General features: G+C 62.9%; 1 protein-coding gene across 1 annotated transcript; it reads left to right on the top strand.

Moving 5' to 3' along the window:
- Positions 1–13,253: 13,253 nt before the first annotated feature.
- TEDC2 (tubulin epsilon and delta complex 2) lies at positions 13,254–37,390 on the top strand. Its single transcript, XM_068147377.1, has 12 exons — positions 13,254–13,371; positions 20,740–20,824; positions 24,889–25,011; positions 25,099–25,197; positions 25,798–25,853; positions 27,034–27,727; positions 30,257–30,310; positions 31,545–31,629; positions 33,013–33,118; positions 33,358–33,459; positions 35,720–35,931; positions 37,170–37,390. Exons 1-12 carry the CDS (start codon positions 13,254–13,256, stop codon positions 37,314–37,316), a joined length of 1,881 nt encoding a protein of 626 aa, XP_068003478.1. The 3' UTR covers positions 37,317–37,390.
- Positions 37,391–66,815: the final 29,425 nt, after the last annotated feature.

Below are 66,815 nucleotides of genomic sequence, written 5' to 3' on the forward strand. Positions count from 1 at the left end.
AGCCCCTGCTCCAGCAGGGCACCCCCAGCACCCTGCCCAGCAGCACAGTGCCCAGGGGGGGTTGGAAGCTCTCCACACCAGCAGACTCCACAACCTCTCTGGGCAGCCTGCTCCAGGCCTCCAGCAGCCTCACCCCAAACAACTTTCTCCTCCTGCTCAGCTCCAACCTCCTGCCTGACACTTTCTGCCCCTTGCTGTCCCTTCTGCTGGCCCTGGGCAGCACTCAGCAGAGCCTGGCCCCAGCCTCTTGCCCCCCACAGCTCCTTTAGCTCTTGCTGAGCATTGCTCAGCTGCCCTCTGGGGCTGCTCTTCTGCAGGCTCTCAGCCCCAGGGCTCTCAGCCTTTGCTGCTGCCAGAGCTGCTCCAGGCCCCTCAGCAGCTCTGCAGCCTGCCCTGGGCTCTCTCCAGCAGTTCTCTGTCCCTCATGAGCTGGGGAGCCCAGCACTGGACCCAGGGCTCCAGCTGTGGGCAGAGTAGAGGGGGAGGAGAACCTCCCTTGCCCTGCTGGCCACACTCTTCCCCATGCCCTGCAGGAGATCCTTGCCCTTCTTGGCCATCAGGGCACATTGCTGTTGATTTGTCCACCAGCATTCCCAGCTGCTTCTTCCCCTTCCTTCTCCTTCCCAGATCCAATCACAGTAATGAACCCCATGACCCCCCTGTTCTGCTGGCCAGCTGAAGGTCTCCCACACCTTCCCTCTTAACAGGCATCAGCCCCTGCACAGAGACATCAGTTGCCCTCAGGTCAAGTCTTGCCCTCTCCTCACCCCCAGGGACCAGCACAGTGCCAAGGATCCTGCCCCTAGGAGCCACCCCCCCCAGGTCCCATTTCCCCACTGCACTTTGGGACCATCAATGCATCCAGCATGGCAATCTCACCTGGGCCAGGGTGGGAGAGGGACACCAGCACAGCCCCAGGCAGGGGGACAGCTCCTGGACTCTGCACCACCAGCTCCAGAGCCTGGGGAACCAGCAGCAGCCCTGGGAAGGAGACACAACCTGTCAGGCTCCCAGGGCTAAAGCAGAAGGAAGATCCCCCTGGAGGGATGGGACCTGGACCCTGCTGCTCAGGAGGGAAGGGAGGCTGAGGCCCCAGGGGAAGCAGCAGGCAGGCTGGGAAGCAGCCTGCAGCACAGAGCCATGGAATCATTAAGGTGGGAAAAGCCCTCCCAGAGCAGCCAGGCCAGCACCAACCCAACCCCTCCATGGCCACAGGGTTTTAGAGCCCCTCCAGGCATGGGGACTCCACCACCTCCCTGGGCAGCCTCACACCACACATGGCAGGAGGGGAAGCACAGAGCCAGGGAATGGTTTGGGCTGGCAAAGCCCTCCCAGAGCAGCCAGGCCAGCACCAACCCAACCCCACCATGGCCACCAAACCCTGGCCCCAGCTGCCATGGCCACAGGGTTCTGCAACCCCTCCAGCCATGGGGACTCCACCACCTCCCTGGGCAGCCTCTGCCAGGCCCTGACCCCTCTGGCACCAAAGACATTTGGCCTCCTCTCCAACCTAAGCCTCCCCTGGCACAGTTTCAGGCCATTGCCTCTCCTTCTCTCCCCTGAGCCTAGGGAGCAGAGCCCAAGCCCCAGCTGGCTGCAGCCTCCTCTCAGGGAGCTGCAGAGAGCAAGGAGGTCTCCCTCAGCCTCCTCTTCTCCAGGCTCAACACCCCCAGCTCCCTCAGCTGCTCCTCCCCAGCCCTCTTCTCCAGACCCTTCCCCAGCTCTCTTGCCCTTCTCTGGCCCTGCTCCAGCTCCTCAGTGTCATCAGGGGCCCAGAGCTGACCCCAGGACTCCCCAGCACCCAGCTGTCCAGAGGCACAGTCCCTGCCCTGCTCCTGCTGGCCACACCATTGCTGCTCCAGGCCAGGCTGCTGGTGACCTGAGTGGCTCAGAGCTGCTTCTGAAGCCAGCTGCCAGCCTTGGCTCAGCCTTCTCCTCTCCAGCCTGCACAACCCCAACTCTCTCAGGCTGTCCTCAGAGCAGATCAGCCCCAGCCCTCTGGGGGTCCCTTTGGATGCTCACAGGCAGAGCTGTCCTCTGCTGCAACACACAGGCATGGATCTGTCACCTGAGGAGAGGCTGAGAGAGCTGGGGCTGGTCAGCCTGGAGGAGAGGAGGCTGAGGAGGATCTGATGAATGCTTACATTGGATTATTGTGTCCAGTTCTGAGCTCCCCAGGTCAAGAAGGACAGGAATCTACTGGAGAGTGTCCCATAGAGGCTATGAGGATGATGAAGGGACTGAAACACCATCTGATGAGGACAGGCTGAGAGCCCTGGGGCTGAGAGCCTGCAGAAGAGCAGCCCCAGAGGGCAGCTGAGCAATGCTCAGCAAGAGCTAAAGGAGCTGTGGGGGGCAAGAGGCTGGGGCCAGGCTCTGCTGAGTGCTGCCCAGGGCCAGCACAAGGGGCAAGGGGCAGAAAGTGTCAGGCAGGAGGTTGGAGCTGAGCAGGAGGAGAAAGTTGTTTGGGGTGAGGCTGCTGGAGGCCTGGAGCAGGCTGCCCAGAGAGGTTGTGGAGTCTCCTGGTGTGGAGAGCTTCCAACCCCCCCTGGCTGTGTCCCTGGGTGCCCTGCCCTGGGTGCCCCTGCTCTGGCAGGGGGGTTGGGCTGGGGGAATCTCTGGAGGTCCCTTCCACCCCTACCCTTGGCTCTGTGATGAGCACCTGGAGGTGATGCTGGCCTCAGACACTGCCTGGAAATCAAAGCAGAGCAAGGCTGGGGCTTCACCCTGTGTGCTTCCCATCACCACCACCCCTAAAGCAGGCTGGGCCCTGGCCCCACGCTGCAGGCACTCAGGGGGTGGCCTCCTGGGTGCTCCACCACCCATGGCAGCTGTGCAGAGGACAGGGCTGAGGCCCTGGGAGGACAGGCAGGCTGCTGCCTCTCAGCTGGGACAGGGCTTACAGAAGCTGAGGCCAAAGCACCCAGCAGAGGGAGGCCACAGCCACTGCACCCCCACGAAGCTGGGGGGATGCTGGGGGAGGAGAGGACAGCTCAGTGATGGCCACATCAGTGCAGACAGAGGGAGGCTGCATCTGCTGTGCCCTGCAGCAGGATCTGACCCCAGGGGCCACAGCCAGCGCCAGAGGAGCCCCAGGGACCAAGGGGCTGAGGATTCAGAGGTTCATAGAATGGGTTGGGTTGGAAGGGAGCTTCAAGTTCATCCAGCCCCAAGCCCCTGCCAGGGGCAGGGACCCCTCCCACCAGCACAGGCTGCTCAAGGCCTCATCCAGCCTGGTCCTGAACACCTCCAGGCAGGAGGCAGCCACAGCCTCCCTGGGCAGCCTGTGCCAGAGTCTCCCCAGCCTCACTGCAAAGGATTTCTTCCTCCTCTCCACTCTCAGTTTCCCCTCCTCAAGCTTCAATCCATTCCCTCCCATCCTCTCACTCCCAGCCCTTGGCAAAGTCCCTTCCCATGGGACCAGCTCTCCTGGAGCCCTTCATCAGCTTTGCATTTCATTTCTTCCCTCAAGCCTCTTTCCAGTGCCTGCTAAAAGCCCTCCGGAGCTCCGGGAGCTGTCACAGCTCTCCAGGAGCTGCCCAGCCAGCAAAGGGACACAAACCTGCTCAGCTCTGCCTGCTCCCCCTCCCCAGCCCTGCCTGCTGCCCCTCCCCAGCCCTACCTGCTCCCCCTCCCCAGCCCTGCCTGCCTGCAGACACAGGCTCCAGGAGGCAGGGAGAGGATCTCAGCCCAGGACCCGAGCCACGTTTCGCCCTGGGTGAGCTCTGCCAGGCAGCCAGACCCAGCCCACGTCAGCCCTGCTGCTCCAGGGCCAGCAGCCTCTGCCTCTCCACGTGGAACACTGCATTTCCTACAGGGAGCTAAGGCATGGAGAGCTCCAAAAGGTCAGCAGGATGAAGCCATCAACCCCTCACAGCAAGCAGCTCCCCGCTGGGAGCCAGGGCTCCCTAGGGCAAGCGCTGCCCCTACAGCAAGCTGTGCCAGACCTGCTCACCCACCCCCCCTGGCTCCCTCTGGGCACTGCCACTGCAAGCCTGAGGGAGCTGCACACGGGGCTGGGACCCCCCAAACAGCAGGCAGCATTCCAGGGAGCCCCAGCACCATCCACTGCCAACCCTGTGCCCAAACAGCAGGCAGCATTCCAGGGAGCCCCAGCACCATCCACTGCCAACCCTGTGCTGGGCTGCAGCAACAGGAGCCTGAGCAGCAGGAGGAGGGAAGGGATCCTGCCCCTCTGCTCTGCTCTGCTCACACCCCTCCTGCAGTGTCCTCCTGGAGGGGAGGTTGTCTCCAGAGGACTGCAGATGATCAGAGGATGGAGAACCAACCCTGTGGGGCCAGGCTGGGAGAGCTGGGGCTGTGCAGCCTGGGGAAGAGAAGGCTGCAGGGAGACCTCCCCAGGAGCCAGCAGTGGTCCCTGGCAGCCCAGAGCCAGCTGAGTGCTGAGCTGCAGCCAGAGCAGGGAGAGCAGCAGCACAGGGAGGGGATTCTGCCCCTCTGCTCTGCTCTGCTCAGCCCCCACCTGCAGCACTGCCTCCAGCTCTGAGCCCCCAGCACAGGAAGGACCTGGAGCTGCTGGAGAGGAGCCAGAGGAGGCCACAGAGATGCTCAGAGGCTGCAGAACCTCCCCTGTGGGGCCAGGCTGGGAGAGCTGGGGCTGTGCAGCCTGGAGGGGAGAAGACTGCAGGCAGACCTCAGAGCAGCCTCCCAGTACCTGAAGGGCTCCAGGAGAGCTGGGGAGGGACCTGGGCCAAGGGCTGGGAGTGGCAGGCCCAGGGCCAATGGCTTTGAGCTGGGAGAGAGGAGACTGAGAGTGGAGAGGAGGAAGAAATCCTTTGCAGTGAGGCTGGGGAGACTCTGGCCCAGGCTGCCCAGGGAGGCTGTGGCTGCCTCCTGCCTGGAGGTGTTGAGGACCAGGCTGGATGAGGCCCTGAGCAGCCTGTGCTGGTGGGAGGGGTCCCTGCCCATGGCAGGGGGCTGGAGCTGGATGATTTGAAGCTCCCTTCCACCCCAAGCCCTGCTGTGCATCCCTGCATCCCCCACACCCACAGGCAGGGCCCAGCAGAGCAGATCCTCACATCCCAGAGGAGAGGCTCTCTGCCCTTGCCCTCTCCTCTCATGCAGGCAGCAGCCTGCAGTGAGCTCACCCAGGGGTGCTCCCAGCTGGCCTCTTCCTGCCCTGTGCTCCCAGGGACAACATTTGGCTCAGCAAACCATGAGCTGGATGGCACCAGAGCAGCAGGAGGCTCTCCCAGCCCTTCCTCCAGGGAGGCAGAGGAGCAGCACAGCAGATGGCCCCAGCCAGCCAGGGCCCTCTCCAAGCCTGCACAGCAGCCACAGGGGAGCAGAGCCCCTGGGGCCTGGTTCAGGAGCAGCAGGCTGCATTATGGCCACCAGGTCCAGGCAGGTTCCTCTCCTCCTCTGCTCTGCCCTTGGGAGCCCACAGCTGGAGCCCTGGGGCCAGTCCTGGGCTCCCCAGCTCAGGAGGGACAGAGAACTGCTGGAGAGAGCCCAGGGCAGGCTGCAGAGCTGCTGAGGGGCCTGGAGCAGCTCTGGGAGCAGCAAAGGCTGAGAGCCCTGGGGCTGAGAGCCTGCAGAAGAGCAGCCCCAGAGGGCAGCTGAGCAATGCTCAGCAAGAGCTAAAGGAGCTGTGGGGGGCAAGAGGCTGGGGCCAAGTATCCCCCAGGTACCACCTTTGCCACTGGCTCCCACAGCATCCTCCTGGAGGAGCTGGCTGCTGCTGGCTTGGGCAGGCACCTGCTGTGCTGGGGGAAAGCCTGGCTGAGGGCTGGGCCCAAGGAGTGGGGAGGGATGGAGTTAGCTGCAGCTGGTGGCCACTCAGCAGTGGTGTTCCCCAGGGCTCAGCACTGGGCACAGCTCTCTTGGATGTCTGCATCAATGAGCTGGGGGAGGGCATGGAGGCAGCCTGCAGATGGCACCAAGCTGGGTGGCAGAGTTGATCTGCTGCAGGGCAGGAGGCTGTGCAGAGGGCCCTGGCCAGGCTGCAGCCATGGCTGAGGCCAAGGGGATGAGGTTCAACAGGGCCAAGGGCTGGGTCCTGCCCTTGGGTCACAACCACCCCAGGAAGGCTCCAGGCTGGGGGCAGAGTGGCTGCAAAGTGCCCAGCAGAGAAGGCCCTGGGGGTGCTGGGTGCCAGCAGCTGGAGAGGAGCCAGGGGGTGCCCAGGGGGGCAAGAAGGGCAGCAGCAGCCTGGCCTGGAGCAGCAGTGGGGTGGCAGCAGGAGCAGGGCAGGGATTGTGCCTCTGGGCTGGGCACTGGGGAGGCCACAGCTTGAGTGCTGGGTTCAGCTCTGGGCTCCTCACTGCAGGAAGGAGATTGAGGAGCTGGAGCAGGGCCAGGGAAGGGCAAGAGAGCTGGGGAAAGGTCTGGGGAAGAGGGCTGGGGAGGAGCAGCTGAGGGAGCTGGGGGTGTTGAGCCTGGAGCAGAGGAGGCTGAGGGAGACCTCCTTGCTCTCTGCAGCTCCCTGAGAGGAGGCTGCAGCCAGCTGGGGGAAAAGAGGAAAGAGGCTCAGGTTGTGCCAGGGGAGGCTCAGGTTGGACAGGAGGAACAATTCCTTCCCAGCAAGGGATCTCAGGCCCTGGCCCAGGCTGCCCAGGGAGGTGGTGGAGTCCCCAGCCCTGGAGGGGTTTCAAAGCCTCCTGGAGGTGGTGTTGAGGGAAGGGGGTGCTGAGGGAAGGGAGGGCTGGGGGAGGGGGTGCTGAGGGGAGTGGGTGCTGAGGGAAGGGGTTTGGTGGCAGTGGCTGAGCAGCAGGGCTGGGAGAGCTCTGGGTGGCTTTGATGAGCTCAGAGGTCTCTCCCAGCCTCACCAGCTGAAGGATTCTCTGAGCCCCTCGGGCAGTGGCTGTGCCCCCAGCGCTGTGGCAGCCAGGGAGCAGCCAGGCAGTGCTGCTGGCACACCAAAGGGCACCCCCAGCGCTCCCAGCAACTCCCAGGGCAAGCAGGGCTCTCAGCTGCGCTCCTGCCACAGGTCACATCCTCTGCAGTCCCCTTCCCCAGCTCTGCCTGGGGTTTCCCTGGCCTGCTGCTGGCTCCAGACACGGATTCCTCCCCCCCAGCCCTCCTGCAAGCCCCAGGGCTAAGGGAGCAGAGGAGGAAGGGAGCAGAGGAGGAAGGGAGCAGAGGAGGAAGGGAGAATCCCTGCAGCTGAGCTCAGCACCATGCCCAGCACCTGCCCTCCCACACCTTGCAGCTAACGAGGGCAGTGTTTGCTCTCCTCTTCTACACCTCCCCCAGAGCTGGAGGGCTGATAATGAAATGCTGACCACACTGCCAGCACGGCTGCCACCCTGGGGAGCTCAGCCCAGCCCCTGCTGGCCCCGGAGGTCGCTCCCCAGAGGAACACAGGAGGCCCTGCCTGAGTTCTCAGCCAGAAGAACGTTGGCAGCACAACTTGCTCCCCACCACCACCACCACCACAGCACACTTGGAGAAAGCTGCAGCAGCTCCTGGGACCTGCACAGGGCTGGAGGTGACTGAGCCCAGCAGAAGAGGTTGTCAGGAGGAAAAGCCAAGGAGACTTCACTGTTCCTACACAAGCTCCAGAGCTTCTGGACAGGGCTGGAGCTGCTCTGCTGTGAGCACAGCCTGAGAGAGTTGGGGTTGTGCAGGCTGGAGAGGAGAAGGCTCCCAGGAGACCTCTTTGTGGCCTTCCAGGATCTGCAGGGGGCTCCAGGAAAGCTGGGGAGGGACTTTGGAGGGGGTCAGGGAGGGATAGGACTGGGGGGGATGGAGCAGAACTAGAAGTGGGGAGATTGAGATTGGCTGTGAGGAAGAAGTTGTTGCCCAGGAGGGTGGTGAGAGCCTGGCACAGGCTGCCCAGGGAGGTGGTGGAAGCCTCCTGCCTGGAGGTGTTTGCAGCCAGGCTGGAGGTGGCTGTGAGCAACCTGCTGTGGTGTGAGGTGTCCCTGGCCATGGCAGGGGGTTGGAGCTGGCTGAGCCTTGAGCTCCCTTCCAGCCCTGGCAGTTCTGCGGCCTGGAACAGCTTCACCAAATCCTTTGCCTTGCCTCCTCACCCAGCTCCCTCTCCCAGCCCTGGAGGAGAGCATCTGAGCTCCAGAGTGCAAACACAAAGGGGCTGCAGGTGCCCTGGGCCTGAGGAGCCCTTGAGTGACAGTCTGAGAGCATAAGAGATGCAGATCTTTGCCTAGCAGAAGGGGAGCAGGGAGGACATCAGCTGAGCCATGCAACCACTATGAGAAACCTCAGGTTCTCCTGACTCTGGATGAGGCCTTGGTCAGCCTTGGATGCCCAGGAGCCAGCAGTCTGCCCTCATGGCCAACTGGCATCCTGGGGGGCATGAGGAAGAGTGTGGCCAGCAGGTCAAGGGAGGTTCTCCTCCCCCTCTCCAGGCCTCACCTGGAGTCCTGGCTCCAGCTCTGGGCTCCCCAGCTCAGGAAGGACAAAGAACTGCTGGGGAGAGTCCAGCACAGGGACACTGAGCTGCTGAGGGCACTGCAGCAGCTCTGAGCAGAGGCTGAGGGAGCTGGGGCTGGGCAGCCTGCAGCAGAGGAGGCTGAGGAAGGTCTTGTGAATGCTTACAAACATCTAAGGGGTGGCAGGAGGCTGGGGCCAGACTCTTCTCAGTGGTGCCCAGGGACAGGACAAGAGGCACTGAGCCCAAACCTGACCATAGGAAGTTCCATCTAAAGATGAGGAGGAACTTCTGCCCTGGGAGGGTGGCAGAGCCTGGAGCAGGCTGCCCAGAGAGGTTGTGGAGTCTCCTGGTGTGGAGAGCTTCCAACCCCCCCTGGCTGTGTCCCTGTGTGCCCTGCCCTGGGTGCTCCTGCCCTGGCAGGGGGCTTGGCCTGGATGCTCTCCAGAGCTCCCTTCCAACCCTTCCCTTTCTTTGATTCTGTGACACAACCAACTTTAAAACTATCAACTAAAAGCACCTCTGGGGGTTTCCAAGCTGGGAAAGGTCAACTCCCAGGTGCCCAGGGCAGGCTGGGATGGGAAGCTTCCCAGCTAGCAGCACTACCTTGTAGGGGAGGAAAGCTCTGCTCAGCAAGTTCTGAACCCCCCAAGGCACAGGACAGCTTCCAGGGACTACCCAGGAGCTCTCAGCACTGCTAATTGCAGGGCAGAATTCAATCAGCCAAGCAGGAAAAGCAAAGCAGCAGCCCTGAGGATGCTACCCCGAGGGGAAGCCCGGGGTGGAGGTGTACAAAGGCACCGGCCCCGGGGGTTAATTATCTCTGGGGCTGCTGTTTGACAGGGACAATATTTACAGTGCAGGAGGAAGGCAAACAGCTCCCTCCCTCTTTTACTGCTGCAACCGGCAGTGCAGGGCAAGCAGAGGGTACCAGGCAAGGAGGGGAAGTGTGCTGCTCCTCAGCACCCTCTGCAGAGAGCCACAGAATGGCAGGGGCTGGAAGGCAGCTCTGGAGCTCCCCCAGCCCCAGCCCTGCTCCAGCAGGGCACCCCCAGCACCCTGCCCAGCAGCACAGTGCCCAGGGGGGGTTGGAAGCTCTCCACACCAGCAGACTCCACAACCTCTCTGGGCAGCCTGCTCCAGGCCTCCAGGAGCCTCACCCCAAACAACTTTCTCCTCCTGTTCAGCTCCAACCTCCTGCCTGACACTTTCTGCCCCTTGCTGTCCCTTGTGCTGTCTCTGGGCAGCACTCAGCAGAGCCTGGCCCCAGCCTCTTGCCCCCCACAGCTCCTTTAGCTCTTGCTGAGCATTGCTCAGCTGCCCTCTGGGGCTGCTCTTCTGCAGGCTCTCAGCCCCAGGGCTCTCAGCCTTTGCTGCTCCCAGAGCTGCTCCAGGCCCCTCAGCAGCTCTGCAGCCTCCCCTGGGCTCTCTCCAGCAGTTCTCTGTCCCTCCTGAACTGGGGAGCCCAGGACTGGACCCAGGGCTCCAGCTGTGGGCAGAGTAGAGGGGGAGGAGAACCTCCCTTGCCCTGCTGGCCACACTCTTCCCCATGCCCTGCTGGCCACACTCTTCCCCATGCCCTGCAGGAGATCCTTGCCCTTCTTGGCCATCAGGGCACATTGCTGTTGATTTGTCCACCAGCATTCCCAGCTGCTTCTTCCCCTTCCTTCTCCTTCCCAGATCCAATCACAGTAATGTACCCCATGACCCCCCTGTTCTGCTGGCCAGCTGAAGGTCTCCCACACCTTCCCTCTTAACAGGCACAGAGACATCAGTTGCCCTCAGGTCAAGTCTTGCCTTCCTCCTCTCCCCCAGGGACGAGCACAGTGCCAAGGATCCTGCCCCTATGAGCCACCCCCCCCCCCCAGATCCCATTTCCCTCTGGGGCTGCTCTTCTGCAGGCTCTCAGCCCCAGGGCTCTCAGCCTTTGCTGCTCCCAGAGCTGCTCCAGGCCCCTCAGCAGCTCTGCAGCTTCCCCTCGGCTCTCTCCAGCACTTCCCTGTCCCTCTGCAACTGGGGAGCCCAGGACTGGATCCAGGACTCCAGAGGTGGTCTCAGGAAGGCAGAGCAGAGTGGGATGAGAACCTCCCTTGCCTTGCTGGCCACACTGCACCCCAGAAGCCCATTGGCCCTCTTGGCCTCAAGGGCACCTTGCTGTGCCATGGACAACTTCTTGTCCCCCAGGACTTCAAGGTCCTGCTCTAGGGAGCTGCTTTCCAGCAGGTTTGCTTCTCCTTTCCAAGTGGAACCCAGAGGGAAGCCCAGTGGCAGACTGATGCAAACTGGTCCTTCACCTGCACACTCTTCATGCATCCAGCCCAGCCAAGGCCCAGCCCCAGGCTGCTCATCCCCATGTTTAAGCATCCTGGTGGCTCCCAGCCTAAAGGACTCAGTGTCCAGGGCTCAGCTCCTTGGTCTTTCTGTTTTGAAGAGACAATTTATTCCTCCTCATTGGTGAACTTCCCAAGGAGCACACCTGGATGGATTGGACTCCTGGGAGAGCCTTTGCTGCTGCTTTGGCTGCCTGAATTTCAGTGCCACCTCCAGAAGAACTTTGCCTGTCCTCCACTTTTCAGAAAGCCCTGAGGAAATCCAACTTCCACCAACAGAAGAGGAAAACCATCTGGGGAGGAACAAGGCAGAGCTTGGAGCTGCTCCATACCATGGCAAGCAGCTCCCTTTGAGGGTGGCAGAGCCCCAGAGCAGGATGCCCAGAAAGGTTGTGGAGTCTCCTTCTCTGCAGAGCTTCCACCCCCCCCTGGATGTGTCCCTGTGTGATTTCTCTTGGTGATCCTACTTCAGCAGGGGGTTGGACTGGATGATCATAGACTCACAGAGTGGTTTGGGTTGGAAGAGACTTTCAAGATCACCCAGCTCCAGCCCCTGCCATGGGCAGGGACACCTCCCACCAGCACAGCTTGCTCAGGGCCTCATCCAGCCTGGTCCTGAACGCCTCTAGGCAGGGGACAGCCACAGCGTCCCTGGGCAACCTGTGCCAGAGTCTCCCCAGCCTCACTGCCAAGGATTTCTTCCTCCTCTCCACTCTCAGTCTCCTCTCTCCCAGCTCAAAGCCATTGGCCCTGGGCCTGGCACTCCCAGCCCTTGTCCCAGGTCCCTCCCCAGCTCTCCTGGAGCCCTTCAGGTACTGGGAGGCTGCTCTGAGCTCTGCCAGGAGCCTTCTCTTCTCCAGGCTGAGCAGCCCCAGCTCTCCCAGCACTGTCCCCACAGAAGAGCTTCTCCAGCCTCTGAGCATCTTGGTGACCTCCTCTGGAGCCTCTCCAGCAGCTCCAGGTCCTTCCTGTGCTGGGGGCCCCAGAGCTGGAGGCAGTGCTGCAGGTGGGGGCTGAGCAGAGCAGAGCAGAGGGGCAGAATCCCCTCCCTGTGCTGCTGCTCTCCCTGCTCTGGCTGCAGCTCAGCACTCAGCTGGCTCTGGGCTGCCAGGGACCACTGCTGGCTCCTGGGGAAGTTCTCCATCATTATCAGAGGTGCCCTCCAACCCCCACCGTGCTGGGGCTCACAGTGGTGTGAGTGGTGCAGGAGCCAGGGCAGCAGCAGCAAGCTGGGAGGCAAACTGCCAGCACCAGCACCTCACTGGAACTCACACTTTCTACTGGGACCCAAAAAGCAAAGGCAAAGGAAAGCCCCAGCGAGTGAATTCGGTTTCCCCTCAGAAGTGGGACCTGGGGAAGGACAGAGGCACCTTGGGCCACCGGGACGGCTCCTGCCACCCAAATTCGAGGAGGAGGAGCGGCGGCATTGCAGGAGCATGAAGTAATCCCGCCCCGCAGGCAGTGCCGCCGGGCCATCAGCTGCTCCCGGTGGAAGGAGGATAAAAAACGGGGAAGGGAAAAACAAATCCCGGGCGCGCTGCAGAGCCAGGAGATGTTTTGCAACTGCAGGGTCCCGCAGCACGGCCCCGAGCGCCCCGCCGCCCCGGCGCTGCTGAGGGAACCCCGCCGAGGGGGAAAGGGGAGCGAGAAAGGAAGGGGCAAGGGAGTGGGAAAAGGGGGGGAAGGAAGGGGGGAAAAGAGCGAAGGAAGGAAGGAGGAAGGGGGAGGAAGGAGAGGGGAGCGCTCTCACCGCAGCCCGCTCGCTTACTCCGCCGTCCCTCGAGCCCTTCACCGCCGCACGCCGGGGATGAAGCCGAGGAGCCCCGGCGCGGCCCCGCTACCTCCGGCGGCGGTGGGCAGCGGGCTCCGGTCGTGGCCCGGGGCAGGCGGCGGAGGAAGCGGGCGGAGGGGCGGCCCCGGGAGCCACCCCCGTCCGCCGGCCGGCCCAGCCCAGCCCGCCCCGCCCCGGGATGCTCGGCCGCCGGGAGGGAAGGACAGGAGGGAGCCGCCCGGCGCGGCTCTGCCGCCCCGGGGAAGGGCTCCGGCCCGCAAGCAGCGGGGGGGTCCGGGCCGAGCTCCCAGTGAAGCCCCCCCGGAGGGCTCTTGCCGGGGCAGAGTGGGTGCGGCGGCGCTTACCGAGGCTCGGCCGTGCCGGGTGCTGCGTTGCGGTGCCGCAGCTCCGCTGCCCTTCCCGCTCCCGGTTTAACGACCCCGGGCCGGACCTGCCCGCACCGCGCTGCAGCCGCGCTCGCAGCTCCGGGAGCGGAGCGCTGGGACCAGAGCGGCGACTGCGCTCCCCGCACCCCCCGCCCGTCCCGCCGGGCCCGGCCGCCTGCGGGGAGGGCACCGGGACACGGACGGGAGGAGCAGAGGGATGACAGCAGCCTAGGCAGGGGACGCAGCCCCCCAGCTGCGCTGCCAGCTCCCCGCACTCACGGAATCAGAGAAGGGGTTGGGCTGGGAAGGACCTTACAGATCCTGGTGTGACTCTCAGCCCCCAGCCGACTCCTCTGACAAGCTCCATGCCAGGAGCCATCTGCTAGAGCAGGGCGGCTGGGAGCAGCGCAGCGATGTCCCCTTCCGACCCCGCACAGGCGCCCTGCCGGCAGACACAGCGCAGGAGGCAGGATGCTGGCGGGAGGCTGGACTCGGTGATCTCCGGAGGTCCTTTCCGACCCCTGCCGTTCGGTGAGTCTGGGGCTGACTGTGGGCAGGCCCTCAGCCAGCTGCCAGGCTCAGGTGCAGCAAAGCAGGGGCAGCTTCGGGGGCTGGAGGAAACCTCCTGCCCTGAAGCCAGCCAGAACAGAGCCACGCTGCTTTCCCAGCACTACAAACTCCTCTTTGAGGGGTGGTGGTAGCCCCTGATGATCATTATTCCTCCTCTCTCCCTCCCTCCTGATATACACCACAGTATAAAAGAGACATGGAGGTGCTGGAAAGTGTCCACACAGCTCCTTCCTGGCCAGAAAGAATGGGTGTTAGGTCCAGAACATTCTGTGTCTATGGCACTCAGGCAGGGAATCTCAGAATGCATTGAGATGGAAGGGATCCTCCACGGGCATCCTGTCCAACCCCCTTGCAGGCAGCAGGGACAGCTCCAGCCAGAGCAGGCTGCCCAGGGACACAGCCAGGCTGACCTCGAATGTCTCCAAGGGTAAAGCATCTACCACATCCCTGGGCAACCTGTCCCAGTGTCTCCCCAGCCTCACTGTGCAGAACTTCCTCCTGATGTGCAACCTAAATCTGCCCTGCTCCAGTTTCAAAACCATTGTCCCTCATCCTGGCACTCCCAGCCCTTGTCCCAAGTCCCTCCCCAGCTCTCCTGGAGCCCCTTCAGGTCCTGCAAGGTTGCTCTGAGATCTCCCTGGAGCCTTCTCCAGGCTGAGCAGCCCCAACTCTCCCAGCCTGACCCCACAGGGGAGGTTCTGCAGCCCTCTGATCATCTTGGTGGCTTCCTCTGGCCCCTCTCCAGCAGCTCCAGGTCTCTCTTGTGCTGGGGGTCCCATATCTGGCCCCAGCCCTGCAGGGGAGGTCTCCCCAGAGCAGATCAGAGGGCAGGATCCTCTCTCTCCAGCTCTGGCCACCCTGCTTTGGATGCAGCCCAGGCTGCTCTTGGCCTCCTGTGCTGCCAGTGCCCATTGCCCAGCTCCCCACCCCCAGCACCCCCAAGCCCTTCCCTGCAGGGCTGCTCTCAACCTCATCACCCCCAGCCTGGGTTGGCATCAAGGATTGCCCTGACCCAGCTGCAGGACCTTGTCCTTGGCCTTGCTGACCCTCAGGAAATTCTTTTCACCTCACCTCCAGCCTGCCCAGGTCCCTCTGGCTTGCTCCCATCCCTTCCTTCAGCCTTATCAACCACACCACTCAGCTGCAAACTTGCTAAGTGTGCCTCAACCTCTCTGCATCTATCAGTCATGAAGATGCTGAACTGAACTAGACCCAGCACAGACCCCTGAGGGACACCACTTGTAACCCAGCTCCAGCTGGACATCAAGCCATGGACCACCACCCTCTGGATGCAATCATCCAGCCAGTTCCTTACCCACTGACCTGAACTGGCAGGGAACTGGCAGTGTGGTGCCCTTTTGTGCCCCTTCACCTGCCAAGCTGCAGGGCCAGACTGAGTCCAAGTTCAGGTCAGCTCAGAAGGCTCAAACAGTGATGGATTTTGTGTGAGCAGCCTCTGCTGCCAGCCCAGGAGCTGCCTGTGGCTGCCTGGCATTAGCAGTGCCCCTGGGGCTTGGCAGGTGGAGAGTTCTGTCACTGAGCAGCCCAGCTGCACAGAAGCACTGGAGATAAGGGGCCACTGAAGCCCTTCCATTAGCATTAACCTCTGGGCAGGGAAGAGCAGGACCTCATCACTCCAGCTCCAAACCAGCATTGTCCTCATGCTGCATGCCTGGCCAAACACGAGCAGACAAAGCCAGCCAAGGAATCCAGCAGAGGGAAATGTGCTTCAGGGCTGCCAAGGAGGTGGTGCAGTGCCAACACCTGCTGAGAAGCTGTGACAGAAGCATTCAGGTTGGGATAGACCCTCAGGGTCACCAAGGCCAGCTGCTAACCCTGCCCTGCAAGGCTCACCCCCAAGCCATAGCCCCAAGCACCACATCCAAACCACCCTGAAACAACAGCCAGGCCTGGGGACTTCATCACCTCCCTGGGCAGCCTGTGCCAGTGCCTGACCACTCCTGCCCTGAAGAAATGTTTCCTACTGTCCAGTCTAAACCTTCCCAGTCACAGCCTGAGGCCATTCCCTCTTCTTCTGGGAGCAGAGACCAGCAGCAGCCTCTCCACAGCCTCCTTTCAGGGAGCTGTAGGCAGCCAGGAGGTCTCCCCTCAGCCTCCTCTCTTTCACACTAACCATCCCCAGCTCCTTCAGTTGCTCTCCAGATTTCTTCTCCAGGCCCTTCCCAGTTTCCTTGCCCTGCTCTGCCCTGGCTCCAGCACCTCCACAGCTCTCTGAGGTGCCCAAAACTGGACACAGCACTCCAGGTGCAGCCTCCCCAGAGCTGAGCCCCAGGGCACAATCCCCTCCCTGCTCCTCTGGACACAGCATTGCTGATCCCAGCCAGGAGGCCTTTCTTGGCCCCCTGGGCACACTGCTGGCTCCTGTTCAGCTGCTTGTCCACCAGCACCCCCAGGTCCCTTCCTGCCAGCAGCCTTCCAGCCACACTGCCCCAGGCCTGGAGCCTTGCTTGGGGTTGTTGTGCCCCAAGGGCAGGACCTGGCACTTGGCCTTGCTGAAGCTCCTCCTGGTAATGTTGGCCATGGAGCCAACCTATCCAAGTGCCTCTGCAGAGCCTCCCTGCCCTAGAGCCACAGAATCATGAGTTTGGGTGAGGGCTGAACCCAGCCCTGACCTGAATGAACCATGGAATGGGTTGGGTTGGAAGGGACCCTAAAGGTCATCCAGCTCCAAGCCCCTGCCATGGGCAGGGACACCTCCCACCAGCACAGCTTGCTCAGGGCCACATCCAGCCTGGTCCTGAACACCTCCAGGGAGGGGACATCCATAGCCTCCCTGTTCCAGTCTCTCTTCAAGCCACAGCTTCAGGGTGGTTCCCTCTTGCCTGCAGCTCCTGCTAAGGCAGAGGTCAACCAACAGAAAGAAAATAAAGAGAGGGTTTCCAGCTCATCCAGTCCTTCCACACCTCCCCCAGCAAGCTGGGCTGCTGGGAGGTGTCCCTGCCATGGCAGGGGGGTGGCACTGGGTGATCTTGAAGGTCCCTTCCAACTTAAACCATTCCCATGGTTCCTTCAGGTCGGGGCTGGGCTCAGCCCTCACCCAGACAAATTCCCAGGGAACTCAGCTGGTGTCTTCCCATAGCAGAGGCCTGGTGGTGCCTGCTGCAGTGAGGTCCCTGGGTTTGTGTTCTTTCAGCAGGCTGCTGTGGTCTCCCAGCCTGTGGGGCAGGATCAAGTCTCCTGTGGAAGGCAGGAGTTCATGAAAGGAAGGTGTCTTGGGGCTGGGCCATCCTAAAAAGGCTTCTTGGTGAAAGCTCTGCTGCTGACTGGGAGGAGGCTCCTCTGATGGCTCCTAATCAGGGCTTGCTTCAAAGGACAACAGGGAACTGAAGCAACTTTTTCATCTGCAGCCTGCTCTGGCTCCCCACCAAGAGCTAATGACTGCCTCTGCTGAGGGCTGAAGTCTCTGTCTCTCACAGAAGAGATCCTGCAGGAGTGTGAAGATGCTCAAGAGGTGGAGAACTGCTTAGGGCAGAGGGGACAGAATCGTTTGGGTTGGCAAAGCCCTCTAAGATCATCCAGCCCAACCACTTTCCAGCAGTGCCAAAGGTGAGGCTCAGCCATGGCCCTCAGCGCCACAGCTCTGCCCCCAAGAAACACCTCCAGGGGTGGGCATCCAACCACCTCCCTGGGCAGCCTGGGCCAGGGCTTAAGAACCCTTCCAGGGGAGAAGTTTCTTCACTGCAAGAAGGACATTGAGGAGCTGGAGCAGGGCCTGAGGAGGGCAAGAGAGCTGGGGAAGGGTCTGGGGAAGAGGGCTGGGGAGGAGCAGCTGAGGGAGCTGGGGGTGTTGAGCCTGGAGCAGAGGAGGCTGAGGGAGACCTCCTTGCTCTCTGCAGCTCCCTGAGAGGAGGCTGCAGCCAGCTGGGGCTTGGGCTCTGCTCCCTAGGCTCAGGGGAGAGAAGGAGAGGCAATGGCCTGAAACTGTGCCAGGGGAGGGTTAGGTTGGAGAGGAGGCCAAATGTCTTTGCTGGAGGAGTGGTGAGGGCCTGGCAGAGGCTGCCCAGGGAGGTGGTGGAGTCCCCATGGCTGGAGGGGTTGCAGAACCCTGTGGCCATGGCAGCTGGGGCCAGGGTTTGGTGGCCATGGTGGGGTTGGGTTGCTGTTGGCCTGGATGACCCTGGAGGGCCATTGTCCCTCGTCCTGGCACTCCCAGCCCTTGTCCAAAGTCCCTCCCCAGCTCTCCTGGAGCCCTTCAGGTACTGGAAGGCTGCTCCTTGGTCCATCTCAGGCACTGGCAGAGGCTGCCCAGGGAGGTGGTGGAGTCCCCATGCCTGGAGGGGTTGCAGAACCCTGTGGCCATGGCAGCTGGGGCCAGGGTTTGGTGCCCATGGTGGGGTTGGGTTGCTGTTGGCCTGGATGGGCTCAGAGAACTTTTCCAACTTCCATGGTTCTTGGTCTTCAGTCAAGTTCAAGAGCAAGGGAAAGGAGACTTGGAGCACATGGGGACTGGCAGTGATTTTGGAGCTGCAGAAGCAGCAGCTGCAGTGGCATAAAGGCAAGCAAGCAGCTCACTTGGGAGTGTGATTGCTGCCCACAGGGACACCATGGAGCTCATCAAGGGCTCTTACCTATGCAGCAGCTGATGGGATGGCCTGGAGCTGAAAGGCAGCCAAGATGAAGATGATGTCAATCTGCTGTTAGTGTGAGATGATTAATCAGTTCCTAACGAGGCAGGGATGTTTGTGGAGCCTAAAATACCTTCCCCCACCTGCTGCAGAGCTTGGAGACCCTTCCCCCCTCCCCACACACACACACACTCAGCCTTGCCTTAATCAATTCTGTGCAGAGCCTTGGAGCCCCAGCAGCAACTGCTCCATGGAAATCCAAACCTGGGGCTGAACCTCTCCCAGCAGCAGCCACCGCAGGGCAGACTCCAACTGCTACCTCCCCTGCTCCTCTAGCTCCTAATTAGTAACTCAATAGAGGAAATAATAAAAGAGCCATTAGCAGAAGCAATTAATTTATCTGTGCCTTATCACCCTGCCTTTGCTACCAGAGCAGCCCAGTGGACTTTGGATGAGGCCTCAGGCAACCACGTCGAGCTGAGAGGTTTCCCTGCCCATGGCAGAGGGGTTGCAGGAACTGATTGATCTCTGAGGTCCCCTCAGAGCCATCCTGGGAGTCTGAGACTGGTGAGGACATGGACAAAGGAGGGCCTGGGGGCTGTTCCATTTCAGCAGTTGCTGAAGGAGGTTTGTTTGTACAGGTCTCCTTCTGTACCTGGCATAGGATCATGGAATGGTTTGGAACCTTCAAATTCATCCAGCTCCAAGCCCCTACCATGGGCAGGGACACTTCCCACCAGCACAGCTTGCTCAGGGCCTCATCCAGCCTGGTCCTCAACACCTCCAGGCAGGAGGCAGCCACAGCCTCCCTGGGCAGCCTGGGCCAGAGTCTCCCCAGCTTCACTGCCAAGAATTTCTTCCTCCTCTCCGCTCTCAGTCTCCTCTCTCCCAGCTCAAAGCCATTGGCCCTGGGCCTGGCACTCCCAGCCCCTGTCAAATGTCATAGAACCAGAGTCACAGAACTGTCAGGGCTGGAAGTTCCAACCAGCTCCAACCCCCTGCCATGGGCAGGGACACCTCACACCACAGCAGCTTGCTCACAGCCACCTCCAGCCTGGCTGCAAACACCTCCAGGCAGGAGGCTTCCACCACCTCCCTGGGCAACCTGGGCCAGGCTCTCACCACCCTCCTAGGCAACAACTTCTTCCTCACAGCCAATCTCAATCTCCCCACTTCTAGTTCTGCTCCATCCCCCCCAGTCCTATCCCCCCCTGACCCCCTCCAAAGTCCCTCCCCAGCTTTCCTGGAGCCCCCTGCAGATCCTGGAAGGCCACAAGGAGGTCTCCTGGGAGCCTTCTCCTCTCCAGCCTGCACAACCCCAACTCTCTCAGGCTGTGCTCACAGCAGAGCAGCTCCAGCCCTCTGCTCCTCCTCCTGGCCCTGCTCTGGACACCTTCCAGCCCCTCCAGACCCTTCCTGGCACAGAGGCTCCAGAGCTGGCCCCAGAGCTGCAGCTGTGGTCTCAGCAGAGTGGAGCAGAGGGGCAGAATCCCCTCCCTGGCCCTGCTGGCCACACTTCTCTTGCTGCAGCCCAGGCTCTGCTTGGCTCTCTGGGCTGCCAGTGCTCCCTGCTGGCTGCTGCTGAGCTTCTCCTCCCCCAGCACCCCCAAGGCCTTTCCTTCAGGGCTGCTCTCCAGCCAGTCCCTGCCCAGCCTCTAGCAGTGCCTGGGATTGCCCTGCCCCAGCTGCAGGACCTTGCCCTTGGTCTTGTTGAACCTCATGAGGTTGTCCTGGGCCCAGCTCTGCAGCCTGTCCAGGTCCCTCTGCATGGATCCTTCCCTCCAGCTGTCAGCTGCACCACACAGCTTGGTGTCATCAGCAGACCTGCTCAGGGTGCACTCAGATGTCCCTCCCCAGCTCTCCTGGATCCCCTTCAGGTGCTGCAAGGCCAAACCTTTGGACATTCACAAGCTTTAATCTTCCATGCTAAAGGAGTGTTGACCACTCCTGGTTAACCCAGCTCCTTCTCCTCACACTGCCTCTCTCAGCACTCAGCCAACTGCCTGGGCAATACCCCAGAATTGCTGGAGAGGGTCCAGAGGAGACCACCAAGATGCTCAGAGGCTGCAGAACCTTCCCTGTGGGGCCAGGCTGGGTGGGCTGGGGCTGTGCAGCCTGGAGAAGAGAAGGCTCCAGGCAGACCTCAGAGCAGCCTCCCAGTACCTGAAGGGCTCCAGGAGAGCTGGGGAGGGACTTGGGACAAGGGCTGGGAGTGCCAGGCCCAGGGACAACGGACACAAACAGGAACCCAGGAGGTTGGAGCTGAGCAGAGGAGAAAGTTATTTGGTGTGAGGCTGCTGAGGGGCCTGGAGCAGCTCTGGGAGCAGCAAAGGCTGAGAGCCCTGGGGCTGAGAGCCTGCAGAAGAGCAGCCCCAGAGGGCAGCTGAGCAATGCTCAGCAAGAGCTAAAGGAGCTGTGGGGGGCAAGAGGCTGGGGCCAGGCTCTGCTGAGTGCTGCCCAGGGCCAGCACAAGGGACAGCAAGGGGCAGCAAGTGTCAGGCAGGAGGTTGGAGCTGAGCAGGAGGAGAAAGTTGTTTGGGGTGAGGCTGCTGGAGGCCTGGAGCAGGCTGCCCAGAGAGGTTGTGGAGTCTGCTGGTGTGGAGAGCTTCCAACCCCCCCTGGGCACTGTGCTGCTGGGCAGGGTGCTGGGGGTGCCCTGCTGGAGCAGGGCTTGTGCTGGGGGAGCTCCAGAGCTCCCTTCCAGCCCTCAACCGTCTGGGATTCTGTGGGCTCCTGGCCTTAGGTGACTGCTGGGTGGTCCTGGTTGCGGTTGGGTTTAATTGCTGGCACGGCAGCGGCATCCAGGTTGCTGTCGGGATCCGGAACTTGTGAGCCGTGCTGAGCTGTTCGCCAGCACCAGGAGCTGCCGGCAGCTGCGGCAGCGCTGGGCCCTCTGCTGAGCTCAGCTCAAACTGCACCTGCCACAGCACCAACCACCCTGGGCACAGCACCAACCACCCTGGGCACAGCCAACACCCTCTGGGTGGCCACGGGCTGGTGACCAACTACACGAGGGAGAAAACCACGGGGGTCGTTTTGCCAAAGGAAGGAAACACAGGAGAGCTTCCTCCCCCTGGAGTCGAGATGAAGCAGCCTGGTCATTGAGACATAGACTGGATTGGGTTGGAAGAGACCTTCAAGATCAGCCAGCTCCAAGCCCCTGCCATGGGCAGGGTCACCTCCCACCAGCAGCACCACAGCACCACTGTGGGACACAGCACCACAGCAGCACTGAGAGAAGCATCTCCCCCACCCCTCTCTGCTGGCTCCTCACCAGCCCTGCCCTCTCCAGCTGGCCATCAGAGCAACCAGGGCAGCACAGCAAACACCCAAACCCTATGTGACTTCCCTCTGCTTGCCCTCAGGGAAGGATCTGCTGCCCTCAGGAGAGAGACCAAGGCACTGCTGGAAGCAGAGTGTGGAGCTGCAGCACTGCTCCACCTCCCCAGCTGCATTTTTATCCCACAGGAAGCAACAAACCTCCCCAGGGCTAAGCCCTCTGTGCTCCTCTGCATTTCCCCTGTGGGTAAAGCTGCCCAGAAAGAATCAACCCAAAAGCTGGGAGGGAGCTTCAAGCTCACCCAGCTCCAGCCCCCTGCCATGGGCAGGGACCCCTCCCACCAGCACAGCTTGCTCAGGGCCTCATCCAGCCTGGTCCTCAACACCTCCAGGCAGGATGCAGCCACAGCCTCCCTGGGCAGCCTGGGCCAGAGCCTCCCCAGCTTCACTCTCAACACTTTCTTCCTCCTCTCCACTCTCAGTCTCCTCTCTCCCAGCTCAAAGCCATTGGCCCTGGGCCTGGCACTCCCAGCCCTTGGCCCAAGTCCCTCCCCAGCTCTCCTGGAGCCCTTCAGGTACTGGGAGGCTGCTCTGAGGTCTGCCTGCAGCCTTCTCTTCTCCAGGCTGCACAGCCCCAGCTCTCCCAGCCTGGCCCCACAGGGGAGGTTCTGCAGCCTCTGAGCATCTCTGTGGCCTCCTCTGGCCCCTCTCCAGCAGCTCCAGGTCCCTCCTGTGCTGGGGGCTCAGAGCTGGAGGCAGTGCTGCAGGTGGGGGCTGAGCAGAGCAGAGCAGAGGGGCAGAATCCCCTCCCTGTGCTGCTGCTCTCCCTGCTCTGGCTGCAGCTCAGCACTCAGCTGGCTCTGGGCTGCCAGCGACCACTGCTGGCTCCTGGGCGCCCCCTGACACCCCCAGCCCTCCAGGCTGCTCTCAAGCCAAAACACCTCAAGCCAATCATCCCCAGGACCCCTTCCTGTGTGCTCCAAAGCACATCCAAGGCTCTGAGTCAAGCCCCCTATTTGTCCAAGCAAATCCAGTGGGAGCCTTGGAGAAGGTTAGAGAGCAGCTGTCTGACTGTGAGCCCTTCTTGCCCTGCTGCTGTGCTCCTGGGGGCTCAGGAGCATCACAGCTGTTGACTTTGCTGATTAAAGTCTTCTCCTAGTGTTGATATTGGTGTTAGCCCTGCTGAGCCCACTTAGGCACAGAGGAGCAGGCCGGGCTCTGCCTCAGAAGCAGAGTGGCTGGCAGTGTATTGACAGTGAACTCACAGTGATTTACAGGATGCAAGGCAGGATGGGGCCAGAAGAGTTTGCAGATACTCTTGCACAGCCTGCAGGGAAGGCCTTGGGGGTGCTGGGGTGGGGAAGGAGCTGGACAGGAGCCAGCAAGGGGCACTGGCAGCACAGAAGGCCAAGGGCAGCCCCAGGCTGCCCTTGGCCTTCTGTGCTGCCAGTGCCCATTGCCAGAGCTGGAGAGAGAGGATCCTGCCCCTCTGCTCTGCTCTGGGGAGACCTCCCCTGCAGGGCTGGGGCCAGATAGGGGACCCCCAGCACAAGAGAGACCTGGAGCTGCTGGAGAGGGGCCAGAGGAGGCCACAGAGATGATCAGAGGGCTGCAGAACCTCCCCTGTGGGGCCAGGCTGGGAGAGCTGGGGCTGTGCAGCCTGGAGAAGGCTTCAGGCAGACCTCAGAGCAGCCTCCCAGTACCTGAAGGGGCTCCAGAAGAGCTGGGGAGGGACTTGGGACAAGGGCTGGGAGTGCCAAGACGAGGGAGAATGGTTTGAAATTGGAGCATGGGAGGTTCAGGTTGGACATCAGGAGGGAGTTCTGCACAGGGAGGCTGGGGAGACACTGGGACAGGCTGCCCAGGGAGGTGAGGGAGGCTCCATCCCTGCAGGCATTCAAGGTCAGACTGGATGTGGCCCTGGGCAACCTGATCTAATTGGAGGTGTCCCTGCTGCCTGCAGAGGGCTTGGACAGGATGCCCTGGGAGGATGCCTTCAGCCTGGTGCCATCTGTGATTCTATGGTTATCAACTCCTGTCTCCATGAACCTGCTGGGATTCAGCTCTTTCTCTTTGGAAGGGCTGGTGGCCACAGCCAGAGAGAAACCACAAAGAGCTCAGCCTGAAGGTGCAGCCCTCCAAGGCCAAGCATCACTCCCCTACTCCCTGCACCCTTAGCACGTGCTGTTCTGCTCCTCAGCTGCCTGGGACAGGCACCACTGAGTGCCAGCCATGGGCACTTTTAGAGCCCTGCACTGCACAGCCACTCCTGACAGGAGCCCAGCAGTGTTTGGCTGTCAGCAGAGCTTCTGTTCTCACCTAGGCTGCTCCCACAGGCAGGGTCCTGTCCCTCAGCCCCCAGCAATGTGCCTCTGTGCTGATGCAAACCAGAGGCAGCAGAAGCAGCCTGGTGTCTGCTGGACCTTTCCTGCACCTTGGCCACAGCACACCTGGGGACCCTGCAAGGAGCTCAGGCAGAGAGGGACCTGGGGGTGCTGGTGGACAGCAGCTGAACAGGAGCCAGCAGTGTGCCCAGGGGGGCAAGAAGGCCAAGGGCATCCTGGCCTGCAGCAGGAAGAGTGTGGCCAGCAGGAGCAGGGAAGTCCTTGTGCCCTGTGCTCAGCACTGCTCAGGCCACCCCTTGAGTCCTGTGTCCAGCTCTGGGCTCCTCAGCTCAAGAAGGACATTGAGAGACTTGAAGGTGTCCAGAGAAGGGCAACAAAGCTGGGGAGGGGTCTGGGGCACAGCCCTGTGAGGAGAGGCTGAGGGAGCTGGGGTTGCTTAGCCTGGAGAAGAGGAGGCTCAGGGGAGACCTTCTTGCTCTCTGCAACTCCCTGCAGGGAGGTTGGAGCCAGGTGGGGGTTGGGCTCTTCTCCCAGGCAGCCAGCAGCAGAACAAGAGGACACAGTCTCAAGCTGTGCCAGGGGAGGTTCAGGCTGGAGGGGAGGAGAAAGTTCTTCCCAGCAAGAGAGATTGGCCACTGGGATGTGCTGCCCAGGGAGGTGGTGGAGTCCCCATCCCTGGAGGGGCTCAGAAAAGGCTTGGCTGAGGCCCTGGGAGCCCTGGGTTAGCTGTCAGGAGGTGTTAGGGGTTAGGCCCTAGGTTGGCCTTGCTGAGCTCTGAGCTCTTGCCCAAGCTGGTTGATGAGTCTGGGATTTGCTCTGCTTCTGAGCAGTCTGCAAGGGATGATGCTGGGGCAGTGCAGAGCAGGCTGGGGGAGCTGGGCCTGGGGCATGCAGGATGTGTAGAGCTCCTCCAGGCTGTCCCAGGCTGGCTGCTGCCCAGGGCCAGGGAATCACAGCCTGGGAGGGGCTGGAAGGGACCCTGCTGGGTGAGCTCCAGAGCTCCCTTCCAACCCCTCGCTGCTGGGGTTCCAGGGCACAGGGTGCTGGGGGTGGACCGCTCTGCCCGGCCAGCGCCCTCGGAGCCCGCCGAGGCCAACAGGACCCCCTGGGCGGGACGCTGCTCCCTCCTGGTCCAGTGCCGGCGCCGCGGGGCTGGGCTGCTCTCGGCACCGCAGCGCTCAGCCGCCCGGGGCCGCGGGCAGGCAGGCACCGCGCGGGGCTGCCGGCGCCGTTCCCGCCCTTGCCCTCTGCGCCCTCCTCCTCCGCAGGTCCTGGCAGGGCCATAAGGAGCGAGGCTGCGAGCGCTGCCTGCGGACCGGCCCCGTACAGCGCAGCGGGCCCGGCCGGGCCGGCCCGCCTGGGCTCATGCTGCCTGCGGGCTGCGGCCGGCGGTGAGAGCGGGGAGGCGGCAGCGGGCCCGGGCGGGCCGGCGGCCGGGCCCCGGCGGGTGGCTGACCGACGGCTCCGGGCCTGTGCAGGTCGGCGGCGGCGCTGGCGGCGGCGCTGGGGGAGGGCGCGGAGCGGCGGCGGGAGCTGGAGCGGCGGACGGCGCGGAGCAGAGCCCTGCTGCGGCAATGGTGAGCGCGGACCCGGACCCGGACCCGGGCCCCGCCACCCCCTCGGACCCCCCCGGGCCCCGCCCTCCCCGCGCGACCCCTCCCGGACCCCCCCCGCACCTCCCCCGCACCCTCGGACCCCGCCCGCTCCGCGCGATCCCCCCCGGGCCCCGCCCGCCCCGCGCGACCCCCCCGGGCCCCCCCCCGCACCCTCGGACCCCGACCGCCCCGCGCGATCCCCCGGACACTTCCCCCTCCGCATCCCCGGGCCCCGCCCGCCTCGCGACACCCCCGGACCCCCCCCGCACCCCCGAGCCCCGCGCGTCCCCCGGCGCCCCGAGCCCCGCCGCCTCCCCGCGCGCCCCGGTCCCGCGCGCCCCCCCGTCCCCCGCCCCCTCCTGTCCCGCCTGCTCCCCCTCCCGCCCCCCCCTCCCCAGTCCCGGGCGCCCCCTCGCACCCAGCCGGGTGGGGTGTGGGGGGATGCGGCCGGCGGGGCCCCGGGGCCGCGGGTGCGGGGCGCCTGTCGGTGGCGTTGCCGCGGTGGTGCCGGGGCCCCGCGGGGTGCTGGTCCCGTCGGCTCCCGGCACCGTCGGCTCCCGCCGCCGTGTCTGTAACCCGCAGGGGCAGTGAGGAGGAGGAGCAGCCGCAGCCAGAGGCCGGCTCCGGCGGCGCGCACGGTGAGCGCTAACCCCCTGCCTGCGGTACCCGCCCGTCACACCGGCCCGGGGCTGAGCTGCGGTGGTGTCAGCGCTCCCCGTGCTCGGCATCGACTTGAGGCCACGCTCCCCACCTTCCTTCCCTTCCGCTTCCCTCCCCGGTGCTAGCTTGCAGGCACGGCACAGGAGCAGGGGCAGTGAGAAGTGCTGTGGGCATCACTCAGACCCCGTGGCTGGCACTCCTTGGGGAGGGGAGGTTGTCTCCAGAGGACTGATGATGATCAGAGGATGGAGAACCGATCCCGTGGGGCCAGGCTGGGAGAGCTGGGGCTGTGCAGCCTGGGGAAGAGAAGGCTGCAGGGAGACCTCCCCAGGAGCCAGCAGTGGTCCCTGGCAGCCCAGAGCCAGCTGAGTGCTGAGCTGCAGCCAGAGCAGGGAGAGCAGCAGCACAGGGAGGGGATTCTGCCCCTCTGCTCTGCTCTGCTCAGCCCCCACCTGCAGCACTGCCTCCAGCTCTGGGGCCCCCAGCACAGGAAGGACCTGGAGCTGCTGGAGAGGATCCAGAGGAGGCCACAGAGATGAGCAGAGGCTGCAGAACCTCCCCTGTGGGGCCAGGCTGGGAGAGCTGGGGCTGTGCAGCCTGGAGAAGAGAAGGCTGCAGGCAGACCTCAGAGCAGCCTCCCAGTACCTGAAGGGCTCCAGGAGAGCTGGGAAGGGACTTGGGCCAAGGGCTGGGAGTGCCAGGCCCAGGGCCAATGGCTTTGAGCTGGGAGAGAGGAGACTGAGAGTGGAGAGGAGGAAGAAATCCTTTGCAGTGAGGCTGGAGAGACTGGCACAGGCTGCCCAGGGAGGCTGTGGCTGCCTCCTGCCTGGAGATGTTGAGGACCAGGCTGGCTGAGGCCCTGAGCAAGCTGTGCTGGTGGGAGGGGTCCCTGCCCATGGCAGGGGCTTGGAGCTGGCTGAGCTTGAAAGTCTCTTCCAGCCTAACCCAAACCATGCTGCCATTCTGTGCCATCCACCCTGGGAGATGAAGGCCTTTGTAAGCCTGCCTGCCTCCTCTGTGTGGTGGCTGTGAGAGCTGAGCCAGACTCCCTCTTGCAGCTGTCCCTGGGCTTGGTTTCCTCCTGTGGGACCTGGGGATGGATGAGGAATGGCCTTCCTGGGGAGTTGGAGCTCTCTGACACAGCTTTTCCTCTTGCAGACAGTCAGCCTTCACCCAGGGAGCTGGAGGATCTGGAGCTGCTGAACAAGGCCCTGGAGAAGGCACTGAAAGTCAGGAGAAGCATCTTGAAAGCTCCATCAGGGGGGCAGGGAGCAGTGAGAGGGAAATCTGCAGGTGAGGGACCTGCTGCCAAGGGTGCCAGAGAGCAGCAGGCTCCCGTTCCTGCTGGGGCTCTTCCTGAGGGCACAGAGCTGAAGGCTGGCAGCAGGCAGCCTGCCCCTTCCAAGAAGCCTTCTCCATACCAGTTGAGAGCACCTTATAGGACTGACCCAGATGTGAAGAGACTGCAGAGGAGAGCCCCAGCCAGATGTGCTTCTCAAGGTCCCAAGACAGCTGGCAAGAGCTGCCTGGAAGGAGTGGCTGGCAAGCAAGGAGAGGGTCCCAGGAGGGCAATGAGTGCCAGTGACAGAGGGCCCTGTGCTCCAGCTGACCCCCAGGACACCCCTGGCCTCGCCAGACCTTTCCTGGATGAGCAGCAAGGCCTTTCTGCAGGGGACTCTGCAGGGGCCCCAGCAGGGGGAAGCAGCTCCCTGGCTGCTGGCAAGCAGCTCCTTGGTGCAGGGAAGAGAAGTTGTGGTGGCCTGGGAGGCTCCAGCAGAACGGAGGAGCCTGCAGCTGCGGGGCCGGCAGGGAGGAGCAGCTCACCCCGGGCAGTCCCCCTGCAGGGCCAAGGGTAAGTGCTGCCATGGGCACCTCTGCCCCCTCCTGCTTGGCTCTGGCACAGCTTGGGTCCTGCTGCTCTCCAGGACTCAGCTCCTGCTCAGGAGGAAGGATCCTTTGCAGTTTCAAAGCCTTTCTGGTGATTGATTGATTGAAAGCACTCCATCAATCCATCATTCCAGGGGCTTGGTCCTGGAGAGCTGGGACTTATGAGAGCCTTTTAATTAAGGCATTTAATGTTTCAGAGCTCTCTCTCTCCCTCTGTAGAGATTTTTAAAGCCTTCACTTTTCCTCTGAGGCCACTTCTCTGTGGCAACTTATTGATTGATATGTGAATTGATTACTGATTCATTTCTCTCTGCCTCAGTGATGATCTCAGAGTGCATCAACCCTCTCCCTCTGTGCTCTGGGGAGAGGTGGCAGCTGGGTTTGACCTGTGGGGTCCTGCCTGTGTGACTACACAAATCAGTGGCAAGAAGGACACTGAGGAGCTGGAGCAGGGCCAGAGGAGGGCAAGAGAGCTGGGGAAGGGTCTGGGGAAGAGGGCTGGGGAGGAGCAGCTGAGGGAGCTGGGGGTGTTGAGCCTGGAGAAGAGGAGGCTGAGGGAGACCTCCTTGCTCTCTGCAGCTCCCTGAGAGGAGGCTGCAGCCAGCTGGGGCTTGGGCTCTGCTCCCTAGGCTCAGGGGAGAGAAGGAGAGGCAATGGCCTGAAACTGTGCCAGGGGAGGCTTAGGTTGGAGAGGAGGCCAAATGTCTTTGGTGGCAGAGTGGTGAGGGCCTGGCAGAGGCTGCCCAGGGAGGTGGTGGAGTCCCCATGCCTGGAGGGGTTGCAGAACCCTGTGGCCATGGCAGCTGGGGCCATGGTGGGGTTGGGTTGGTGCTGGCCTGGCTGCTCTGGGAGGGCTTTGCCAGCCCAGAGAGTGCTGTGGCTGTGCTGATTGCAAGTGTTTGCTGTAGGAAGAAGTGGAATGGATGTCACTGGGGCTCTCTGTGGGCTTAGGGATGGGCACTGCCCTCAGACCAGGCTTGCTGAATTTGTTGTCCTGTTCTGTGGACCTTTGGCTTTAAAGGCAGCAGTGAGGTTCAGGTCTGCTGTGTGCCTGCTCCTGGAAAGAGTTCTCAGCTGCCTTTGTGTTTGAGCTGGGAGCAGGTTGACACTGGGGGAGCAGGACCCTGCTGCCTGCTGCTGGGGGAAGGGGAAACTGCATTCAGAGATTCATGGAATGGCTTGGAAGGGAGCTTCAGGATCACCCAGCTCCAAGCCCTGCCCTGGGCAGGGACCCCTCCCACCAGCACAGCTTGCTCAGGGCCTCATCCAGCCTGGTCCTCAACAACTCCAGGCAGGAGGCAGCCACAGCCTCCCTGGGCAACCTGTGCCAGAGTCTCCCCAGCCTCACTGCAAAGGATTTCTTCCTCCTCTCCACTCTCAGTCTCCTCTCTCCCAGCTCAAAGCCATTGGCCCTGGGCCTGGCACTCCCAGCCCTTGGCCCAAGTCCCTTCCCAGCTCTCCTGGAGCCCTTCAGGCACTGGGAGGCTGCTCTGAGGTCTGCCTGGAGCCTTTTCTTCTCCAGGCTGCACAGCCCCAGCTCTCCCAGCCTGACCCCACAGGGGAGCTTCTCCCTGCTCTGATCATCTCTGTGGCCTCCTCCAGACCCACTCCAGCAGCTCCAGGTCCTTCCTGTGCTGGGGGCCCCAGAGCTGGATGCATTTGTCCTTAGAGTCCCAGCTGTGGCCTTGTGTTCATCCCCTGCCTGTGTCTCCAGCTGCAGCCTCAGACTTCTGCAGTAGGCACTTGGGAGGGATTCTCCTTGGGGCTGCAGCTGCCTGTTGCCAGGGGAGGCTGAGCTGTCCCTTTCCCCTGTCTTGGGGTGTGCTAGGTGCTGAGCCAAGCTGCCTCATCCTGCCTCAGCTTGGCAGCTCACTCAGGGAGATCTGCTCCTGTTCCTCTGTCAGCTTCCCTCAACCTGTGCCTCTGCCCTGCTCTGTCAGGGCTTTGCTGCCAGCTTCTCCCTCAGTGAGGCCTTGCTGGCTGCTGGGAGGGTGCAGGAGCTCTCCCAGCTCAGCTCAGTGACCCTCCTGGCAGTGAGTGAGCAGAGTGTTCCTTCTTCCTTGGGCACAGGCTGAAGCCAGAGCTGGATTCCATCTCCAGGGTTGCTGACATCTTCCATTGCAGCTAATGCCAGGCTGGAAGGGACCCCAGGGACCTCCTGCTCCATCCTCTCTAGGTCCCAGAGCAGCTGGAATGAGCTGGCCCAGCCCCTGCCAAGCTGAGCCTGCACACTGCCCAGTGCAGGGCACTCCCCTGCTGCCCCTGGGAGATGATTCCAGTGCCTGCCTGTGCCCATGGGGAAACATTTCCCTCTGGAGCCCGATGGGAATCTCCCCAGCAGGACCCTGTCCCCATCAGCCCTTGTCTTTGCCTTGGGACTCCTTGCACAGAGGCAGTCTCCCCCCTCCTGGCTGCCCCCCTTCATGTGTATCCTCTGAGGACAAGGCTCCCCTGCTCTCCAGCAGGCAGGATTGATCCTTCTCTTGTTTTGCAGGTGCCAGCTGCAGCTGCCCCTTCCCTACAGGAAAGCCTATGCCAGGAACTCCAGGTAAGCCCAGCCTGCTGAGTCCAGGCCACAAGCAGCCTCTGCTTCAGGGCTGTGAGGAGAGGTCAGGTGAGGCACAGCTGGCTGAGCTGGGAGCTGGGAGAGGAGTGGTGTGGCACAGTGGGAGTGTGCCAGGCTGCTGCTGAGGGGGGCTGTGCTGATGTTCTTCCTGCCCCTGCTGTCCCTGCTGCTTGGGGAGTGCTGATCCCTGCTGTAAAGCTGCTGGGGTGCTGCAGCCCCAAGTTCAGCACTGCTGCAGGAGTCTCTGCTGGCCAGCAGGGCAGGAGAGGGGATTCTGCCCCTGGGCTCTGCTCAGGCCTCACCTCCAATCCTGCCTCCAGCTCTGCTCTCCCCAGCAGCAGAAGGACACAGAGCTGCTGGAGAGAGGCCAGAGGAGGCCACAAAGATGCTGCCAGGGCTGGAGCAGCTCTGCTGGGAGCACAGGCTGAGGGAGCTGGGGCTGTGCAGCCTGCAGAGGAGAAGGCTCCAGGGGCTCCTCAGAGCTGCTGCCAGGAGCTGAAGGGATCCTGCAGGAAGGCTGCAGAGGAACTTTTGCTGAGGGGGTCTGAGGCAGGCCCAGGGGGAAGGGTTTGGAGCTGAGGCAGAGCAGGGTTAGAGTGGAGCTGAGGGAGAAGTTGTTGAGTGTGAGGCTGCTGAGCCTCTGGCCCAGGCTGCCCAGGGAGGCTGTGGCTGCCTCCTGCCTGGAGGTGTTGAGGACCAGGCTGGATGAGGCCCTGAGCAAGCTGTGCTGGTGGGAGGGGTCCCTGCCCATGGCAGGGCTTGGAGCTGGCTGAGCTTGAAGCTCCCTCCCAGCCTTTGGGTTGATTCTTTCTGTGCAGCTTTACCCACAGGGGAAATGCAGAGGAGCACAGAGGGCTTAGCCCTGGGGAGGTTTGTTGCTTCCTGTGGGATAAAAATGCAGCTGGGGAGGTGGAGCAGTGCTGCAGCTCCACACTCTGCTTCCAGCAGTGCCTTGGTCTCTCCTGAGGGCAGCAGATCCTTCCCTCAGGGCAAGCAGAGGGAAGTCACAAAGGGTTTGGGTGTTTGCTGTGCTGCCCTGGTTGCTCTGATGGCCAGCTGGAGAGGGCAGGGCTGGTGAGGAGCCAGCAGAGAGGGGTGGGGGAGATGCTTCTCCCAGTGCTGCTGTGTGCTGTGATGCTGTGTCCCAGCTCAGGGTGAGCACTGTGGGACAATGCAGCTCAGCTCCTCCACCTCCTGCTGCCTTTTGCCTTTGCAGGGCCTGGCAGAGATGTTGCCTCTCCCAGAGCAGTGTGGATGCAGCAGCTGCCAGGAAGCACTTTGCAGAGAGGGTCCAGAGCACTGTATCCTTCCCCAGCTCCCCAGCCTCTTCCCCCAGCACATGCTGGGAGCTGGGCTGCCCCTCACTGCAGCCTGCTCCCAGCTGGACAGAGTCACCCCCCCAGCCCCAGCAGCTCAGCCTGGGCCTCCAGGAGGTGGGTTCCTTCCTAGTGCAGCACCTGATGAGTCAGAAAAGCTTTGGTGCAGAGAGACAAGGCCACAAGCCATGCAGAGCTGTGCTGGCCTCACCTTCCCCCTGCACTGGCACCTCACAGGCTGCTTGCCCTCTGCCCCTGATGCCCAGGATCCAGGCATGGAGGGGCTGGAAGGGAGCTCTGGAGCTCACCCAGCCAAGCCCTGCTCCAGCAGGGCACCCCCAGCACCCTGCCCAGCAGCACAGTGCCCAGGGGGGGTTGGAAGCTCTCCACACCAGCAGACTCCACAACCTCTCTGGGCAGCCTGCTCCAGGCCTCCAGCAGCCTCACCCCAAACAACTTTCTCCTCCTGCTCAGCTCCAACCTCCTGCCTGACACTTTCTGCCCCTTGCTGTCCCTTCTGCTGGCCCTGGGCAGCACTCAGCAGAGCCTGGCCCCAGCCTCTTGCCCCCCACAGCTCCTTTAGCTCTTGCTGAGCATTGCTCAGCTGCCCTCTGGGGCTGCTCTTCTGCAGGCTCTCAGCCCCAGGGCTCTCAGCCTCTGCTGCTCCCAGAGCTGCTCCAGGCCCCTCAGCAGCTCTGCAGCCTGCCCTGGGCTCCCTCCAGCAGTTCTCTGTCCCTCTGGAGCTGGGGAGCCCAGGACTGGACCCAGGGTTCCAGATGTGGCCTCTCTAGGGCAGAGTAGAGGGGCAGGAAACCTCCCTTGCCCTGCTGGCCACACTCACCTGGAACCTTCAGGAGAAAATTGTTTGGGGTGAGGCTGCTGGAGGCCTGGAGCAGGCTGCCCAGAGAGGTTGTGGAGTCTGCTGGTGTGGAGAGCTTCCACCCACCCCGGGCACTGTGCTGCTGGGTAGAGCAGAGAGGCAGGAGAACCTCCCTTGCCCTGCTGGCCACACTCTTCCTCATGCTCCCCAGGACCCCATTAGCTTTCTTGGCCCCAAGGGCACATTTCTGGCTCCTGGGGAACCTGTCCCCAGCACTCCCAGCTCCTTCTCCCTGGAGCTGCTTCCCAGCAGGTCTCTCCTCAGCTGCCCTGCTGCAGGAGGTTGTTCCTCCCCAGGGGCAGGAGCCTACACCTGCCCTGCTTGAACCTCCTGAGGTTCTCCTCCCCCAGCTCTCAGCCTCTCACAGGGTGTCAGCCCCTGCTCCCACTCTGGTGCCATCAGCACAGGGGCTGACTGCAGCCTGCCTGGCCCAGGCTGCTGCAGAGAGCTGCTGCTGTGGCTGGAGCCTTCCTTAAGCTGCTGCTCAGTTCTGCTCAATGCCAGCCTTCAGTCCTGCAGAGATTGAGGAGCAGGTGAAGGCCCTCCAAGAAGTTCCCTTCCTGCTGAGCCACTACATGGAAGCTGAGCCTGAAGGTAAGGAGGAAGAAAACTAAGGAGGAGTGGAGGGAGCAGGAGAGGGAATGAGGAAGATTCCAGTGGGCTCCAGTGCCAGGAGTGCTGGGCATGTGCTGGGCATGTGCTGGGCATGAGGGGCAGCAGCAGCCTTTGCCTGAAGTGAGGGCTGCTGGTGCCAAGGCCACCCTGAGAGGCTGATGTTAGGTGGGGAGAAGGTTTCACTGTGCTCATGCCTGCTGCTTTTCCTCTGCTCCTAGACCACCCCACTCTGCCAGGAGAGTATGAAAGCCTTCTGACCATGGAGGCCTTGCTGGCCACAGCTTCCCAGTGCCTGCACAAGCTGCAGCTGCTGCAAGCAGGTGAGCCAGGCCCTGCCCTTCTGGCCAGCTGGGCACAGCACAGTGTGGCCCTGCATTGTTTTCCTCTCCTGGTTGCCCTTGGTGGGGCTGCAACAGAGAGTCACAGAATCAGGCAGGGTGGAGAAGACCTCAGAGGGTCTGTAAATGGCTGAGGGGTGGTTGCCAGGCTCTGAAGTGGTGCCCAGTGATAGGTCAAGGGGCACTAAGTGGCAGGCAGGAGGTTGGAGCTGAGCAGGAGGAGAAAGTTGTTTGGGGTGAGGGTGGCAGAGCCTGGAGCAGGCTGCCCAGAGAGGTTGTGGAGTCTCCTGGGGTGGAGGCTCCCAGCCCCCCCTGGCTGTGTTCTGGGTGCCCTGCCCTGGGGGATGCTGCTCTGGCAGGGCTTGCACTGCATCAGCTCTGGAGGTCCCTTCCAGCCCCTCCCAGGCTGTGATTCCCTGGCCCTGGGCAGCAGCCAGCCTGGGACAGCCTGGAGGAGCTCTACACATCCTGCATGCCCCAGGCCCAGCTCCCCCAGCCTGCTCTGCACTGCCCCAGCATCATCCCTTGCAGACTGCTCAGAAGCAGAGCAAATCCCAGACTCATCAACCAGCTTGGGCAAGAGCTCAGAGCTCAGCAAGGCCAACCTAGGGCCTAACCCCTAACACCTCCTGACAGCTAACCCAGGGCTCCAAGGGCCTCAGCCAAGCCTTTTCTGAGCCCCTCCAGGGATGGGGACTCCACCACCTCCCTGGGCAGCACATCCCAGTGGCCAATCTCTCTTGCTGGGAAGAACTTTCTCCTCACCTCCAGCCTGAACCTCCCCTGGCACAGCTTGAGACTGTGTCCTCTTGTTCTGCTGCTGGGGGCCTGGGAGCAGAGCCCAACCCCCACCTGGCTCCAACCTCCCTTCAGGGAGTTGCAGAGAGCAAGAAGGTCTCCCCTGAGCCTCCTCTTCTCCAGGCTAAGCAACCCCAGCTCCCTCAGCCTCTCCTCACAGGGCTGTGCCCCAGACCCCTCCCCAGCTTTGTTGCCCTTCTCTGGACACCTTCAAGTCTCTCAATGTCCTTCTTGAGCTGAGGAGCCCAGAGCTGGACACAGGACTCAAGGGGTGGCCTGAGCAGTGCTGAGCACAGGGCACAAGGACTTCCCTGCTCCTGCTGGCCACACTCTTCCTGATGCAGGCCAGGATGCCCTTGGCCTTCTTGGCCCCCTGGGCACACTGCTGGCTCCTGTTCAGCTGCTGTCCACCAGCACCCCCAGGTCCCTCTCTGCCTGGCTGCTCTCAGCCACTCTGCCCCCAGCCTGTAGCTCTGCCTGGGGTTGCTGTGGCCAAGGTTGCTGTGGCACTTGTTGAATGTCATCCTGCTGGACCCTGCCCAAGTGGAGCAGTGTTGGCTCTGCTGGGGACCTGCAGCTGGCCCCAGGCTGCCCACAGCAGCAGCTTCACCCAGGGGGTGGCAAAGGGAAGGAGCAGGGCTCAGACTGCAGCAGATGCTCCAGGGGGTGGGGGCAGGATGGCCAAGGCTTCTCCAGGTCCCTCTCTGCCTGGCTGCTCTCAGCCACTCTGTCCCCAGCCTGCAGGGCTGCCAGGGTTGCTGTGGGCAGAGTGCAGCCCCTGGCACTGGGGCTGGTTCAGTGCCATCCTCTTGGCTCAGCAGAGCCCTCAGCTGCCAGCTCCCAGCTTGGCTGGAGCCTGCCCCTGGGGAGTGACTGAGCTGAGTAGATGAAAGCAAACTCCCTGCAGGAGTTGTGTGGAGGCCACAGAGAGCTCCCTGCAGACCTCCTCCCACAGAGCCAAGCTGCCTGCCCCGGGGGGGCTGTGCCCCATCCCTCTCTCCAGCCACCCTTGGCTGCCAGCACAGCACAGCACAGCACAGCACAGCTCAGCACAGCTCAGCACAGCTCAGCACAGCACAGCACAGCACAGCACAGGCTGCCTCAGCTGCTGCAGGAGGTGCTGCTGCCTTCACTCTGGGGCTGGTGAAGTGCATGGCACATTCTCCTGTGCAGGCAGAGCTGGGCTGGGGTTGCCTCCCCTCTGTGCTCAGCAGAAGCTCAGGACTGCAGTGCTGCAGTTCAGGAGGGGTGGTGAGGGAGCTGCTGAGGCTGAAGTCCAACTCCTGCCATAGCTTGAGGTGCCCTGAGGGTGCCAGGTGTGAGGAGCTCAGCCTGCTGGGCACAGTGGCACCAGGCCTTGCCAGCAGCTCTGAGGGGATCACAGCTTCTGCAAGCACAAAGCTAACCTCTCTGTTCCTGCCTCCCCATCCTTCCCCCCTGGCAGCTGTGGAGGCCCAGGGCAAGCTGTGCCCAGGCTGCTGTGGGGCCATGGGAAGCTGCTCTCCTGCCTGTGCTCCTGCCAAGGGCCAGCTGTGTGGCCCTGCAGATGTGCTGGCCCTGCCTCTCCTCTTCTACTCCAGTGCCCAGGAGCTGAGGGACCTCAGTGCCTTGAAGCTGCAAGTGGCAAAGCTGCAGCAGGAGGTTGCCTTGCAAAAGGTGAGGCCTGCCAAGTGTGCCTGGGGGGGAGGGGGGCTGAGGAAAGGGCAGCTGTGGGGCAGCAGCTGCTGTGGGAGTGCTGGATGGGGAGCAGCAGCACAGCAAGGTCTGCACTGGGGGTTGTGCCTTGTTTCCAAGTCACAGAGCCCCAGCAGGGAGGGGTTGGAAGGGAGCTCTGGAGCTCACCCACCCAAGCCCTGCTCCAGCAGGGCACCCCCAGCACCCTGCCCAGCAGCACAGTGCCCAGGGGGGGTTGGAAGCTCTCCACACCAGCAGACTCCACAACCTCTCTGGGCAGCCTGCTCCAGGCCTCCAGCAGCCTCACCCCAAACAACTTTCTCCTCCTGCTCAGCTCCAACCTCCTGCCTGACACTTGCTGCCCCTTGCTGTCCCTTCTGCTGGCCCTGGGCAGCACTCAGCAGAGCCTGGCCCCAGCCTCTTGCCCCCCACAGCTCCTTTAGCTCTTGCTGAGCATTGCTCAGCTGCCCTCTGGGGCTGCTCTTCTGCAGGCTCTCAGCCCCAGGGCTCTCAGCCTTTGCTGCTCCCAGAGCTGCTCCAGGCCCCTCAGCAGCTCTGCAGCCTGCCCTGGGCTCTCTCCAGCAGTTCTCTGTCCCTCTGGAGCTGGGGAGCCCAGGACTGGACCCAGGGCTCCAGATGTGGCTCTACCAGAACAGAGTGGGAGGAGAACCTCCCTTGCCCTTGCTGGCCACACTGCACCCCAGAAGCCCATTTGCCCTCTTGGCCTCAAGGGCACCTTGCTGTGCCATGGATAATTTCTTGTCCCCCAGGACTTCAAGGTCCTGCTCTAGGGAGCTGCTTTCCAGCAGGTTTGCTTCTCCTTTCCAAGTGGAACCCAGAGGGAAGCCCAGTGGCTCCAGCTGTGGCCTCCCTAGGGCAGAGCAGAGGGGCAGGAGAACCTCCCTTGCCCTGCTGGCCACACTCTTCCCCATGCCCTGCAGGAGCCCCTTGGCCTCCTGGCCATGATGCCACCTTGCTGTGCCGTGGGCAGCTCCCTGCTGATCTCCTGCCAGCGCTCAGCCACCTCTGGAGCAGAGGAGGAGCTGTGCTGTGGCTCTGGGTGCTGTGGGCTGCTGGGCTGGCTGCTGAGGCAGGGCTGGGCAGCTCTGGCAGCCTGCAGTGGGGCAGAGCCTCCCCCAGCAGGCTGGCAGCCGGGGGTGGGCTCTGCAGCCGCTGCTCCTGCTGGCAGCCCCTGAGCTGTCTGCTCTGCTCCTGCCCAGGTCATGATGCTGGAGCTGTTGCCTGCCCTGGAGTCCAGGCAGGGCCCGGAGGCCTCTGCAGCTCAGCTCTACAGAGCCCTCTACAGCCAGCTGTGCCCGGGGGGCAGGGGCTTCCCGGTGCTGGTGAGGGACGAGCTGGCAGACTGAGCTGGTGCCAGCCCTGCAGCTGGGCACCAGGGGCACCGCTGGGCAATAAAGCATCGCTGAGGGGCTTGGGGCCTCTGCCCTCTGGGCCAGCTGCGCCTCAGGGGCTGGGGCAGTGCTGGGGGTGGTGCTGAGCTGCTTGGGCTTGGTGCAGGGGTTCTGGGGGGCTGGGGTGGGGGCTGGGTTTGTTGGGGGGGTTTGGGACTCTGGGGGTGGTTCTGGGGGGGTTGGTTCTGGGGGAGCTGGGGCTTTAGGGTTGGTTCTGGAGGGGCTTTGGGCTTTGGGGTTGGTTCTGGAGGGGGTTGGTTCTGGGGGGTTGGGGCTTTGGGGTTGGTTCTGGAGGGGGTTGGTTCTGGGGGGTTGGGGCTTTGAGGTTGGTTCTGGGGAGGTTGGGGCTTTGGGGTTGGTTCTGGAGGGGGTTGGTTCTGGGGGGTTGGGGCTTTGGGGTTGGTTCTGGGGGGAGTTGGGGCTTTGGGGTTGGTTCTGAGGTGGGTGGGGCTTTGGGGTTGGTTCTGGGGGGGGTTGGTTCTGGGGAGTTGGGGCTTTAGGGTTGGTTCTGGGGGGTGATTGGGGTTTTGGGGTTGGTTCGGGGGGGGGGGTTGGGGCTTTGGGGTTGGTTCTGGGGGGGAGTTGGGGCTTTGGGGTTGGTTCTGGAGGGGATTGGGCTTTGAGGTTGGTTGTGGGGGGGAGTTGGAGCTTTGGGGTTGGTTCTGGGGGGTGATTGGGGCTTTGGAGTTGGTTCTGGGGGGGTTGGGGCTTTGGGGTTGGTTCTCGAGGAGTTGGGGCTTTGGGGTTGGTTCTGGGGGGGTTGGTTCTGGGGAGTTGGGGCTTTAGGGTTGGTTCTGGGGGGTGATTGGGGTTTTGGGGTTGGTTCTGGGGGGGGGTTGGGGCTTTGGGGTTGGTTCTGGGGGGGTTGGTTCTGGGGAGTTGGGGCTTTAGGGTTGGTTCGTGGGGGTGATTGGGGCTTTGGGGTTGGTCCTGGGGGGGGGTTGGTTCTGGGGGGTTGGGGCTTTAGGGTTGGTTCTGGGGTGGGTGGGGCTTTGGGGTTGGTTCTCGAGGAGTTGGGGCTTTGGGGTTGGTTCTGGGGGATTGGTTCTGGGGGTGTTGGGCTTTGGGGTTGGTTCTGGGGCAGGTGGGGCTTTGGTGTTGGTTCTGGGGGGTTGGTTTTGGGGGGGGTTGGGGCTTGGGTTGGTTTGGGGGGGTTGAGGCTTTGGGGTTGGCTCTGGGTAGGGGGTGGGACATTGGGGTTGGTTCTGAGGGGGTTTGGGGCTTTGGGGTTGGTTCTGGGGGGTGTTGGTATTGTGGGGGGTTAGTGTTGGGTGGGTTGGGGCTTTGGGGTTGGCTTGGGGGGCTTGGTGTAGGTTGGGGTTTTGGGGTTGGTTCTGGGGGGGGGGTGGGGTTGGGTGGGTTGGGGTTGGGGGCTGCTGCTGCTTCCCAGGGGCTGCTGCTCTCCAGCTGGCCCAGAACCAGGCACTGATAGTCACTGCTCAGCAGTGGTTGTGATGCCTTCACCCCCAGCAGCCCAGGGCCCCTTCAGCTCCACTTGTGGAGCTCTACTGCTTTGTGGCTGCATGCTCTGGGCCATGGTGCAGCTGCAGCAGATCCTCCTCAGCTGCCTGGCATGGGCTGGGTTGGGCTGGAAAGGACTTCCCAAAGCCACCCAGGGCAAGCCCTGCAGCCAGCAGGGACAGCTGCAGCCACAGCAGGCTGCTCCCAGCCCCAGCCAACCTGCCCTGCACTGCTGCCAGCCATGGGGCAGCTCCACCTCTCTGGGCAGCCTGGCACAGGCTCTCCCCACCCTCAGCACCAAACATTTCTCCTTCTCTCCACTCTCAGGCTCCCTCTTGCACTTCAAACCATCCCCCCTTGGCCTGGCCCAACAGGCCCTGCTCAGCACTCTGTCCCCAGCTCTCTTCTGGCCTCTTGAAGCTCTGCAAGGCCACCAGCAGGTCTCCCTGGAGCCTTCTCCTCTGCAGGCTGCACAACCCCAACCCTCCCAGCCTGGCCTCAATCCCTCTGGCAGTGCCAGCACTGCTCAGCTCAGAGCCCCTTCAGGCAGCTGCTCCACCTGCCAGCATCCTTGGGAGGACCTGGAGCCAGCCTGCAAGAGACACAGTCCTGGGGCAGCAGCCTGGGAAGGGCTGGGATCTGCTCTGGGGGGCTCAGAGGACGAGCTGGGATCTGCTCTGGGAAGCTGAGGGAAGGGCTGGGATCTGCTCTGGGAGGTTCAGGCATCTCTCCATGGCAGCAGGTGGCAGGCGGCAGGCAGGCAGCGGGCAGCGGGCAGGCAGCAGGTGGGTGGCGGGCAGCAGGTGGGCAGCAGGCAGCAGGTGGGCAGCAGGTGGGCTGTGGGCAGGCAGGCAGCAGGCAGGCAAGCAGCAGGTGGGCTGCGGGCAGGCAGGCAGGCAGCAGGCAGGCAAGCAGCAGGTGGGCTGCGGGCAGGCAGGCAGGCAGCAGGCAGGCAAGCAGCAGGTGGGCTGCGGGCAGGCAGGCAGCAGGCGGGCGGCAGGCAGGCAGTGGGGAGCAGGCAGGTAGCAGGTGGGCAGCAGGCAGGCAGTGGGCAGGCAGCAGGTGGGTAGCAGGCAGGTGGGCAGCAGGCAGCAGGCAGGCAGTGGGCAGGCAGGCAGCAGGTGGGTAGCAGGCAGGCAGGCAGTGGGGAGCAGGCAGGTAGTAGGTGGGCAGCAGGCAGGCAGTGGGCAGGCAGCAGGTGGGCAGCAGGCAGCAGGCAGGCAGTGGGCAGGCAGGCAGCAGGTGGGTAGCAGGCAGGCAGGCAGTGGGCAGGCAGGCAGCAGGTGGGTAGCAGGCAGGCAGGCAGTGGGGAGCAGGCAGGCAGGTAGCAGGTGGGCAGCAGGCAGGCAGGCAGTGGGGAGCAGGCAGGCAGGTAGCAGGTGGGCAGCGGGCAGCAGGTGGGCGGCGGGCAGCAGGCAGGTGGGCAGCAGGCAGGCAGGCAGTGGGGAGCAGGCAGGCAAGTAGCAGGTGGGCAGCGGGCAGCAGGTGGGCAGCGGGCAGCAGGTGGTAGGCAGGCAGCGGACAGCAGGCAGGTGGGCAGCAGGCAGCAGGTGGGTGGCGGGCAGCAGGCAGGTGGGAGACAGCAGACGGGCAGGCAGGTGGCAGGCAGCAGGCAGGCAGTGGGCATCAGGCAGGCAGCAGGTGGGCAGCAGGCAGGCAGTGGGGAGCAGGCAGGCAGGTAGCAGGTGGGCAGCGGGCAGCAGGTGGGCGGTGGGCAGCAGGCAGGCCGGCAGCAGGTGGGCAGCAGGCAGCAGGTGGTAGGCAGGCAGCGGACAGCAGGCAGGTGGGCAGCAGGCAGGCAGCAGGCAGCGGACGGCAGGCAGGCAGCGGGCGGCAGGCAGGCGATGCCCAGCAGATGGCACTCATCCCTCAGCGGTGCTGCCGCTGCTGTGCCAGCCGCTGCGGGAGCAGCCTCCTGCCGGCCAGCCTGTGGCCGTGGGTCAGCCAGGGGAGCTGTGCCAGCCCTGACCTCGCCCCCCTGCGGCACTTCCAGCTCCCTGCCGCGGCCCCCGGGGGCTGCTGGGGCTCCGGAGCCCCTGCCCTGCTCCCAGCCGCAGAGCAACGCTGCAGGGTGGGGGGAGCAGCTCTGCCTGGGGGCACTGAGGGCCACCCAGGGAAGGGTCACTTGGGTGCCACTGTTTCATGGATCACAGTGGCTGGGGGCTTGGACTGGGGTTTGGTGTGAGGGTGGCAGAGCCTGGAGCAGGCTGCCCAGAGAGGTTGTGGAGTCTTCCCTTCTGCTCTGCCCTGCTGAGACCATACCTGGAGTGCTGGGTCCAGTCCTGGGCTCCCCAGCTCCAGAGGGACAGAGAACTGCTGGAGAGAGTCCAAGGAAGGCTGTGAGGATGATGAAGGGAAAGGAGGAGAGCCCTGGGGCTGGTTAGGCTGCAGAAGAGAAGCCTGAGAGCAGCCCTTATCAATGACCATCAATACCTGAGGGCTGGCTCTCCAGATGAAGGTGCCAGGCTCTGAAGTGCTGCCCAGTGATAGGTCAAGGGGCACTAAGTGGCAGGCAGGAGGTTGGAGCTGAGCAGGAGGAGAAAGTTGTTTGGGGTGAGGGTGGCAGAGCCTGGAGCAGGCTGCCCAGAGAGGTTGTGGAGTCTGCTGGGGTGGAGGCTCCCAGCCCCCCCTGGCTGTGTTCTGGGTGCCCTGCCCTGGGGGATGCTGCTCTGGCAGGGCTTGCACTGCATCAGCTCTGGAGGTCCCTTCCAGCCCCTCCCAGGCTGTGATTCCCTGGCCCTGGGCAGCAGCCAGCCTGGGACAGCCTGGAGGAGCTCTACACATCCTGCATGCCCCAGGCCCAGCTCCCCCAGCCTGCTCTGCACTGCCCCAGCATCATCCCTTGCAGACTGCTCAGAAGCAGAGCAAACCCCAGACTCATCAACCAGCTTGGGCAAGAGCTCAGAGCTCAGCAAGGCCAACCTAGGGCCTAACCCCTAACACCTCCTGACAGCTAACCCAGGGCTCCCAGGGCCTCAGCCAAGCCTTTTCTGAGCACCTCCTCTGTTTGCCACAGTGTCAGCCACAGCCTGGCCCTGAGCTGGGCCAGCAGACAAACACCTGAGGGTCTTGGTCCAGAGGGGCTGGAGAGGAGCCAGGCTGTGCCCAGGTGCCCACCAGCAGCCTGGCCTGGATCAGCAATGCTGTGGCAGCAGGAGCAGGGCAGGGACTGTGCCTCTGGACTGGGCACTGGGGAGCTTTGGGCTCAGTTTTGGGCCCCACACACCAGAGAGGACATTGAGAGGCTGGAGAAGGTCCAGAGAAGGGCAGGAGAGCTGGGGAAGGGTCTGGAGAAGAGGGCTGGGGAGGGAGCTGGGGGTGTTGAGCCTGGAGAAGAGGCTGAGGGAGACCTCATTGCTCTCTGCAGCTCCCTGAGAGGAGGCTGCAGCCAGCTGGGGGCTGGGCTCCCAAGGAACAAGGGACAGGACAAGAGGCTATGGCCTCAAGTTGCCCCAGGGCAGGTTTAGGTTGGGCATGAGAAGAAACTTCTTCCCTGAAAGGGTTCTGAAACCCTGTCCCAGGCTGCCCAGGGGGGTGGCTGAGTGCCCAGCCCTGGAGGTGTTTCCAGAGGCAGAGCTGTGGTGCTGAGGGCCAGGGCTCAGCCCCAGCCTCAGCAGAGTTAGAGAAGGGTTGGAGTGGATGCTCTGAGAGGGCTTTGCCAACCCAAACAATTCCAGAGCCCAGGGGCAGAATCCCCTCTGCTGCCCTCTGCCCAGCCTGCTCTGGCTGCAGCCAGCACACAGCTGCCTGTGGGCTGCAGGAGGCACTGCTGGCTCCTGGGGAGCTGCTCAGCACCCAGCACCCCCAGGGCTCTTTCTTCAGGGCTGCTCTCAGCTCACTCAGCACCCAGCCTGGATCTGTGCTGGGGGTTGGCCTGACCCAGCTGCAGGACCTTGCCCTGGGACTTGTCCAACCTCCTGCAGTGACCTTCTCCCCTCAGTGCAGCAGGCAGGGGACTCCTGTGGCCAGCAGCAGTGCAGGGCTGCCAGGCAGTGGTTAAGGGCTGCTGCCAGACAGTGGTTAAGGGTTGATGCCAGGCAGTGGTTAAAGGCTGCTGCCAGGCGGTGGTTAAGGGCTGCTGCCAGGAGCAGCTGCAGCCTCCTGGCTGAAGCTGGTTGTGTGCCAGGGGCAGGAACATCTGCAGGTTTGGGTTGCAGGGCTGGCATTTGGTGGTGGTCATTATCCCAGGGTTGTGGATAGCTTCTGTCTGCCAGCCCTGCATGACTCAGGGAGCATCTGCTGCCTGCTGCAGAGCACTCCACTGCCCCTTGGCAGCGCCTCCACTGCCACAGCAGAGCTGGGAGACGACTGCAAAGGAGCCTGAGCCCACAAAAGGGGGGTGGCAGGGGTGGGTAGAGGGCTCCCCAGTTCAAGAGGGACAGGGATCTGCTGGGGAGAGTCCAGCAGAGAGCTGTGAGGATGACTGAGGGACTTAGGCATGCATGAGCAAAGGCTGAGAGCCATGGGGCTGCTTAGGCTGGAGAGGAGAAGGCTCAGAGGGGAGCTGATCAATGTCTGTCAATAGCTGAGGGCTGGGAGGCAAGATGAGCTGCCAGGCCCCAAAAAAGGAACAAGGGGCACAAGCAAGTTCCACCCCTAGTACAGGAAGGGTCTGGAGGTGCTGGAAGGTGTCCAGAGCCCAGGACAACCTCATGAGGTGCAACAAGACCAAGGGCAAGGTCCTGCAGCTGGGGCAGGGCAATCCCAGGCACTGCTATAGGCTGGGCAGGGACTGGCTGGAGAGCAGCCCTGAAGGAAAGGCCTTGGGGGTGCTGGGGGAGGAGAAGCTCAGCAGCAGCCAGCAGTGAGCACTGGCAGCCCAGAGAGCCAAGCAGAGCCTGGGCTGCAGCAAGAGAAGTGTGGCCAGCAGGGCCAGGGAGGGGATTCTGCCCCTCTGCTCCACTCTGCTGAGCCCACAGCTGCAGCTCTGGGGCCAGCTCTGGAGCCTCTGTGCCAGGAAGGATCTGGAGGGGCTGGAAGGTGTCCAGAGCAGGGCCAGGAGGAGGAGCAGAGGGCTGGAGCTGCTCTGCTCTGAGCACAGCCTGAGAGAGTTGGGGTTGTGCAGGCTGGAGAGGAGAAGGCTCCCAGGAGACCTCCTTGTGGCCTTCCAGGATCTGCAGGGGGCTCCAGGAAAGCTGGGGAGGGACTTTGGAGGGGGTCAGGGAGGGATAGGAGTGGGGGGGATGGAGCAGAACTAGAAGTGGGGAGATTGAGATTGGCTGTGAGGAAGAAGTTGTTGGCCAGGAGGGTGGTGAGAGCCTGGCACAGGCTGCCCAGGGAGGTGGTGGAAGCCTCCTGCCTGGAGGTGTTTGCAGCCAGGCTGGAGGTGGCTGTGAGCAACCTGCTGTGGTGTGAGGTGTCCCTGGCCATGGCAGGGGGTTGGAGCTGGCTGAGCCTTGAGCTCCCTTCCAGCCCTGGCAGTTCTGTGACTCTATGAGGGGAACTCTCTTCGCTGTGAGGCTGCTGGAGGCCTGGAGCAGGCTGCCCAGGGAGGCTGTGGAGCTCTTTCTGGAGACTTTCAAGCCCCACCTGGATGTGTCCCTGTGTGAGCTGCCCTGGGTGCTCCTGCTCTGGGAGGGGTTTGGCCTGGATGGTGCCTGGAGGTCCCTTCCCCCCGCTGCCAGGCTGTGCCTGTGCTTGAGAAGGAAGCTGCCACCCTCGGAGGGGTGCAGGGGGCAGGGGAGCACAGCTCCCTGCGTGCTGAGTGCAGGTGGCTGGGCTGGTTGGTGCCCCCGGGGGGGCAGTGTGGGTTTATTGCTCTTCCTACACCCTGTGGGGGAGGTTTTATCATTTCCATCAGTGTGGAAGGCTCTAAATCACTTCTATGACTCACTGGTTCAGATGACTCCTGAGCTTCAGCAGAGAGGAAGAGTCAACAGCAACTGCTCTGGGGGGAGGTGGAGCAGGGGGGGGAGGCTGATTGTCAGCATCAAAGGTGCCATTGTGCTGGGCCCTCAAAGTGAGCTGGGGAGCAGAGGAAGGCAGGAGAGGAGCTGGGCACAGAGGAGCCCAAGGAGGCTCAGCCAGGAGGAGAGCAGAGCCCTGCAGCTGGGCAGGAAGAACCAACTGCAGCAGCAGAGGCTGGGAGGGGATCTGCTGGGGAGCAGCCCCAAGGAGAAGCAGCTGGCAGTGCTGGGGGGCAGCAAGGTCTGCAGGGCACAGCAATCTGCCCTGGGGGCCAAGAAGGCCAAGGGGGTCCTGGGGGGCATTCAGCAGAGGCTGGCCAGCAGGGCCAGGGAGCTTCTCCTCCCCCTCTGCCCTGCCCTGAGGAGACCTCCCCTGCAATATTGCATCCAGCTCTGGGCTCCCCAGCTCAGCAGGGACAGGGATCTGCTGCAGAGAGCCCAAGGGAGGCTCCAAGGATGCTGCAGGGCCTGGAGCACTGCCTGGGGAGGAGAGGCTGAGAGCCCTGGGGGGGCTTAGTCTGGAGAGGAGAAGGCTGAGAGGGATCTGATCAATGGCTCTCAAGAGCTGAGGGCTGGGGGTCAGGAAGGAAGGGCCAGGGCCAGGCTCTGCTCACTGTGCCCTGGGCTAGGCCAAGGGGCAGTGGATGGAAACTGCAGCCCAGGAGGTTCCACCTCAGCAGGAGGAGGAACTTCTGCACTGGGAGGCTGCCAGAGGCCTGGAGCAGGCTGCCCAGAGAGGTTGTGGAGTCTCCTGCTCTGGAGCCTTCCCAGCCCTGTCTGGATGTGTTCTGTGTGACCTGTGCTGGGTTCTCTGCTCCTGCTCTGGCAGGGAGCTTGGACTCAATGACCTCCAGAGGTCCCTTCCAACCCCTAAGGTGCTGTGAGCTGTGCTCCTGTGGGAAGGGTCTGTGGGGCTGGCAGAGCAAAGAGACAGGGAAGGAGCAGTGCCTTGGGCAGAGGTGGTAGCAGTGTGGTGGAGACATGAGGAGACACAAAGGCCAGGGAGGAGCAGCAGCTCTCAGCCCTTCTTTGTCTCCTGCAGCAGAGAGACCTTCAGCACTGCTGAAGGATGTGGAGGCCTGGGAGAATCAGAGAGTCCCAGAGGGGCTGGAAGGAAGCTCTGGAGATCATCCAGTCCAACCCCCCTGGCAGGTCAGGGTCACCCAGGGCAGGGCACACAGGGACACAGCAAGAGGGCTTTGGGAATGGCTCCAGGGAAGGAAGAAGTTCTGCCAAGGAACAAGTGACAGGAGGAGAGGAAATGGCCTCAGGCTGCCCCAGGGGAGGTGTAGGTTGGCCATGAGAAGAAACTTCTGCCCTGGAAGGGCTCTCAGTGCCTGGCCCAGGATGCCTGGAGGGGGCTGAATGCCCACCGCTGGAGGTGCTTCAAGGAGGCAGAGCTGGGGTGCTGAGGGCCAGGGCTCAGCCCCAGCCTGGGCAGAGCTGGAGGAAGGTTGCACTAGATGATCTTGAAGGTGTTTTGCAGCCTGAGCAATTCCATGGAGCTAGGAGGTTAAATCAAAAGCAAGCTGAGCCTTGGGAAGTGAGAAAGGAACACTCAACAGGAGTGGTGCAGGGACACCTCCTGCCCCTTCCAGCCCCTTTGCTGTGCCTGAGCAGTGCCTGAGCTCTGCCTGAGCAGAGCCTGAGCAGTGCCTGAGCAGTGCCTGAGCTGTGCCTAAGCTGTGCCTGAGCAGTGCCTGAGCAGTGCCCGAGCTGTGCCTGAGCAGTGCCTGAGCTGTGCCTGAGCTGTGCCTGAGCTGTGCCTGAGCTGTGCCTGAGCAGTGCCTGAGCAGTGCCTGAGCTGTGCCTGAGCAGTGCCTGAGCTGTGCCTAAGCTGTGCCTGAGCAGTGCCTGAGCAGTGCCTGAGCAGTGCCTGAGCTGTGCCTGAGCAGTGCCTGAGCTGTGCCTGAGCAGTGCCTGAGCTGTGCCTGGGCTGTGCCTGAGCAGTGCCTGGGCTGTGCCTGAGCAGTGCCTGAGCAGTGCCTGGGCTGTGCCTGAGCAGTGCCTGGGCTGTGCCTGAGCTGTGCCTGAGCTGTGCCTGAGCTGTGCCTGAGCAGTGCCTGAGCTGTGCCTGAGCAGTGCCTGAGCTGTGCCTGGGCAGTGCCTGAACTGTGCCTGAGCTGTGCCTGAGCAGTGCCTGAGCTGTGCCTGAGCTGTGCCTAAGCAGTGCCTGAGCTGTGCCTGGGCTGTGCCTGAGCTGTCCCTGAGCAGTGCCTGAGCAGTGCCTGAGCTGTGCCTGAGCTGTGCCTGGGCTGTGCCTGGGCTGTGCCTGAGCAGTGCCTGAGCAGTGCCTGAGCAGTGCCTGAGCTGTGCCTGGGCTGTGCCTGAGCTGTGCCTGAGCAGTGGCTGAGCAGTGCCTGAGCAGTGCCTGAGCTGTGCCTGAGCTGTGCCTGAGCAGTGCCTGAGCTGTGCCTGGGCTGTGCCTGAGCTGTGCCTGAGCTGTGCCTGGGCAGTGCCTGGGCAGTGCCTGAGCTGTGCCTGAGCAGTGCCTGAGCAGTGCCTGAGCTGTGCCTGAGCTGTCCCTGAGCAGTGCCTGAGCTGTGCCTGAGCTGTGCCTGAGCAGTGCCTGAGCTGTCCCTGAGCAGTGCCTGAGCTGTGCCTGAGCTGTGCCTGAGCTGTCCCTGAGCAGTGCCTGAGCTGTGCCTGAGCTGTGCCTGAGCAGTGCCTGAGCTGTGCCTGAGCTGTGCCTGAGCTGTCCCTGAGCAGTGCCTGAGCTGTGCCTGAGCTGTGCCTGAGCAGTGCCTGAGCTGTGCCTGAGCTGTGCCTGAGCTGTCCCTGAGCAGTGCCTGAGCTGTGCCTGAGCTGTGCCTGAGCAGTGCCTGAGCTGTGCCTGAGCTGTGCCTGGGCTGTGCCTGAGCTGTGCCTGAGCAGTGGCTGAGCAGTGCCTGAGCAGTGCCTGAGCTGTGCCTGAGCTGTGCCTGAGCTGTGCCTGAGCAGTGCCTGAGCTGTGCCTGGGCTGTGCCTGAGCTGTGCCTGAGCTGTGCCTGAGCAGTGCCTGGGCAGTGCCTGGGCAGTGCCTGAGCAGTGCCTGAGCTGTGCCTGAGCTGTGCCTGAGCAGTGCCTGAGCTGTGCCTGAGCTGTGCCTGAGCAGTGCCTGAGCAGTGCCTGAGCTGTGCCTGAGCTGTCCCTGAGCAGTGCCTGAGCTGTGCCTGAGCTGTGCCTGAGCTGTGCCTGAGCTGTGCCTGAGGAGTGCCTGAGCTGTGCCTGAGCTGTGCCTGAGCTGTGCCTGGGCTGTGCCTGAGCTGTCCCTGAGCAGTGCCTGAGCTGTGCCTGAGCTGTGCCTGAGCTGTCCCTGAGCAGTGCCTGAGCTGTGCCTGAGCAGTGCCTGAGCAGTGCCTGAGCTGTGCCTGAGCAGTGCCTGAGCTGTGCCTGGGCTGTGCCTGAGCTCTGCCTGGGCTGTGCCTGAGCTGTGCCTGAGCAGTGCCTGAGCTGTGCCTGAGCTCTGCCTGGGCTGTGCCTGAGCTGTGCCTGAGCAGTGCCTGAGCTGTGCCTGAGCAGTGCCTGAGCTGTGCCTGAGCTGTGCCTGAGCTGTGCCTGGGCTGTGCCTGAGCTGTGCCTGAGCAGTGCCTGAGCTGTGCCTGAGCAGTGCCTGAGCTGTGCCTGAGCTGTGCCTGAGCAGTGCCTGGGCTGTGCCTGGGCTGTGCCTGAGCTGTGCCTGAGCTGTGCCTGGGCTGTGCCTGGGCTGTGCCTGAGCTGTGCCTGAGCAGTGCCTGAGCTGTGCCTGAGCTGTGCCTGAGCAGTGCCTGGGCTGTGCCTGGGCTGTGCCTGAGCTGTGCCTGAGCAGTGCCTGAGCTGTGCCTGAGCTGTGCCTGAGCTGTGCCTGAGCTGTGCCTGGGCTGTGCCTGAGCTGTGCCTGAGCAGTGCCTGAGCTGTGCCTGAGCAGTGCCTGAGCTGTGCCTGAGCTGTGCCTGGGCTGTGCCTGAGCAGTGCCTGAGGAGTGCCTGAGCTGTGCCTGGGCTGTGCCTGAGCAGTGCCTGAGCTGTGCCTGAGCTGTGCCTGGGCTGTGCCTGAGCTGTGCCTGAGCAGTGCCTGAGCTGTGCCTGAGCAGTGCCTGGGCTGTGCCTTAGCAGTGCCTGAGCTGTGCCTGGGCTGTGCCTGAGCAGTGCCTGAGCTGTGCCTGAGCAGTGCCTGAGCTGTGCCTGGGCTGTGCCTGAGCAGTGCCTGAGCTGTGCCTGAGCAGTGCCTGAGCAGTGCCTGAGCTGTGCCTGGGCAGTGCCTGAGCAGTGCCTGAGCAGTGCCTGAGCTGTGCCTGAGCAGTGCCTGAGCTGTGTCTGAGCAGTGCCTGAGCTGTGCCTGAGCTGTGCCTGAGCTGTGCCTGGGCTGTGCCTGGGCTGTGCCTGAGCTGTGCCTGAGCAGTGCCTGAGCAGTGCCTGAGCTGTGCCTGAGCAGTGCCTGAGCAGTGCCTGAGCTGTGCCTGGGCAGTGCCTGAGCAGTGCCTGGGCTGTGCCTGAGCAGTGCCTGAGCTGTGCCTGAGCTGTGCCTGAGCAGTGCCTGAGCTGTGCCTGGGCTGTGCCTGGGCTGTGCCTGAGCAGTGCCTGAGCTGTGCCTGGGCTGTGCCTGGGCTGTGCCTGAGCAGTGCCTGAGCTGTGCCTGAGCAGTGCCTGAGCTGTGCCTGAGCAGTGCCTGAGCTGTGCCTGAGCTGTGCCTGGGCTGTGCCTGAGCAGTGCCTGAGGAGTGCCTGAGCTGTGCCTGGGCTGTGCCTGAGCAGTGCCTGAGCTGTGCCTGAGCTGTGCCTGGGCTGTGCCTGAGCTGTGCCTGGGCTGTGCCTGAGCTGTGCCTGAGCAGTGCCTGAGCAGTGCCTGAGCTGTGCCTGAGCTGTGCCTGGGCTGTGCCTGAGCTGTGCCTGAGCTGTGCCTGAGCAGTGCCTGAGCTGTGCCTGAGCTGTGCCTGAGCTGTGCCTGAGCTGTTCCTGAGCAGTGCCTGAGCTTGCCTGAGCAGTGCCTGAGCAGTGCCTGGGCTGTGCCTGAGCTGTGCCTGGGCTGTGCCTGAGTAGTGCCTGAGCAGTGCCTGAGCTGTGCATGAGCAGTGCCTGAGCTGTGCCTGAGCAGTGCCTGAGCAGTGCCTGAGCTGTGCCTGAGCAGTGCCTGAGCTGTGCCTGAGCAATGCCTGAGCTGTGCCTGAGCAGTGCCTGAGCTGTGCCTGAGCTGTGCCTGAGCTGTGCCTGGGCTGTGCCTGAGCAGTGCCTGAGCAGTGCCTGAGCTGTGCCTGAGCTGTGCCTGGGCTGTGCCTGAGCAGTGCCTGAGCTGTGCCTGAGCAGTGCCTGAGCTGTGCCTGGGCTGTGTCCTGCTGAATTGACTGCACACAGAGCAGGAGCTGCAGGGCACAGCCCTGGGGCCAGGGCAACCAGCAGTGCCCAGGAGCCTGAGCCAGGGGCACAGCTTCCAGTTTGGAGAGGCCAACCCCTGAAGAACTCTGCTGAGGGAGGAGGGAATCCCCTTGCCAGGCATCTGGAGGTGGCAAAGAGTTGCACTGGGAGGAGAGCTCCAGGATGACAAATGTGTTGTGCTCCTCATGAACCTTCTGTGAGCTCCAGAGAGGAGTTCACTTAATTAAATCCTCTCATTAGTCAAGTGTGAAGGCAGCAGCACCTCCTGCAGCAGCTGCTGAGGCAGCCTGTGCTGTGCTGTGCTGTGCTGTGCTGTGCTGTGCTGGCAGCCAAGGGTGGCTGGAGAGAGGGATGGGGCACAGCCCCCCTGGGGCAGGCAGCTTGGCTCTGTGGGAGGAGGTCTGCAGGGAACTCTCTGTGGCCTCCACACAACTCCTGCAGGGAGTTTGTTTGATCTACTCAGCTCAGTCACTCCCCAGGGGCAGGCTTCAGCCAAGCTGGGAGCTGGCAGCTGAGGGCTCTGCTGAGCCAAGAGGATGGCACTGAACCAGCCCCAGTGCCAGGGGCTGCACTCTGGCCACAGCAACCCTGGCAGCCCTGCAGGCTGGGGACAGAGTGGCTGAGAGCAGCCAGGCAGAGAGGGACCTGGGGGTGCTGGTGGACAGCAGCTGAACAGGAGCCAGCAGTGTGCCCAGGGGGCCAAGAAGGCCAAGGGCATCCTGGCCTGCATCAGGAAGAGTGTGGCCAGCAGGAGCAGGGAAGTCCTTGTGCCCTGTGCTCAGCACTGCTTAGGCCACACCTGCAGTCCTGTGTCCAGCTCTGGGCCCCTCAGGTCAAGAAGGACATTGAGAGACTTGAAGGTGTCCAGAGAAGGGCAACAAAGCTGGGAGAGAGAGTTGTTGGCCACTGGGATGTGCTGCCCAGGGAGGTGGTGGAGTCCCCATCCCTGGAGGGGCTCAGAAAAGGCTTGGCTGAGGCCCTGGGAGCCCTGGGTTAGCTGTCAGGAGGTGTTAGGGGTTAGGCCCTAGGTTGGCCTTGCTGAGCTCTGAGCTCTTGCCCAAGCTGGTTGATGAGTCTGGGGTTTGCTCTGCTTCTGAGCAGTCTGCAAGGGATGATGCTGGGGCAGTGCAGAGCAGGCTGGGGGAGCTGGGCCTGGGGCATGCAGGATGTGTAGAGCTCCTCCAGGCTGTCCCAGGCTGGCTGCTGCCCAGGGCCAGGGAATCACAGCCTGGGAGGGGCTGGAAGGGACCTCCAGAGCTGATGCAGTGCAAGCCCTGCCAGAGCAGCATCCCCCAGGGCAGGGCACCCAGAACACAGCCAGGGGGGGCTGGGAGCCTCCACCCCAGGAGACTCCACAACCTCTCTGGGCAGCCTGCTCCAGGCTCTGCCACCCTCACCCCAAACAACTTTCTCCTCCTGCTCAGCTGCAGCCTCCTGGGGTGCAGTTTGTGCCCCTGGACCTATCACTGGGCAGCACTTCAGAGCCTGGCACCTTCATCTGGAGAGCCAGCCCTCAGGTATTGATGGTCATTGATAAGGGCTGCTCTCAGGCTTCTCTTCTGCAGCCTAACCAGCCCCAGGGTTCTCATCCTTTCCCTTCATCATCCTCACAGCCTCCCTTGGACTCTCTCCAGCAGTTCTCTGTCCCTCTGGAGCTGGGGAGCCCAGGACTGGACCCAGCACTCCAGGTATGGTCTCAGCAGGGCAGAGCAGAAGGGGAGGAGAAGCTCCCAGGCCCTGCTGGCCACACTTTATAGAGGTTCACATGCTGCAAGCAATGAGCTGGAAAGGCTCCAAGAGGCAGAAGAGGCCAAGAGGGCCTTGCCTGCAGGCAGGCAGCCAGCCCTGAGCCTTGTCTCCAGATGTGGTCCCTGGGAGGCTGTGGCAGATGATGGATCTGAGAGCAAGGCCTTCGCTTTTGCCCTGTAAAACAGAGGTGGATCACACTGTGCTGGCTCCTCAGGCTTGGCCTCAGCCCTGCTCCCTGGAGGAAGGCCTCCTGGGGGGGGGTTTGCAAGCACAGGGGCTGGGGCTGCTGCAGTTGACATCTGGTTTCTCTGGAAGCTTCCTGGTTCTGCTCTTCCACTCGAAACAGCCTCACAAAACAAAGCCTCCAGAGCCTGGCTTGGTCCAAGGTGAAGCCAGGTGATGAAGGAGGCAATGGCATTGCCCTGCTCCCCCCTGCAGATGTGCTGCTGCTCTTCTCACAGCAGAGCCAGCACCCAGCACAGGAGGTCTAACACCCTGGGGCTTAGCTGTGAGGAGAGAAGAGCTTCGGGGCTGCCATGAGGACAAACTGAGCCCTTGTGCATCCACAGGATGCTAGGATGGCTTGGGGTGGAAGGGAGCTTCAGGATCACCCAGCCCCAAGCCCCTGCCATGGGCAGGGACCCCTCCCACCAGCACAGCTTGCTCAGGGCCTCATCCAGCCTGGTCCTCAACACCTCCAGGCAGGAGGCAGCCACAGCCTCCCTGGGCAGCCTGTGCCAGAGTCTCCCCAGCCTCACTGCAAAGGATTTCTTCCTCCTCTCCACTCTCAGTCTCCTCTCTCCTAGCTCAAAGGCTTTGGCCCTGGGCCTGGCACTCCCAGCCCTTGGCCCAAGTCCCTCCCCAGCTCTCCTGGAGCCCTTCAGCTACTGGGAGGCTGCTCTGAGGTCTGCCTGGAGCCTTCTCTTCTCCAGGCTGCACAGCCCCAGCTCTCCCAGCCTGGCCCCACAGGGGAGGTTCTGCAGCCTCTGATCATTTCTGTGGCCTCCTCTGGAGCCTCTCCAGCAGCTCCAGGTCCTTCCTGTGCTGGGGGCTCAGAGCTGGAGGCAGTGCTGCAGGTGGGGGCTGAGCAGAGCAGAGCAGAGGGGCAGAATCCCCTCCCTGTGCTGCTGCTCTCCCTGCTCTGGCTGCAGCTCAGCACTCAGCTGGCTCTGGGCTGCCAAGGACCATTGCTGGCTCCTGGGGACTTTGTCACCAACTGTCCCCCCCAAGGCCTTCTCCTGAAGCCCAGGAAGAGAGCAGGGAGCAGGGAGCCAGGGTGTGAACAGCTGCCAAAGGGAGGGGGATAGAAACCAGAGGCAGGTCCTGAGCTGTGATTTCAGAAGGCAAGGAAAGGCAGCAGGGGGGGCAGGGAGGAGGCTGAGGGGGTTGGCTGTGAGTCTAGAAGGCAGCTCTGAGTCACTGGAGGAGGCTGACCCTGGAGCCTGTCTGCAAGCTGCCCTCCTGGGTTGTGGGAGCACAACCTGGCAGGCAGCAGGCAGCCTGCTCAGGTGCCCATCCTGCTCAGGTGCTCAGCCTGCTCAGGTGCTCATCCTGCTCAGGTGCTCAGCCTGCTCAGGTGCTCAGCCTGCTCAGGTACTCATCCTGCTCAGGTGCTCAGCCTGCTCAGGTGCTCATCCTGCTCAGGTGCTCAGCCTGCTCAGGTGCTCATCCTGCTCAGGTGCTCAGCCTGCTCAGGTGCTCATTCTGCTCAGGTGCTCAGCCTGCTCAGGTGCTCATCCTGCTCAGGTGCTCATCCTGCTCAGGTGCTCAGCCTGCTCAGGTGCTCATTCTGCTCAGGTGCTCAGCCTGCTCAGGTGCTCATCCTGCTCAGGTGCTCAGCCTGCTCAGGTGCTCAGCCTGCTCAGGTACTCATCCTGCTCAGGTGCTCAGCCTGCTCAGGTGCTCAGCCTGCTCAGGTACTCATCCTGCTCAGGTGCTCATTCTGCTCAGGTGCTCATCCTGCTCAGGTGCTCAGCCTGCTCAGGTACTCATCCTGCTCAGGTGCTCATTCTGCTCAGGTGCTCATCCTGTTCAGGTACTCATCCTGCTCAGGTGCTCATCCTGCTCAGGTGCTCATTCTGCTCAGGTGCTCATCCTGCTCAGGTGCTCAGCCTGCTCAGGTGCTCAGCCTGCTCAGGTGCTCAGCCCTTGAGTGCTCCAGTGGGAAACAATGGATTAGTCTCAGTTTCAGCAGAGGCAAGCAGGGGAGGCACTGCAGACAGGCAGGCTTCAATGTGGAGATGCTTTATCCACCCCCAAGGATGCTGTGCTGCACCCCCAGCACCTCACCATCCTCTTCCCTCTGCTCCAACCATTGCCCCACGTCTGTGGATGGGGCTGGCCCAACCTGCTGGCTGCCTGAGCATCCCCCCTCATCTTTGGGGTATCCTTCCTGCTTCAGAGGTGTCCCTGCTGCCTGCAGAGGGGGCTTGGACAAGATGCCCTTGGAGGGTCCCTTCCAACCTGCTGCAAGCTGTGAATCTGAGCAGCTCCAGGGTGGCCAAAGCCAGCCCAGAACAGCAGGGAGCTGGCAGCCAGCAGCTCCTCACTGCTGCAGAAGGCCTGGCTGGGATGGATCCTGGGGGCTCTTTGGTGCTGTATCCAGACCCACACTCCCTGGTGGCTGCTGCCACTTTGTTCCCCCCCCGCCCTGCTGTGTTTCTTGCTTTAGCTGTTCATTTATGGCCAGCTGTTTATTTATGGTCACAGCAACCCCAGGCAGTGCTGCAGGCTGGGGGCAGAGTGGCTGAGAGCAGCCAGGCAGAGAGGGACCTGGGGGGGGTGGTAGAGAGCAGCTGAACAGGAGCCAGCAGTGTGCCCAGGGGGCCAAGAAGGCCAAGGGCATCCTGGCCTGCAGCAGGAAGAGTGTGGCCAGCAGGAGCAGGGAAGTCCTTGTGCCCTGTGCTCAGCACTGCTCAGGCCACCCCTTGAGTCCTGTGTCCAGCTCTGGGCTCCTCAGCTCAAGAAGGACATTGAGAGACTTGAAGGTGTCCAGAGAAGGGCAACAAAGCTGGGGAGGGGTCTGGAGCACAGCCCTGTGAGGAGAGGCTGAGGGAGCTGGGGTTGCTTAGCCTGGAGAAGAGGAGGCTGAGGGAGACCTCATTGCCCTCTGCAGCTCCCTGAGAGGAGGCTGCAGCCAGCTGGGGCTTGGGCTCTGCTCCCTAGGCTCAGGGGAGAGAAGGAGAGGCAATGGCCTGAAACTGTGCCAGGGGAGGCTGAGGTTGGAGAGGAGGCCAAATGTCTTTGGTGGCAGAGTGGTCAGGGCCTGGCAGAGGCTGCCCAGGGAGGTGGTGGAGTCCCCATGCCTGGAGGGGATGCAGAGCCCTGTGGCCATGGCAGCTGGGGCCAGGGTTTGGTGGCCATGGTGGGGTTGGGTTGCTGTTGGCCTGGCTGCTCTGGGAGGGCTTTTCCCACCCAGGAAATTCCATGGCTCTATAATTCCATGAGTGTGGCAGGGCTCAGAGCCTGCACCTTTCACTGCTGCTGCTTCCAGTTGTCATCACTTCCTCTTCCACGTCCTCCCTCCCTCTCTCTTTGCAGCCTTTAAGCACTCATGAGCCACCCTCCCATCCTCAAGCAGCTTCTGCCAGCCCCTGGAATGGGGAACTCGGTGTCTGCATTTGGTACTTGCATCAAACCCCTTGGAGCTGCAGTGGAGAGCTCAGACAAAGCTCAGCCCTGGGCTGCAGCTGCCATTTGCCCCTCCTGTGACCACAGGCTGGGTGATGGCTGCTGCCATACCCTGCTGCCATACCCTGCTGCCCCCCTTTCACTGGGGCTGCTCACTGCAGCCAGCTTGGGCTCTATGGGGCACAGCTGTGCAGACCTTGCTGGAGCCCTGGGTCCAGTCCTGGGCTCCCCAGCTCAAGAGGGACAGAGAACTGCTGGAGAGAGCCCAGGGCAGGCTGCAGAGCTGCTGAGGGGCCTGGAGCAGCTCTGGCAGCAGCAAAGGCTGAGAGCCCTGGGGCTGAGAGCCTGCAGAAGAGCAGCCCCAGAGGGCAGCTGAGCAATGCTCAGCAAGAGCTAAAGGAGCTGTGGGGGGCAAGAGGCTGGGGCCAGGCTCTGCTGAGTGCTGCCCAGGGCCAGCAGAAGGGACAGCAAGGGGCAGAAAGTGTCAGGCAGGAGGTTGGAGCTGAGCAGGAGGAGAAAGTTGTTTGGGGTGAGGCTGCTGGAGGCCTGGAGCAGGCTGCCCAGAGAGGTTGTGGAGTCTGCTGGTGTGGAGAGCTTCCAACCCCCCCTGGGCACTGTGCTGCTGGGCAGGGTGCTGGGGGTGCCCTGCTGGAGCAGGTCCACCTTGCTGTGTCCCTGGGCAGCCTGCTCAGGTTGGAGCTGTCCCTGCTGCCTGCAGAGCAGTTGGGCAAGTTGACCTTGGAGGCTCCCTTCCAACCTGATGCAACCTGTGACTCTGGGTGGGCCATGGGTGCTGGTGCTGCAAGCAGAGCCCTGAGGAGTGGGAGGCTGCATCCTGCCTTTGCCTTCTATATTTCCTGACAGTCTCCAAACCATCTGAGCTCCAACATCTCCTCTGAGAAGTCACTGCTGGTGTCTCTGCTTACCTAGCTAATTATAGACCCCCCCACCAGCCAGCTTCTCCCTCCTGCCCTGCACCAGGCACCAGGTGCTGTGCTATTTGGGTTGCCTCCCACACCTTGCTCCCTTCTGGTTGTGCTCAGCATCTTCTCTGCTGCAGGGCACTCTTGCTGCAGAAATGGAGTCACTGATCTGCTTTAGGGGGACTCTGGACTCCCTGTCCCTTCTCACTTTCATTCTGCTTCCTTCCTAGATCTGTCCCACTCCAAACACAAGCTTCCCATTGCCCCCCAGAGCTGCTCAGGGCCTGGCAGAGGCTGCCCAGGGAGGTGGTGGAGTCCCCATGCCTGGAGGGGTTGCAGAACCCTGTGGCCATGGCCCTTGGGGCTGTAGCCCAGGGCTGCAGCTCACTCTGGGTGCCCCAGGAAGCCAAACCTTGGCTTCTGCCAGAGACAGGAGCAAAGTGACTGAGGTGGGGGCTGGGGGTGTTGAGCCTGGGGAAGAGGAGGCTGAGGGAGACCTCCTTGCTCTCTGCAGCTCCCTGAGAGGAGGCTGCAGCCAGCTGGGGCTTGGGCTCTGCTCCCTAGGCTCAGGGGAGAGAAGGAGAGGCAATGGCCTGAAACTGTGCCAGGGGAGGCTGAGGTTGGAGAGGAGGCCAAATGTCTTTGCTGCCCAACCCCCTGCTGTGTTTCTTCCTTTATCTATTTATTTATGGCCATCTATTTATTTTTGGCCACAGCAACCCCAGGCAGAGCTACAGGCTGGGGGCAGAGTGGCTGAGAGCTGCCAGGCAGAGAAGGACCTGGGGGTGCTGGTTGATAGTAGGCTGAACATGAGCCTGCAGTGTGCCCAGGGGGCCACTGGGCATCCTGGCCTGCATGAGGAAGAGTGTGGCCAGCAGGAGCAGGGAAGTCCTTGTGCCCTGTGCTCAGCACTGCTCAGGCCACCCCTTGAGTCCTGTGTCCAGCTCTGGGCTCCTCAGCTCAAGAAGAGACTTGAAGGTGTCCAGAGAAGGGCAACAAAGCTGGGGAGGGGTCTGGGGCACAGCCCTGTGAGGAGAGGCTGAGGGAGCTGGGGTTGCTTAGCCTGGAGAAGAGGAGGCTCAGGGGAGACCTTCTTGCTCTCTGCAGCTCCCTGAGAGGAGGCTGCAGCCAGCTGGGGCTTGGGCTCTGCTCCCTAGGCTCAGGGGAGAGAAGGAGAGGCAATGGCCTGAAACTGTGCCAGGGGAGGCTTAGGCTGGAAAGGAGGCCAAATGTCTTTGGTGGCAGAGTGGTCAGGGCCTGGCAGAGGCTGCCCAGGGAGGTGGTGGAGTCCCCATGGCTGGAGGGGTTGCAGAGCCCTGTGGCCATGGCAGCTGGGGCCAGGGTTTGGTGGCCATGGAGGGGTTGGGTTGGTGCTGGCCTGGCTGCTCTGGGAGGGCTTTTCCCACCCAGGAAATTCCATGCTTGACCTCTGTCTGTATTCTCTTCCTCTTCAATGCAGTCTCTAGTCCCAGGCTTGCCTTCCCCAGCTCCCTGCTGCAGCCCTGAGAGCCATGCCCCGGAGCCTCTCCCTGCTGCCAGGGCCCTGCAGCCCCTCTCCAGGGCTGGCTGCTGCCCACCCCTCAGCTGGCAGGGGCTGCAGAGTCATGCTGGGTGGGTGTGAGGCTGTGTGCAGGGGCTGTCATCCATCTCAGCTCCTGCAGCGTGACTCATCCCAGCCCCAGCTGCACTCTCCCCTCCTCCTGTGGCAGCAGGGAGGAGGACACCAGCAGGTCTCTGCCTCTGCTGGGAAGATGACCCCCTCCTGGTCAGCAGGGCAGGAGGAGGCAAGCAGCTGAGCACCTAGGGGGAGGAATCCCTCAGCCCCACCCAGGGGGGCAACACTCAGCAGCCCCCCAGAGGAGCTGACACCATGCAGCCCCCTCTGGAGCCTCTTCCCCTCTCCCTTCCCACGTTTGTGAGGCTGCAGGAAGCCACTGCAAGAGCAGAGAGCTTTGCCTGGCTCTGGGCCCCTTGGATGGAGGGGAAGTGTCCAACTGCTTCCTGCACTCAGGCCTGGAGCCACAGAGTGGGTTGGAAGGGACCTCAGAGATCATCCTCCAGGAGGATGCTGTGGGAGCCAGTGGCAAAGGTGGTACCTGGGGGATACTTGGCCCCAGCCTCTTGCCCCCCACAGCTCCTTTAGCTCTTGCTGAGCATTGCTCAGCTGCCCTCTGGGGCTGCTCTTCTGCAGGCTCTCAGCCCCAGGGCTCTCAGCCTTTGCTGCTCCCAGAGCTGCTCCAGGCCCCTCAGCAGCTCTGCAGCCTGCCCTGGGCTCTCTCCAGCAGTTCTCTGTCCCTCTGTAGCTGGGGAGCCCAGAACTGGACCCAGGACTCCAGCTGTGGGCTCCCAAGGGCAGAGCAGAGGAGGAGAGGAACCTGCCTGGACCTGGTGGCCATAATGCAGCCTGCTGCTCCTGAACCAGGCCCCAGGGGCTCTGCTCCCCTGTGGCTGCTGTGCAGGCTTGGAGAGGGCCCTGGCTGGCTGGGGCCATCTGCTGTGCTGCTCCTCTGCCTCCCTGGAGGAAGGGCTGGGAGAGCCTCCTGCTGCTCTGGTGCCATCCAGCTCATGGTTTGCTGAGCCAAATGTTGTCCCTGGGAGCACAGGGCAGGAAGAGGCCAGCTGGGAGCACCCCTGGGTGAGCTCACTGCAGGCTGCTGCCTGCATGAGAGGAGAGGGCAAGGGCAGAGAGCCTCTCCTCTGGGATGTGAGGATCTGCTCTGCTGGGCCCTGCCTGTGGGTGTGGGGGATGCAGGGATGCACAGCAGGGCTTGGGCTGGAAGGGAGCTTCAAATCATCCAGCTCCAGCCCCCTGCCATGGGCAGGGACCCCTCCCACCAGCACAGCTTGCTCAGGGCCTCATCCAGCCTGGTCCTCAACCCCTCCAGGCAGGAGGCAGCCACAGCCTCCCTGGGCAGCCTGTGCCAGAGTCTCCCCAGCCTCACTGCCAAGAATTTCTTCCTCCTCTCCACTCTCAGTCTCCTCTCTCCCAGCTCAAAGCCATTGGCCCTGGGCCTGGCACTCCCAGCCCTTGGCCCAAGTCCCTCCCCAGCTCTCCTGGAGCCCTTCAGGTCCTGGGAGGCTGCTCCTTGGTGCATCTCAGGCACTGGCAGAGGCTGCCCAGGGAGGTGGTGGAGTCCCCATCCCTGGAGGGGTTCCAGAACCCTGTGGCCATGGCAGCTGGGGCCAGGGTTTGGTGGCCAGGGTGGGGTTGGACTCCATGAGCTTAGAGGTCCCTTCCAACCCCCCCAGCCTCTGCTGTGCCAGTGCTTCAAGAGCAGAGGGCTCTTAATCCATCTCTGGAGGTTTAGAGGGTGCTCAGCCAGCCGTGGAGGCAGCAGGGAGCCACTTCCCAGTGCTGGTGTGGAGGAGCAGGATGTGTGCAGTCACACACAGCTGCATCCCTCCAGACAGACATCTCAGCCCCTGCACCATTGGAAGCAGCTGCCAAGACCAGAGTGGGGGCCACAATTTGTCTACTCCACTGCAAGGAGAGGCCCAGGCCTGCTCCAGCAGGATCCCAGCAGCAGTGCTGAGTCAAGGATCCAAGCTGATGCAGGGATCAGAATTGGGGAGGCATGAGAGGATCTTGTTGTTCCCAGCAGTTGGAGCTCTTTTGTGTCAGCTGCTGCTTTGCCCAGGCCAGGCTCTGCTCTTCAGCTCAGCTCTCAGTCCACTACACTTCCACCCTCAGCGTTCAGGGGGAGCCAAGAGCCCCTGGAGGAGGAGTCCAGTGGGGGCTGGGGGAGTGGGGATGCTGTGCTGGGGGTAGGACCAGCAGCCTCCTTGTGAGGGGCTGGGGCTGTCTTGAGGGCTCTCACCACATCACAGCTTCACAGACTGCATTGAGATGGAAGGGAGCCCCCAGGGGCCTCCTGCCCAAGCCCCTGCAGGCAGCAGGGACAGCTCCAGCCAGAGCAGGCTGCCCAGGGACACATCCAACCCCCTGCAGGCAGCAGGGACAGCTCCAGCCAGAGCAGGCTGCCCAGGGACACATCCAACCCCCTGCAGGCAGCAGGGACAGCTCCAGCCAGAGCAGGCTGCCCAGGGACACATCCAACCCCCTGCAGGCAGCAGGGACAGCTCCAGCCAGAGCAGGCTGCCCAGGGACACAGCCAGGCTGAGCTTCAATGGCTCCAGGGATGGAGCCTGCACCACCTCCCTGGGCAGCCTGTGCCAGAGTCTCCCCAGCCTCCCTCTGCAGAGCTCCCTCCTGGTGTCCAACCTAACTCTGCCCTGCTCCAGTTCCAAACCATTGCCTCTGGTCCTATCCCCACAGCCCCTCTGAGCAGTCCCTCCCCAGCCTGCCTGTGAGTCCCCTGCAGGTACTGAAATGCAGCTCTGAGGTCTCCCTGCAGCCTTCTCTTCTCCAGGCTGCACAGCCCCAGCTCTCCCAGCCTGGACCCACAGGGGAGGTTCTGCAGCCTCTGCTCATCTCTGTGGCCTCCTCTAGGCCCTCTCCAGCAGCTCCAGGTCCTCCCTGTGCTGGGGGTACTGCAGGTGGGGTGTGAGCAGAGGGGCAGGATCCCTTCTCTCCTCCTGCTGCTCAGCTGAAATAGTTCAGGGTCTGCAAGAGAAGATCCTGGTGATGAGCCTGGCCAGGAGCCACTTCCCAAACTGCAGGTTAAGAAAGATGTTGAGCTGCTGGAAGGTGTCCAGAGAAGGGCAACAAAGCTGGGGAGGGGTCTGGAGCACAGCCCTGTGAGGAGAGGCTGAGGGAGCTGGGGTTGCTTAGCCTGGAGAAGAGGAGGCTCAGGGGAGACCTTCTTGCTCTCTGCAACTCCCTGCAGGGAGGTTGGAGCCAGGTGGGGGTTGGGCTCTGCTCCCAGGCAGCCAGCAGCAGAACAAGAGGACACAGTCTCAAGCTGTGCCAGGGGAGGTTTAGGCTGGAGGTGAGGAGAAAGTTCTTCCCAGCAAGAGAGATTGGCCACTGGGATGTGCTGCCCAGGAGGTGGTGGAGTCCCCATCCCTGGAGGGGTTCAGGATGTGGCACTTGGGGCCATGGGTTAGCTGTCAGGAGGTGCTGGGTGACAGCTTGGACTTGGTGATCTCTGAGGTCTTTTCAAACATTACTGATCCTATGATTCTTCTATCTCAGAGCTGCAGTTCAATCTCTGCAGGGCAGCTGCAGGCAGCTGGGGAGGGACTGCTCAGAGGGGGCTGTGGGGATAGGACCAGAGGCAATGGTTTGAAACTGGAGCAGGGCAGAGTTAGGTTGGACACCAGGAGGAAGCTCTGCAGAGGGAGGCTGGGGAGACTCTGGCACAGGCTGCCCAGGGAGGTGGTGCAGGCTCCATCCCTGGAGCCACTGAAGCTCAGCCTGGCTGTGTCCCTGGGCAGCCTGCTCTGGCTGGAGCTGTCCCTGCTGCCTGCAGGGGGTTGGATGTGTCCCTGGGCAGCCTGCTCTGGCTGGAGCTGTCCCTGCTGCCTGCAGGGGGTTGGATGTGTCCCTGGGCAGCCTGCTCTGGCTGGAGCTGTCCCTGCTGCCTGCAGGGGGTTGGATGTGTCCCTGGGCAGCCTGCTCTGGCTGGAGCTGTCCCTGCTGCCTGCAGGGGGTTGGATGTGTCCCTGGGCAGCCTGCTCTGGCTGGAGCTGTCCCTGCTGCCTGCAGGGGGTTGGATGTGTCCCTGGGCAGCCTGCTCTGGCTGGAGCTGTCCCTGCTGCCTGCAGGGGGTTGGATGTGTCCCTGGGCAGCCTGCTCTGGCTGGAGCTGTCCCTGCTGCCTGCAGGGGGTTGGATGTGTCCCTGGGCAGCCTGCTCTGGCTGGAGCTGTCCCTGCTGCCTGCAGGGGGTTGGATGTGTCCCTGGGCAGCCTGCTCTGGCTGGAGCTGTCCCTGCTGCCTGCAGGGGGTTGGATGTGTCCCTGGGCAGCCTGCTCTGGCTGGAGCTGTCCCTGCTGCCTGCAGGGGGTTGGGCAGGAGGCCCTTGGGGGCTCCCTTCCATCTCAATGCAGTCTGTGAAGCTGTGAAGCTGTGAAGTGGTGAGAGCCCTCAAGACAGCCCCAGCCCCTCACAAGGAGGCTGCTGGTCCTACCCCCAGCACAGCATCCCCACTCCCCCAGCCCCCACTGGACTCCTCCTCCAGGGGCTCTTGGCTCCCCCTGAAAGCTGAGGGTGGAAGTGTAGTGGACTGAGAGCTGAGCTGAAGAGCAGAGCCTGGCCTCGGCAAAGCAGCAGCTGACCCCAAGGAGCTCCAAGGGCTCAGCTCAGGGGGAACCCTCAGCACAGAAGCTGGAGCTGGGAGGAGGAGGCCTCGGCGGGGTCGGGGCCGCGCTGCTGCCAGGGCTCTGCCCGGCAGGGTGCTGCTGCTGCTGCTCTGCCTCCCCGCCGAGCCCTCGGGGCTGGGCAGCCCGCAGCCTGCCGCTGCTGGCCTCGCTGCTTTCACTTCCCCAGCGCTGGCTGCTGGCACCCCCCGGAGCCCCCGCGCTCAGCTCCCCTGCCCCCTGCTGCTGCCAGCGCTGCAAGCCCGGACCGCAGCTCCCTCCGCTTCAGAGGCAACAAGAGACCCTCCCCAAACACAGTCACACAGTCAAGCAGGGGGGAAAAGACCTCAGAGCTCACCAAGTCCAAGCTGGCACCCAGCACCTCCTGACAGCTAACCCATGGCTCCAAGGGACACATCCAGTCCCCTCTGGAACACCTCCAGGGATGGGGACTCCACCACCTCCCTGGGCAGCACATCCCAGTGGCCAATTCCTCTTGCTGGGAAGAACTTTCTCCTCCCCTCCAGCCTCAACCTCCCCGGGCACAGCTTGAGACTGTGTGCTCTTGTTCTGGTGCTTCCCTTCTGCTCTGCCCTGCTGAGACCATACCTGGAGTGCTGGGTCCAGTCCTGGGCTCCCCAGCTCCAGAGGGACAGAGAACTGCTGGAGAGAGTCCAAGGGAGGCTGTGAGGATGATGAAGGGAAAGGATGAGAGCCCTGGGGCTGGTTAGGCTGCAGAAGAGAAGCCTGAGAGCAGCCCTTATCAATGACCATCAATACCTGAGGGCTGGCTCTCCAGATGAAGGTGCCAGGCTCTGAAGTGCTGCCCAGTGATAGGTCCAGGGGCACAAACTGCACCCCAGGAGGCTGCAGCTGAGCAGGAGGAGAAAGTTATTTGGGGTGAGGGTGGCAGAGCCTGGAGCAGGCTGCCCAGAGAGGTTGTGGAGTCTGCTGGGGTGGAGGCTCCCAGCCCCCCCTGGCTGTGTTCTGGGTGCCCTGCCCTGGGGGATGCTGCTCTGGCAGGGCTTGCACTGCATCAGCTCTGGAGGTCCCTTCCAGCCCCTCCCAGGCTGTGATTCCCTGGCCCTGGGCAGCAGCCAGCCTGGGACAGCCTGGAGGAGCTCTACACATCCTGCATGCCCCAGGCCCAGCTCCCCCAGCCTGCTCTGCACTGCCCCAGCATCATCCCTTGCAGACTGCTCAGAAGCAGAGCAAACCCCAGACTCATCAACCAGCTTGGGCAAGAGCTCAGAGCTCAGCAAGGCCAACCTAGGGCCTAACCCCTAACACCTCCTGACAGCTAACCCAGGGCTCCAAGGGCCTCAGCCAAGCCTTTTCTGAGCCCCTCCAGGGATGGGGACTCCACCACCTCCCTGGGCAGCACATCCCAGTGGCCAACAACTCTCTCTCCCAGCTTTGTTGCCCTTCTCTGGACACCTTCAAGTCTCTGAATGTCCTTCTTGACCTGAGGAGCCCAGAGCTGGACACAGAACTGCAGGTGTGGCCTGAGCAGTGCTGAGCACAGGGCAGGATGAGCTCCCTACTCCTGCTGGCCACACTAGTTCCATTTCAAAGGCTCCTGCAGACCCTGCCAGCTCCTCTTTTCATGCTCATAGGTCTCTCCCAGCTTTCCAGAGCCAGCCTGGAGAGGGGCAAAGGCTGCTTCAGCCCAAGCCTGATCTGCCCCTCCCCTGGAGTGAGATGATGGGATGGTGTAGGCAAGAGTGATGCCCACCAAAGAGGGGAGGAGATGATGTTCCACAGGCAGAGCAATGCCCTGAGCTCCCTGTTCTGCAGCCAGTCCCATCAGCTCCTCTGCTCCTCCAGCTTCTCTCCCCCCCCCTCCTTCAGGGCTGCACAACTCCCTTCTTGCTCCAGTCTGAATTTGCTTCCTTCTTTTGGGCTTCCTCTTGGCTGGGGCAGAAACACAGCTGGGCCCCATCAGCTCAGGAGGGGGAAGCTCTGACCTGGGAAAGGCTCCAGGCCCCTTGGTGAGCTTCAACAGCTCATTCCTTCCCTCTCTCCTCCAGGAAAAGCAATTGGAAATCAGAAGAAGAAGCAGTGAGCAGAGATGGGAAAGGCTTGTGCCAGCTCCAGCCTCCTCCTCCTCTCCCTGGCCCACTCCTGGAAAAGATGGCACAAGGAGCCTCTGCCCACAACCAAGTCTCTTCTGGTGCTCAGGGCTGGGCAGCAGGCTTTGGAGCTCAGCCCTCTGCAGGCTCTTTGTGTCTCCATCCCTTCCTCCTCCTTCCTGCCCAGGAGCCCCAGGCAGCATCAATGGGCAGGGCTGGGCTGTGCCACATGCTGCTGGTGAGCTGCAGAGCCAGCCTGGCCTGCCTGTGCCCACTGCTGGGCATGGCCTCTGCACTGGGGTGAGCTGCAGAGCCAGCCTGGCCTGCCTGTGCCCACTGCTGGGCATGGCCTCTGCACTGGGGTGAGCTGCAGAGCCAGCCTGGCCTGCCTGTGCCCACTGCTGGGCATGGGTTCTGCTCTGGGGTGAGCTGCAGAGCCAGCCTGGCCTGCCTGTGCCCACTGCTGGGCATGGGTTCTGCTCTGGGGTGAGCTGCAGAGCCAGCCTGGCCTGCCTGTGCCCACTGCTGGGCATGGCCTCTGCACTGGGGTGAGCTGCAGAGCCAGCCTGGCCTGCCTGTGCCCACTGCTGGGCATGGGTTCTGCACTGGGGTGTGCTGCAGAGCCAGCCTGGCCTGCCTGTGCCCACTGCTGGGCATGGGTTCTGCACTGGGGTGAGCTGCAGAGCCAGCCTGGCCTGCCTGTGCCCACTGCTGGGCAGCAGGGAGCACTGGGCCTGAGGGCCCCTGGTGGTTCCAGTGCTGGCTGCCAAAGCCTCACCAGGAAGGGATCTCACTGTGGCTCTGCTGGTTCCCTGCTGCCCTCAGCTGCCCCTCAGTGCCCTGCCCTGCCAGCTCTTACCCTTGCCCTGCCTGGACAGTGAGCATCCCAAGCTCTCCTTCACCTGGGCTCCAGCCCCTTTCCTTCCAGCCCCCCTGGCTGGTCACCCCTACTCCTGTCACCCCCAGCTGTGTCCTACCACTGCACTGAGTCTCAGCCTTGGGCCTCATCCAGTCCAACCAGCATCACCAGTCCATGGAGGGTCCTGTGCCAGGCAGAGGGTGGCACAGAGAGGAAGAGCAGCTTGGAAGGAGGTGATGGCACTGGCAGGAGTAAGGAGGAGGAACCTCTGAGTTTGGCATTTCCACCTGAGGGGAGGTTGGAGCCAGGTGGGGGTTGGGCTCTTCTCCCAGGCAGCCAGCACCAGAACAAGAGGACACAGTCTCAAGCTGTGCCAGGGGAGGTTCAGGCTGGAGGGGAGGAGAAAGTTCTTCCCAGAGAGAGGAATTGGCCACTGGGATGTGCTGCCCAGGGAGGTGGTGGAGTCCCCATCCCTGGAGGTGTTTAGGAAGAGCCTGGCTGAGGCCCTTGGTGCCATGGTTGAGTTGATCAGATGGTGCTGGGGGAGAGGTTGGACTTGGTGATCTCTGAGGTCATTTCCAGCCTGGTTCATTCTGTGTTCTGTCATTCTGTGACTGTGATTCCCTGCCCCCGGGGCTGCCTGAAGTGGTGTCTGCAGCAGCGTGGCCCTGGCTGGTCTGTCGGGGGTGGGGGGAGCTGGGGACGGTGGGCAGCAGGGGACTGCGCTGGCAAACCCCTCTGCGAACTGCAAAACCAAGAGCGATCCCAGCTGGGCTGCAGGCAGCTGCCTGCTCCGAGCAACAAAGAGTTAAAGGGAGAGGCCCTGCCTGGTCCTCCCACCGCATGAGATCAGCGCTGCCAGCACCAATCCCCGGCCCAGCCCCGGCTCAGCCTGGCAGCCAAAGAGCCGGGAGCCGAAGCTGCGAGCGGAGCAGCAGCAGCAGCCACATCCCAGCCCAGATCCCAGCCCAGATCCCGGGAGCCGAAGCTGCGAGCGGAGCAGCAGCAGCAGCCACATCCCAGCCCAGATCCCAGCCCAGATCCCGGGAGCCGAAGCAGGGAGCGGAGCAGCAGCAGCAGCCAGATCCCAGCCCAGATCCCGGGAGCCGAAGCTGGGAGCGGAGCAGAAGCAGCCAGATCCCAGCCCAGATCCCGGGAGCCGAAGCTGGGAGCGGAGCAGCAGCAGCAGCCACATCCCAGCCCAGATCCCGAGAGCCGAAGCAGGGAGCGGAGCAGCAGCAGCAGCAGCCAGGTCCCAGCCCAGATCCCGGGAGCCGAAGCAGGGAGCGGAGCAGCAGCAGCAGCCAGATCCCAGCCCAAATCCCA

This window comes from Melanerpes formicivorus, unplaced genomic scaffold (assembly GCF_026170545.1).
Source record: "Melanerpes formicivorus ecotype bairdi unplaced genomic scaffold, bMelFor1.0.p_v2 SCAF_14, whole genome shotgun sequence".
NCBI classification, from domain to species: Eukaryota; Metazoa; Chordata; class Aves; order Piciformes; family Picidae; genus Melanerpes; species Melanerpes formicivorus.

Excerpts from the sequence above, each read along its gene's own strand:
- TEDC2 (XM_068147377.1), top strand. The coding sequence starts at position 13,254 with ATGTCCCCTTCCGACCCCGCACAGGCGCCCTGCCGGCAGACACAGCGC. Across the intron at positions 25,198-25,797 it reads AGAGCCCTGCTGCGGCAATG|GGGCAGTGAGGAGGAGGAGC; the intron begins GTGAGCGCGGAC and ends TGTAACCCGCAG. Across the intron at positions 25,854-27,033 it reads CGGCTCCGGCGGCGCGCACG|ACAGTCAGCCTTCACCCAGG; the intron begins GTGAGCGCTAAC and ends TTCCTCTTGCAG.